Genomic DNA, 72,089 nt, shown 5'->3' on the forward strand with positions numbered 1-72,089 from the left:
TCGCAAGTCGTTGGTCTCGGGGGTTGTTGTTTCTTATCGCCTCACATTAGTCTTGTCATTAGGATCCTTGTATTAGTGAAGTCTACCACAAGTTGAGTTTCTCTGTTCTCTGGCTTTAAATCCGTTGTGCATCCTTCTCGATCATGGTCATTGGTTTTGCTTTCCTATCAAAATCAAGCTACTATCCTCGAACATCCAATTTGGTCATTACTTAACATTGCCTACTATCATTGCTATACGTTGTGGGACTCTGTTTCAATTGTGAGCATGATCGACTAGCAAAGCCGCTATCAAGTGTCCAAACAACTTGGAGCACTGGAGTTAAGCATGCCTTCAAGTTGAGCGCCGTGGGTGATGTAGTTTAGTTTGCTGCTATTCAAGTTGAGTTTTCTTATGGTTTTATCAAAGTCGTGTGAGAAACAAGCGTCAACTTTCTGAACATTTGTTTCTCCAGTGCTTATCAAATCCATGATGATGTGGATTACATCGAATTTGTCGGGTAAGGTCTAACTTACGCAATTTTCGTTGTCTTGAATCTGATTCTATGCATCCACATCTCTTTTCTAGTTTAATACGCAGCTAACACTTTGCTTTGGTCACATATTAAAAAGGAACATTCTTGATTAAATAGTAGATTTTGATTGTTTTCTCTTTTTCTCCTTCTTGAAAATCCTAAAATATTTACAGCATACGCCACCGATGTAAACTTTATTTTACACAGACGACTAAATTGAAATTATGCTATATTCTCTCAAATTAATGGTGTGTAAGGCCGCTCGTGTATTTTTTTTATACTGGCGCTTATGCTATAATTGCTCTTTGTTTAATTAATCGAAGCCATATGTGACTTGCCATATGCTTGAGGTGATTCTTACTACATATAACACACGAATACTTTCTCCTTCTGATCGGATATATATATTTAATTTTTTTCCTGATTTGCATATATATATATTTTAATTTTTTTTTTTTCCTGATTTGCTGTATTTATATATGGCCGATGGGGCCTTATAGATAGTCAATTTTCATCATACCGTTTAAAAACCAATCTCCCCTTTTAAAGTTGAGAAAATGTTGTCTGCACGTATCTTAATTAATTCATCACAGTTTTAGATCCAAAACCACAGAAAATACATCATTTTTGAATTTATTCTCAATATAATGGCAGTTATTAAATGACTCCACCTGACCATTTCCCCCTACTTGGTTTTTTTCACATTCATCCGGGACCATTGGATGGCTAGATAAGAAAAAGCTTTCCTCTATACCTCGTGTGTCACGCCCCGAACCTCGAGCGCGCCAACATCCCACCATGGTCATGCAAATGCGACATTCCCAGGTAGTGTCGCCGACCCCATTTTATGATTGCGCAAGCGGAACGTATTATAAAACCCCTGACAATGAAATACGGGATAGAAAAGCAGGAAGCAAAACCACAACATAACACTTTCATAATTCAACAGAATTACAAACAGAAGCCTACAACCAAAAGTCTACAAAAGACCGGCTCTTAAAAAGGAACTGTCCTACGACCTACAAGTCGGACACGTTCTCCAATCTTATGACTTCACCTCTGCAACTCCTCAAGGCGAACCAAAGCTATCTGGTCGCTCCATCCACCAGGGACCTGAAATTTTAATCCCACAACCGGGATGAGACGATATCTCAGCAAGTTCAACCCCCTAAACCCCTATTAGAAAGAAAATACACCCCGGGTGGCCTAGTCACATCACACAAAAGACTTACCTCGCCTCAGTTCCTTCCTGCAGATTAGTGCAATTCAAATCACTCAATCACAGATAGTAAGAGGAACTTAAACAACCGGAACGCATTCACTTTTATATAACCAACAACCGCAAGGGTCCCGATTATAAGACTAAATCGTTATGACACGTCCCATTCCATGCCACACAATTCCGTCCCATAATCTGACACATCAACAACACTCAATATGCATTCCAATTGTTATTCACTGCCACACAAGGGTATAACCTACTCGCTTCGGCTATCTACCGGCATATAGCCGGGCATCGCCTCCCCCATGGAGCGCGGCTTCGTCGCACATCGACGGCGTTCCCGAAGGAGCATGGGCCCCCGTAATCAATCGCGACCCGCAACACTGCGTGGGCATCTCATATAGGGGCAAGTCCGGCTCAACAGCCCAGGACGATTCCTCTTAGTTATCACACAGCCAAAGTATACTCGGCCCCAGGACACTTTATATTTCACTCAATGCTTCCACTTAAGATAGTGATCCCGGCCATTTTTCTTCATATTAAAAATATTCCAGAAATTACTCACGTGTGTGGGGACACGCTAATTTCAAATCAAAAAGCCAATATCTCACTTTTTCAAACCCCACTATTTAATATAATCATTAAAATCCAATTTTTGCATCAAAACCCGACACCTGGGTTTTTATGAATAAAATCCTTATTTACCACAATCAACACTCATTTTGCCACATCCATTCATCAAATTCAAATTCTAAATGCATAGCAACGATCAGCACGGAATTCTAAGAAAATAAGGTTCCAAAATAATTTTCAGAATTTATTAAATAATTAAATTTATTCCGAAAATTAATTAAATAATAATATCCATATATTTCACGATTCACGCTCAATTTATAATATCCAATCATCAATTTCAAAATCTAATTGCACAGCAGCGACCGGCACGAAATTCTCGAGAATTTAAGGTCTTGACGAAATTTTCGGAATTTAATAAATAATTAAATTTATTCCGAAAATAATTAAATAATAATATTTTATTAATTTCGAATAAAATATATTATTAAATTATTTAATAATTTCGAGACATTTAAATAAATCAAAAGTAAATTCATTTATGTCAAATCAAGGCTTATTTTAAATAAACCTACTTACCCTTAATTAAGCACACTTTAAATTAAACCACCACCTTAATCAAATCTACTCTTAATTAACATAAACTAACAGCCTAATAATACTTAACATAAACTAAACCTCCCTAAGCATAATTAACCCTCTAAGCGAGGTTTAGTGAGCTAAACTTACCCGATTAACGAACTGAGCGGACCAAAACGACGGGGACGACGCGAGGATCAACTTTCCTCAAGGCGGGCTGAGCATCCGGGCTCGGGAAGGCGGCCAAAACAGGCCAAGAAGGGGCTGAGAAACCCATTTTCTGCGGCTGCTGCTCATGGGCGGAGGAGGGCTGTCCGGCAGCAATTCGGGCGGAGGAACGGCGGAGGAAGGAGGCGGCAGCTCGGATGGTGGCACACGGCGGCCAGGCGGGGTCTCACGGCGGCCGGAGGTGGGCTAAACCGTGGCTCGAGCTGGCTGAACAGCCGCTTGGAAGTGAAGGCGGTGGCGGAGAGGTGAGGCGGACGACGGTGAGCGGACGCGCGGCTGCGCGCGCAAACGGCGGCGACAACGACGAGCGACGAGTGGCGAAGGAGGCGGACGGCCATGGCTGCTCCAGCTTCTTCTTCGCTGCCATTTTCTGATCTTTGCACAGCAACCATGGAGGAGAGAGGCGACGGGAGAGGAAGGGGAAAGGAGAGGGGGTCGGCCAACGACGGTCCGGCGCGACGGCGAGGCGGCGAACTCCGGCGATGGGCGGCGGCGTCGAGCGACCAAGCGAGCGGCGAAGGAGCGTGCGGCTGCTGGTTCCGTTCGGAGCTTTCTCCCTCCTCCAAAATCCAAGAAGAAAATCCAAAATGAAGAAGATGATGGAGATGGGTTGGAGTTGACATCCCACCTTTTGAAGAACAAATCCTCACCCTCCATGTGTTAAGATCCTAGCCGCACAAGCCCCACCATGACATCACTTGATGATGTCACATTCCACTATCTCCAATCCTCCCACAACAATATTCAATGGGTGCAATTTATTTTTCCGTCGGGGCATAAAATCTTGTACATTAATTTCTTCAATTCCATTCAATTCTCTTCCAATTGAGTTCAATTGAAGTCCATAAAATTAATCCAATGTCACCACATTTCAATTCACATCTTTACTTGTCCATAGAACCAACTTAAGTCCCAAAAGCGCGACCAAAAGCGGACCTACTAATTTCTCGAGCCAAATAACCATTCTCTAATTTAATTTCTGAAAAATTCTGATTACATTTAAAATCTTTCGAAGATGAGTCAATGATCCTGAAATGACTTGTGACACACCCAGACTTCCAATTTCTGAATTCGAACTCAATTCCACGGTTAGTTTCACTTTGGCACAATATTAGCGCGGCCCAACCTACCGGGTAGCCTTTAGAAATTTTCATGCATTTGACCTGTGGTTGATCATCTTAAGCCACAATGTACATCTTTGAAACATTGGCGATTTTCGGTTATCGAGGTAATTTCAAGGTTTCAAATACGAATACAGGGTACCCAATCGACAGAAAAGTCGGTCCAGTGCCGATCGACAAGAATTGTGCGATCTGGTGGAATCACCCACACTCGATCACATGCCTCTATCGAGTCGACCTATCTCTGATCTCTAATCGATTTTTAATTGTGCCGTAATGACCCTTGCAAATTAGCTCGGTCGAAAGATCGATTCCTAGTCAAATTCTCGAATCTGATGCATTAGAAATTCTTAATAGCTTCACCCGATAGACTAGTTTTCACATGAGTGGCCGACTCAAGGAAAAGAACTATATGCGTGCCAATGAAATGCCCGTCTCAATTTATTGAAAATAGAATCGGAAAATCGGGATGTCACATCGTTTGTATATACAAGGATGATATTGTTAGATATATGCCTTAAAGTAAACATATAATAGTTATATATATTAGGGATTACTTAATGGCAAAGAAATATTCATTCATCGTCCTATTTATACTGTGAGCTCAGTGATAAATCCAATATGTCACATACCATAACAAATCAGAATGAAGTTTGAATGAGAGAGACAATACTGCAAATGTGTTTGCACTTGAAGCAATCAAATTGAGCCAAGCTAAAAATATAATATCTAAAAGGGGTTTTAGACTTTATGACCGAATGAAGTGAGTTTTAGATTTTACAGTGCAAGCATATTCATATTCAATGATCAAATTAAGAATTTGAAGTAACTCTTAGAATTAATAACTGCATTTATGATTGAAGTGAGCTCAAAATCAATAACTAAATTAATAATCTAAAACGGTTTCAGACTTAATAGCTAAATTAAAGATCTCGAGACAATTCTAAATTTAACGGTCACATTAATAATTTAAAATAGTTTTAGAATCAATTGGCAGTTTAATGATCCAAAATGGTTTCAGGTCAAATTAAATTATTATAATAGTTACAAAGTCAATACCCAGAATAAAACTTGTAACGGCTATAAATTAATGCTTGAAATAATGCTTTGTAACGTTATAGAATTAATGCCCGAATCAATGTTTGAAACAGTCTTAGAACTTATGTCTCTCGAGACGTTATGGTCAAATTAATTCTTTGAAGTGATTTTAGAGTTAATGGGCCAATTTAAATGTGATCCGAGATTGATTATAAAAAAGGTGATTAGGAGAGTTGATCATAGGATGATTTGCAATCGACAATTAAGAGTGTCAATAGTGATCAACCAAGTTATTCATGCACGAGAGCAATTCCTAGAGCAATTGTAGTGGTGAGATCTCTCAATTTCTCTCTTCTGTTCGACATGAGAGTGGTGGTGTGTCTAAACTAAATGCCCGACATTTGTGGGGTTGGATTTGAAGAATGTCAAAATGTGTTACAAGGAGATTAGACGTTCATGGTTTGGATCTGAAAAACATCAGAACTAGTATTATTAGAGTACATCAGACGTTTATGGTCAAAATTCCAAGAACATCAAAGTTAGTGTTAGCAAGAGATCAAACATTGATAGTTAGAATATGAAGAATGTTAGAACTAATGCTGCGAGGACATTGGATGTTCATGGTCAGATTTCAAAAAACGTTGGAATCAAAATATTGGAGCATGGTAGAATGGTAACGTGATTAACCCCTGTATCTCTTCTATGTGCTTTTATTAAAATGCATGAACAATACTTTGGAAATATGTGTATGGGTGTTTTTACTTCCACTAAATCATTTTGATTCAAATTTAACTATGCACGTATTCTAATTTATCGAAACAAATCCCTACAGATATTTACTCACACGGAATTGTTATAATATATACTATATGAGATGTCACTTTTTTAACTTTATTTCTTGTTGACAAACGATAGGGTCAACAAATTCGATTCTAAGATCGCAGAAATTATTAGGTAATTTGGTTACATGTACTTAACTGAATTTGGAAGGTATCCATTAGATTTACCGGTCCAAAATCCGGTTTAGTATATGTACTAAAATTTAGTATATGCTTCGAAACTAGGCACTGTGGATGTGTAGTAACGCTGCAAGTTGGCTACATCCAAACCTTGCTCTCGGACAAGAATCCTTTAATACAATCACCTCTATTAGTAGATCAACAAACATCAACCATTGACACAATTATTTAAGATTTTTCATAAACTACCTTATTCGCATTGATCGATGGTTTAGGTGGTTGAGCTGTTGAATGGAGATGCTGATGGGAAAGGGGACCTCATTCCTTTACTCTTGACAACTAACGTCAAGAGTTTTGTTTCATCCTCCTCTATACCATTAATCGGAAAAGAATCACAAGCGTCGATAATTACACAAATTGTTTCAAACATGTATTATGATAACCGAACCTTTGAACATACAAAAAAAGCAATTCCATCGGTATCATCAACATCCTTCCAACTTGTTAATCAAATCACCACATTCGTCAGTAAATTTTGAGATTTCCATCCGATTAGTAATTCCTCTACTACAATTTAATGCTAAAATAATTTCAGAAATGTGGAAAATTGGAAGTGGTTAAGTTTGACATAGCATCTCAAATTTCCGTAATTTTGATGGCAAATAACACTTGATATATCTAACACAAATTCCCTTATTCTTGTGTTGGAAGAGCATAAGATGGGATTTCAGTGTTCCCTCTGTTATCTCTTTCTAAAAAAAAAGGATTCCATAAGTGTTATAACTTTTTTCTTTATCCCAATCACTTGAGTGCCATAACATATGTATGTCATTTACTTGAGTGATGTTAAGAGCAATTAATTGGATTTTATTGTTTTAGTGTTTCCCTCTTTATTATTGAGGAGCACTATAATGCTTTATGGAAAAAGAAAAGACTCCACAAGCGTTGTAATTATTTATTTTTTATTTATTTTGATCACTTGAGTACCATGACTATTCTCTATTATTGAGAAAAACTTTATGGAAAAAAGGGGACTCCACAAGTGCCATAACTTTATTTTATTTTATATTATTTTTATTTTGATCACTTGAGTGCCATATCTACTTGTGTTGGAAGAGCAATTAATGGGATTTTAGTGTTTCCTTCGAAAAATATAACACTTTATAGAAAAAAGGACTCCACAAGTATCATAATTTTTTTAATTCCAATTACTTAAGTGTCATAACATATGTATGTTACTTACTTAAGTGCCATAACTATTTTGTGCTGGAAGAGCAACTAATGGGATTTTAGTGTTTCCCTCTCTGTTATTGAGGAACCCTATAATGCTTTATGGGAAAAAGGACTCTATAGGTGCCATAATTTTTTTTTATTCCGATCACTTGAGTGTCATAACATAGGTACATAACTTACTTGAGTGCCATAACAATTTGTGTTGGAAGAGCAATTAATGGGATTTCAGTGCTTCCCTCTTTGTTGTTGAGGAACATTATAACACTTTACGGAAAAAAAGACTCAAAAGTGTCATAACTTCTTTTTATTCTGATTACTTGAGTGTCATAATTTTTTGACAATGTTCTCCAAAAGTGCTATGTCATGTCGGACTTGTGACACTTGAGTGAATGTTTTATAGATTTTTGGCACTTGAGTGATCAAGTGAGAATTGTAGCACTAAAATGAACATTTTTCAGAAGCTACCATACTTAAGTGGTTGGAAAAGGAGTTACGACACTCAAGCAAGCGACGTATGAAAGTTATAGCATTTGTTATGTATTTATCCCAACACTTTATAAATCGCATTTTCCTTGTTTGCCCAATATAACATCTAATAACCTCCTCCCTCGGAGCCATTATCAGGTATTTCCTTGCTACAACATTCTATTGCTGCCCCCATGTAGGTTCTCCTTTTCCTTTTCTTTAAGAGGTTATTTTCACGCATCCTTAATTGGAGAAACTCCTCTAATTGATAAGTTATGAACATCGATCAATCGAGTAAGAGGTTACTTTACCTATGTATAGTCCTCGTGTACCGTCTCTACTCAATTGGTTAACGAATCTTCGCAACTTGTCCATCTAGAACCAATTGCAGAAAAACCCTTCTCTCCTCCCTTCCCTCTCTTCTTCAACCTTGCGGAGGCTAAACCTGTGACATCCTGATTTTCTGATTTTGTTTTCGATTGAATGAGTTGGGTTTTTCATCGATGCACCTATAGTCTTTTTCTCTGAGCTGATCACTTATGAGATAATTAATCTATCTGGTGAAGCCGTTAAGGAATTTAAACGCAATAGACTTGAGAATTCGACTAGAAATCGATTGCTCGATCATGCTAATCTGCAAGGGTCAATACGACACTGTCAAAATTGATTAGAAACTGGAGATAGGTCGTTTCGATAGAGGTATGTGATTAAAGAGTGGGTGATTCCACCTAATTGCAAAATTCTTGTTGAACGACACTAAATTGATTTTTCTGTCATTTATGTACCCTGTGCCCATATTTGAAATCTCGAGATTTTCACGACAATCGAGAGTCACCAATGAGTCGAAGATGCACAATGTGGCTCGAAAATAATTGACCACGGGTCAAATGTACTAAAAATTCCTAAAAGCTACCTAGTAGGTTAGGTCACCAGAAATCGCGCTCGGTTGAAACTAACCTTGAAATTGAACCTGATTTCAGAAATTGAAAGTTCTGTCATGTTATAATTTATTTTAGGGAATATCGACTTGTCCTCTGAAGATTTTTCTGCAAACCCGAGTTTTTGGTGAAAAATCAAATTTAGGCGTTTTTGGACCGAGAATTTAAAAAGGCTATTTTTGGGTGAATGTTTGGCATCCAAGTTGGATTCTTTGGCGAGAGAATTGCAAAGATTTATTGTGGACACCTTGGCTGAATTTTTGGGCACTAAGTTGAGTTCAATTGAGTTGGAATTGAATTGAAATTAGAGGGGAGTGATCAAAATTCGTAAGCCACCGGGGGCAGCAACATTTGGACCACTTGGGAGGCTTGTTGGAGAAGTCTTGGTGCAGCAAAGTGGCTGAGGATGGTAGCTGTGGGCTAGTGGGGCATGAACTCAAGTGTTAAGATATTTTGTGGCCCCCTCTCTAGCTGCAGCTCACTCCTTTCTCTTCCTCAACTTCTATTCTACCATTGTTGTTGTTTTTGGAGCTTAAGAAAACTAGAGGGAAGCCAGCAGCAGCCCGTTGACTCCCTTGCTGCTCGTCCGAGCAAGCCGATCTCCGCCCGAGCCCACCGGAGTTGCTCGATCCCTACCCGCGCATCCAGGCATCCATTCGCGCTCCCCCGCCGTGCCTAGGTTGTCGCAAGCCCTCCGTCTAGCTCTGCTTGAGCCACACCATCACCGTCCAGCCGTCGGAGCCACCGCCTGGTCCAGCTGCAGCCGCTGCCGTCCCGCCTAGCTCGTTTTCGCGTCAAGCCACTGCTCGGTCCAGCTCCTCAGCCCAAGAGCAGAAGCTGAACCTCATAGCCTAGCTGTGAGATTCGTGGGCTTTTCCGAGCCCATTCGGACCTCGCTTAGTGTCACCACATGCTTATTTGTCGCTCGCCTCCGTGTTGCCGTCGCCGTGAACTCATTGGCCCGCAAAACCAGTGAGTTTACTTGCTAAACTCTGCTTAGGGAGTTAATGACGTTGAGTAGGTAATTAGATTAGACTCAGTATGGCTTAGGTGGTTAGTTAGTTTTGATTAGTGATTTAATTGCTTAATTATGATTGTTAGGTGGTTAGAATAGATTGATTAAGGGCTAAATAGATTGTACTATTTATGTGGATAGGTGCATTAATGTTCTAGGCTTGTTTAGGTGGTTAAATTAGCGTTTTCGGCCTAGGTTTGCATTTATTAGATTAAATTGCATTTATTTAATTATTTAATATTTTCCGAAAATTATCCTAGGATAGCCGGTGACCGGAATTTTGTGCGATTGCGGTGGTGTGCTTAGTTTATGCAATTGATTATTAAATTGTGCAATTGAGTGGTGATTGTGACTTTTGAGCATTTATTTCAAAATTGTGAAATTTTGGTATTTAATTAAAAAATACTGGGTGTCGGGCTTTGACACCGAAAATGATTTTAAATTCTATATTAAATAGTGAGATTTTAAAAGGAAAGATATCAATTTTTAAAGTTTGATCTAACCGTGTACCCACATACGATTATTTTCATCGGGTGTTTTTAATACGAAAAAAATAGGCCAAGTGCATTATCTTAATTGAGATATTTGAGTGCAACGCACGATGTCATTGGTCAGAATTTAATGATCGTGTGATGGTTAAGAGAATCCTTTCTCGATGTGCGCCGGGTAGACGATGCCCTTATATGGGATGTCTTAGCAATGGATGCCAGATCGCGGTAGAGGCCGGAACGAAGCTCCTTCGGGAATGCCGTCCTCGATGTGTGTCGGGTGGACATTGTCGCTCTTAAGGGATGAGGTGAAGCCTGGCTATGCCAGATGATCGATGTGCGTCAGGTAAAACTACCCGTGCGGGTAGTAGTCAATTGGAACGCGTGATTGATTGAGATAGACACGCTGGATTATGGGAAAAAATTGTGTGGCACAGAATGTGACGTGTCATGATAATTTGACCTTATAATCAGGACCCCTGTGATGGATTGAGATTGAGTGAGACGTTCTAATTGATGTGTGCATTTATTATATGCATATGTGATATGAATTGTACTGACGTGCATGAAGAAACTGAGATGAGGTGAGTCTCATTGATTGTGTTGATAGGCCGCCCTTAGGCATATTTCCTTCTTAATCGGGGTTTAGGGAGTAGACTTGTTGAGACATTGTCTCACTCCGTCGTGGGCTTAACCTTTTCAGGTCCTTAGATAGCAACCTCTCCGGTATGTTTTGGTCAACCTTGAGGGGTTTCTGAGTGGAGCATAGACGTCCCAGTCCCCGGGAGTTAGTGGGTCTATGAGTTTGTAGTGACCACTGTTTGGGTCGATGAGGGCCTACCTCAGAGGGTATCTCATCGATTTAGGGCGTGGTTTCGCCATGGGCTCAATGGATATAGGGTTGGTCCCCTTCAGGGTTTTGATATCCTCACCGTTGTGGTCAATGTCGCTTTGGGCGAGGGTGCAGCTGACCCTCCTGATGGGGTTGTGGAGGACCCAAATCCTTTGGAGCTTGCAGAGGTGGAGTCCGAAGGATCGGCAAATGTGTCCGACTAGTAGGTCGTGGGACAGCTTCTTTTTGAAAGCCAATCTTTTTGTAGACTTTTCCATATAAACCTAGTGTGTTTATAAAAAGTGTTTTGTGAAAATTTTATCCTGCTTTTCTATCCCATATTTTTGTTGTCTGGGGATTTGTTTATTCGCTTCTACATGTGCAATAAAATGAATGGGTCGGTGACGCGTCCTAAGACGTCGCAATTTTATTGATCACCGAGAGATGTGCGTGCGCTCGAGGTTTGGGGCATGACAACACCCCACCCCTTCAACCCGCGCTGCCAGCATCACGGGCCGTCACAAGACCTTACCGTCACTTGGGTCGTCATATCGCCATCCCCGCTTTATCATGACACCTACCTTCTGCGTCGAGTCAGCTACGGTTCGACTCGATTTAGGTGCGAGCTCCTCTATCTCTCTCTCTCCCAAGAGTATAAAAGTATTTATATGTAATACGTCTCCCCTATATCTAGAAGATGAGGGTAGCTAGCTCGGTCAATTCATCGGCGCGAAGTATAGTGTTTGGCTTATCGGAGACGGCACTTCATCATATATATGTTAATGCCTTTGTTACGAAACTTTCAATCGTCTGATTTTTTTTTTTTTTTAAATAGTCTTTCACCAGTTGATATTATTGTCTATGCAGATGGGGCTATTTCCATATACTTGCGGGCAGTTGACCTCTTGAATGGTTGAACACTTCAGAATATTCGACAATGTCTCACTTGCACGGCTTATAGGATGTAATTGACTAATCACATTGTTTGGTCTGCACGATATGCACCAACTTTATTTGTCAAATATCTTCAAAGTTCTAACCTAGAAACGATTTGTTGCTTCCCATTCCACTGTCCCCAATTGCCTCCCATGCACAGATTACTTTACATTTTCTTTTTTGGTCGGCAGAACTCATTTTGTTTCATAAAATGTTCTATTTCTAGAGCAGGAATAATGAATAGCACGTTGAATCTTCGCCAGTTGGCGACCTAACGAGTACGACAGCGAAAGAATGGTTCAGAAGCAGATTTCTCTTTTGAGCCAGCACCATCAGCGTGGAAACTTTCAGAGATTGGAAGCAGAACAAAAAGAACAAATTCGAAGCTTCTTTTCTAAATAAGGCTATGTATATTCATTTATATATTTGTGTTGCAATTTCAGGTTTGATCACTTGAAGCTTGGGCAGCTGACTTTCCTCGTTCGGACGAGTTCGGAACTCCCCAAGAACCAGATTCTCCGTCTCTCGTGGGTGTAAGTTGGTTCTCCATGTTGCATGTCGATCTAAAACGACTTTTATCTTATGGAGTGTCGTCCGGATGTGTACCATTGACTTTGATGCACGCATTCACATGTCGGATTGGTTAAAAGTCTACAAAAGGATGACAAAAATCAACGACGGAGCTCTTCATGTCTCATTGCATTCAGGTGTCCCATTTGGCCTCGCAGATTTTTTCTGAGCAATGAAGCCCTCCGGCATTAGAACGTCACTTCTATTTCTTTCTCTACTCGCCTTTCTTCTGTTGGCTATGCAGCCTCGTCTCTCTCGTGCCGACGTCGGCACTGCTGCTCACTATAGTCCTCCATACACGCGTAAGTAAAATCTCTCTCCCTCCCCCCCGCTGCCCCTTCCTCTTCCTCTCTCTCTCTCTCTCTCTCTCGCTCGCTCATAAGTTTGATTATTTTGTTTTAGCGACCGCGTGTTTCGGCAATGACCCATCGCAGTTCCCATCGAGCAACCTCTTTGCGGCGGCAGGAGAAGGGATATGGGACAATGGAGCGTCGTGCGGGAGGCAGTACCTAGTGCGGTGCATCAGCGCCTCTGTCTCTGGAACTTGCATTCCCAGCCAGACTATCCAAGTCCGAATTGTCGACCGTGCACAATCCTCATCCTCACCTCCCTCAAGTAAAGGCGCGACCATCGTCCTCTCAACGACTGCGTTCGGCACGATTGCAAAGTCGTCTGCCGCAGCCGTCAATGTCGAGTACCAGCAGTAAGTTCCTTTCCTCACCTAATTCGTTGTCTTTCGATGGAAACTAAGCACCCATTTGATATTTAATGAAACTTGACATGAAGTGAGCGAGAGAAACCTGAATCTGATACGGTTCGAGGTCGATAAGCTCTAACATGGGTATGTCTTGACCTTCTTTTCCGTAAAAATGGAAATCGCCCTGAATCTCATTGGACTGAATTTACACAGTTCTGACAATACTTGGCTGGGTTTGGCTGAGTAATTGATACGTATGCAATGGTGCAATACTTATCATCGTCACGTCTGACGGAAGACACATTGTTTATCAAAGTAGGAGATTGAATCCGTGAGCGTTGACTTAATGAATAAATGGTTTTTTTAGTTTCGATAGGCATTGAAAGCTGCTTTGATTTTTTCCGGCGTGTGAAGCACGTCAATTAAAGGTGGCAAGCGCTTGTCCAAATGCCTTTGACGAGCCGGGCTCCTCATCCTTTTTAATACCAAAATCCCATCACCTCGTAACATCGATGAATTGAAAAAGTTAATAGTTACATACTATGTATTTTATATGGTGTAGATTATTTTGGGTATGGGACGCTGAAGACGAAGTGATAACGACAGGGCAATTTTTGTTTTTCACTCCTTTCTTGGCAGGGTATGAAGGTAGAAAATATTCAGCGATTTGTTAGTACCACGTCAGCAGCAGATGCCCACTCAGGCATTCTCAACTCAACTCACAACTACTAAAGTTGACAAGTGCGTGCTGATGTGGAATGGAATAAAAATAAAAACAGCACAGTTCAGCCACGGGAATTTTTGTGCTTCGATGCAATGGCCCCTCTCCGCCGCCGTTAGTGGAGTTGCCGGCGCCGCGTCCTTTGCGTGCAAGCCAAGCCACCCCTTCCAGCGTTGCTCGCAATCGGCTTGAGCCACCCCTCTGTCGTCGCTCATCCAGATTTGGATTTGGAGTTGTGCTTGTCTAGATCTGCATCTTGAGTGGTCCCTCCATTTCTGCTCCTCCATGGCCACCAGCGACAGATCTGGCGACCGCGGCTCATTCAGAAAATCCAGCCGTCAGGCCTACCCTCCTCTCCGCCGTCGCTCATCTAGATCTATATTTGAGTCGTGCTCGTCCAGATCTGGATTTGCATCTTGAGTTTTGCTTCCGTCTTCGCTCCTCCATGGCCGCAAGCAACATATCCACTGTCAATCCTAGCCATGACAGCCATGCCCATAGTTAGAGGTTGACCTGAGATAGAGCGTTAAAAGTTGCAGATTCTACGGGAAAAAGTGGTGGAAATTGCAGATTCGACAGTGAATTAAGAAAATAAATAACTTTTGCAACTCCCCAGCAGCGTCTCTGGGACGAGTGACACCGATGGCCATGCAAGGCCAAATCTGGAAAGCCAGCAATGTCACCAGCTATGGTGAAGCAAGGTCATAAGTGCCGCTGACGACCAAATCTGGACAAAATAGCAGCGTCCTCGGGATGAGCGACGTCGATAGACATGGATGGCCAGATCTGGAGAGTTAGCAAGTATCTGGACCATGGCTATACACCATATCAACAGATGACATGGTGGTAAAAGATCCCTGAATGTTTTCTCGGAGGGCATACACATTTGAGTCATGGCTATACACCATATTAGCAGCTGACACGGTGGTAACAAATCATTGAATATTTTCTCACAGGACATACGCATTTAAGCTGGTGAACGACATTAGATATATTTAGATTATTTGTAATAGTCTAGATTTTTATAATATTTTGATAATCTTTGTGATTAATTGTAATTGATTTTGTAGTATTTGTTACTATAAATAGTAATCCTCTTAATCTTATAAATAGGTTCATGTACTTCTTATTATTACATATTAAACTACATAGATAATTCTTCAATTCAATCTTCTGATTTATATTTTATGAACTTGAGAAATGTCATGTTATTTTAGAGGATGTAAACTTTGGCATTACGTCACTGATGAAATTTGTGTGTCTATGGACTATTGAAGAAACTGAAGAAAAACTTTTGAGTGTTTGGAGGAGTGGACAACACAAACCAACATATTTTAACATGGTTTCGAAATATTTCAATTCCATCTGTGAAGTGTTAATTTGGTCACCACAGTGCGGCAAAGGAAGCATGAGATTTGTTTGTCGGCTGTTATTCCACCTCAAATATTGTTTATCAAGATAAGCTATTAGGAAATTTGGAGGTGAGGACACCCGAGTGCCATAACTTGGCACGCCGGGACACTTAAGTGCCATAACTTTAAATGGTACACTTAAGTGCCATCATCGGAGTAAAATGGGACACTTAAGTGCCACTCCGGCGAAAAACTCCGGCCAAATGGCTGACGTGGCAATTTTCCGGCGAGTTTAGTCCAAAACGGCGTTGTTTTGCACGCCGACGTGGCGTAGAAAACGCAAAAACGACGCCGTTTCGTGCCTACGTGTAAATAATAATATAAAAATTAATTAAATTATAAAGTATTCAAAAATTTAAAAATTAAGAAAAATTTAAAATTTTTAAAAAATTAAGAAAATTAAAAATAAAAAAAAGGGTGGGGAGGTCGAACGGGCGGCTGAGGGCCGAGCCCTCGTTGCCGCCGCCTCCCCGCCGTCGCCGGAAGGGCTGGTGACGGAGGGGGAGGGTCGGCCGGGGTCGCCGGCCCCGGCCGACCGACGGCGAGGGCCGCGAGCCCTCGCCGAAGCGCGGCGAGGGCCGTGACCCTCGCCCTAGATCTGGGCGAGGGCTCGCGGGCCCTCGCCGACCCTCCCACTCCGTCGCCGGCCCTTCCCGGCGGCGGCGGGGAGGTGGCGAGGCCCGCGAGCCCTCGCCGGATCTGGGCGAGGCCGCGACCCTGCCTGCATCCGGCGAGGGGTCGCGGGCCCTCGCCGCCTCCCCGCCGCCGGGGAAGGGCCGGCGACGGAGGGGGAGGGTCGGCCGGGGTCGCGGGCCCGGCCGGGGCCGGTCGACCGGCGGCGAGGGCCCGCGAGCCCTCGCCCAGATCGGGCGAGGGTCGCGGCCCTCGCCGCGATTTGGCGAGGGCTCGCAGCCCTCGCCGTCGGTCGGCCGGGGCCGGCGACCCCGACCGACCCTCCCCCTCCGTCGCCGGCAAGGGCCGGCGACGGCGGGGAGGCGGCGACGGCGGGGAGGCGGCGGCGGCGGGGCTCGGCCCTCGGCCGCCCGTTCGACCTCCCCCACTTTTTTTTTTTTTAAATTCTTAAATTTTAAATTTTTTAAATTTTCTTATTTTTTTTAAATTTTTAAAAATTTTTAAAATTAAAATTTTTAAAATTTTCTTTTTTTAAATTTTTTTGTTAATTTTTATGCTGATTTGGAGCTCCGGCGAGCCACGTAGGCAAAAAATAATAAAAAATATTGCCACGTAGGATTTCCGGCAAGGGTCGCCGGAGGTGGCACTTAAGTGTCCCACTCGAAAAAAGTGGCACTTAAGTGTACCGTTTGGAAGTTATGGCACTTAAGTGTCCCGGCGTGCCAAGTTATGGCACTTGTGCTGTTCTTCTGCCAGGAAATTTGCATCACATGCATCAAGAGACAGGTCAGTCAATTCACAATTCATTGTCCTTTATACATGTTATCTAGGATCAATTGGCTTTATTTGAGCCACAATGACAAGCTGATGCTCGTAAGTTCGCTGAATATCATGATTGCATGCATGCTATGCAATTTCTAATGGCACTTAATGATGAGTTTGATCTTGTACAAGCTTCACTTCTACATCAAGATCTTGTCCACTCCTATAGACACGATGCTTGCCGCCTTGGCCTCTTCCTCATCATGCAAACTATTGTGTGTATTGTTATTGAATTGGTCATCTTGCATCCCCTTGATATCGATGACAACCTAGGAAACCTATGAGAACAGAAAACCGATCTCGATATAGAGGTCCACCTGCGTGCTTGTCCATCACTACTGCTACTATTGAGGTCTCCTAACGGATCACATGTTACTTTATCTTTAGAGGATTGCCATTGCATTCTTTGAGAATATGGTACTTCTAGCTCTTCTAGCCCTAGCACTTTTGCTTTGTTTGCAACTCCAAATACTTTTGATTCATGGCTCTTTGATTCTGTCAGTTGCAAGCACATGACTTCAATCAATTAGTTTAAGTCAAAGTCGTTACTTTCACAAACACTTACTATTCATGCAACTGATAACTCACGGATACTGGTTAGCCATTCCACATTGTCATTACTTGACATTTTGTTTGTTCGTAAACTCTCCTTAACTTGAATATGTGGGTCAACTAAGTGAACTTGGCTTTGATATTCACTTCTCTTCTACACCAGGTCATTTGATATCTAGTGGTCATCTAGGTTTTGTGACAACAAATATTTTGATTGATAGCCATGTAAATTGGGAAAACATCACATTTTACCTTTTGATCTTAGTGAGTCTATCTCTCATGCTCCTTTTGATTTAATTCATGAATTTTTTTGTCGATAACCTTAGACCAATCAATCGAATATTGATTAATATGTAATTGATCAAAGACTACCCCAAGGACGCCTTCGGCATCCAAGTTTGCAGACCGATCACAGAATCTTGTTCAATAAGTGGAACGCATTAGCTGTTTGCTCTTAGGTTGAGCAGTAAGGGTCGGAGAAGGGCAATCACTCATTTTTAAAACCAGCATTCTTAAGACCAAAGAGTCGGGCGGAAATGCCTAATCGAATTGATCAGGTCATGTAAGAACAAGGTTCAAGTCTACCTGACATTTAGGCCCTTCTCCTACTCTTATTATGGAGGATCCCACTACTTTGTGATTTTTGTGGATGATCATTCTCGTTGTACATGGCTCTATCTTATGAAGCATCGATCTAAATTGACTTGTATTTATCGTGATTTTGTTGCCATGATTAAAACACGATTTTATGAAAATATCAAGATCTTTTATACTCATAATGCCACGGAATATAGAGACATAGAATTTCTTCAAATTATTTCTCAAAATGATACTGTCATTTATTGCTCTTGTCCAGGAACTTATTAGCCAAATGCTTGAGCAAAGTATAAACAACAACACATCTTAGGTGTTGTTTGCACACTTCTAATCTCCACTTCTTGTTCGGAACAGTTTTAGGGAGAGGTTTATCATAATGCAAAACAGACTATCAATTGCACTCAGTCACTTACTATAGGTAATATCTTTCATCATAAGCGCTTGTATGGCAGTTTTTCTAATTATTCACTTCTTTGATTTTTTAGTAGTACTTACTATGTCCATCTTCTTCAACAAGAACTCACAAAGTTAGAACTTCATGCTCGTCTATTTCATTTCCTTGGATATGACATTGAGCACAAATGATATCAATGTTGGGATCCTATGCGTAATTGTCTCCATGTATCTTGTCATGTTACCTTTTGGGAACACAAGATGTTCTCTTTACTTCATCCATTTGACTTCTCTCCTGTTACTTTCTTTTTTACCAATCCTTCAGTGAATCTATTTCTTGAAGATACAACAATAAAATCTTCCTCAGGAGTTGTCTTTCCCTAATCTTTATGCGGGTACCTTTGGTAATCCTACTATTGGCAACTTTTGACTTGTCTGCACCATCCGCCAAATCTCCACCCTTGGTCTTTCTCTCTTCTCTTGTTCATTGTTCCACTCGTGTTAGTCACCTTATGTTTGGTTTCGTGATTTCCATTGTTATTCTACCATTAGACAAATATGATTCTTGGGATTTGGTTGATTTGCTTCTTGGGAAATCCGATATCAGTTGTAAATGATACAGAAAATCAAGACTAAGACAAATGGTATGGTGGAGCGTTACAAAACTTGACTAGTAGCAAAAGGCTTTACTTAGGAGTATGGTATTGACTACGCTGACACATTTGCTCCAATTGCTCCTTTTACTTCTGTTCAAAGTCTTCTTGCTAGTACAACCATTAAGCAATGATGTCTATTCCTCCTGGGTGCATTACTACTTCTAATAAAGTATGTTGTTTACGAAGAGCTTTATATGAATTGAGACAGACTCCTCGTGCATGGTATTATAAGTTCAGTTCCACCATGGAACCTTTTGGTTTTAGATCCAGTTCCCATGACAATGCTATATTTGTTCAGAGAACATCTTGTGGGTTTATTCTACTACTATTATTCGTAAATGATATGATTCTTACTAACGATGATCATATTAGTATTACAAAACTCTAGTAGTATCTCATTCAGGAGTTTGAAATGAAAGATCTCAAGCAACTCAGTTATTTTTTAGGCTTGGAGGTTGCCTTAGACTTCTTGGGCTATTCTCTTTCTCAACCAAAATATGCCATTGATCTTCTTTCTCATGTGGGACTCACTGATACCAAGATTGCTATGACCCTAATTGAGGCAAACGCCAAATTTGATGACAATAATGGAACTGCTCTTTCGAATCTTAACTTTATCGAAAGTTGTTTGGCAGTCTTGCATATCTCATTGTTAATCATCTTGACATTGTTAGTGCCATTCACATAGTCAATTAGTTCATGACTGCACTGTGTGCAACTCACTTTGCCTATGTCCTTTGTATTTTTCACTATGTTAAGGGTACTTTATTTCATGTTCTTCATTTTTCTACCGACTCTACTTTAGAGTTGAAGGCTTATTCTAATGTTGATTAGGTTGGTGACCTTAATGATCATCACTCTACTATAGGCTGCTGCTTCTTTCTTGGTACCTAACTCATTTCATGGTGTAGCAACAAATAGATCTTTGTCGTTTGATCTAGTACCAACATGGAGTATCGTATTCTTACTTATACAACATCAAAATTACTTTGGTAGTAGTGGTTATAAAAGATAAGGGAATTAGTCATAATGTTGGAACCGTCATTTACTATGACCACAAGAGTGCTTTCAAATGACTCATAATGATGTTTTTCATAATCCCACCGAACAAACTAAAATTGACTATCAAGTGATATGGTAACAAGTGCTTCATGGTACTATTACAACTTGTTTCCACTTCATCTATTGATCAGATTGATACTTTCACAAAGGTTTGAGGGGGAATGTTAGATGTATTTAGATTATTTATGATATTCTGGATATTATAATACTCTAGATATCTTTGTGATTGTTTGTAATTGAATTTGTAATAAATCATCATGTAAAGCCTATAAAAAGACTCATATACTCCTTATTATTGTCTGTTGAAATACACAAAAATATTCTTCAATTTGATCTTCCGCTTTATTCTTAACGAACGAGTTCACGAGTCTAGTAGTTGGAAAATTACTATGTGCATCTGTTAAATGTACATAACCGCACCATGATAGAAGTATTTAAGAAAAAAGTAGAGCATACATCTTCAATATGGAGTTTATAACGGTTCTACTCACTTTTGATTTGAGAGTCACATTCTCCCAAGTTACTATCGGTTAAGGCCGTCTGTGTAATTTTTTTTTTTTTTTTGACATCAACGGCGTATACTCTAATTTTTGTTTATTTAACTAGTGAGAGCCATATGAGACATTATTTTTCGTTTCCTTTTTTGCCTATTATGTGCACGCGATAGGAATTTTGGAGAGTCAATTTTCATCATTTCAACTCTCTCTCTCTCTCTCTCTCTCTCTCTCTCTCTCTCTCTCTCTCTCTCTCTCTCTCTCAATTGTCATGAAATTTGAGGCAAGAAAAGATATCGATATAAAAGCTTCTTTGTTTCATGAAAAGTAAATGATTTGGAATATATATATTTTAAAGTGATTCCTTAAATTGCTTAAAATAATTAGTTAATGAAAATTATTTGGGTTAAACCACTCAAATCGGTACACCTTGCCACATTTACCCAAACTAATTTTAGTGTCACAAAAAATCCCAAACCGGTAAATCCTTGCCACATTTACCTCAAATTGATATATTTGTACAACATTTATCCCGAATTTTGATAAATCTGAGATTTTTTTGGGTAAATACGGTACAAATGTACTAGTTTGGGTTTTTTTTTTTTACACAAAAATTAGTTCAAGGTAAATATGACAATGTTGTACCAGTTTGAGGTAAATATGGCACGATGTACCCGTTCTGAAGTTTTTGTGAAACAAAGATTAATTTTGGATAAATGTGACACATGCATTAGTTTAAGGTTTTAGGAGGTATTTTTTAAAGTTTTTCTTTATTAAAAATAATTTATATATAAACATTTTCATGACGATACACATATTTTCTGTTCATTCATTTTTGTAGGTGATACAAATCATTGTTTTTTAGGAAATGGGTTTCCAATAATTTATTTTCTGTGAAGCAATCGAACTAGAAGTTGACTAGCTTGCTCTAATAAATGTAATCTGAATTTTGATCCAGTGTAGGTGATGCCAAGTCATCTTCCATTTTAAAGTCAGAGAAAATAAATTGTGTAAACGTTTCTTAATAAGCGAAGTCAATCATGCACCTGACAGCATTCGCCTTCCTTTGGTTCTTTTCACATTCATCGGCGACCGCTCGATAACCAAGATGGAAAGAAGATTTCGTCGATCGTTCATGTCCATAAATTTAACATGATATTCGTTCACGCGGTATTGTTATCATATACTTTATGAGATACTACTTTTTTAACTTTATTCCTGGTTGACAACTAATTGGGTCCACAAATTCGATTCTAATTCACAGAGCCCTTCTTCTCCTTGACCCTCTAGAATAATAGGATAAACTTCTATTTTGCTATTGCTTTCTATTTTGCATTTAAGTTATGAAAAATTATTTGGTGATTGTGTTACATGAACTTAACTGAATTTGGAATGTTTGATGGGATGCACAATATTTACAAAGGGTGAGCATGGTCCCAAGATACAACTTAGAATATGAGAATTGGACTGGTGAGAACCTATAGGCTCCGGGTTCCAAGGCATATAGGGTAGGTTTCAGGTTCTAAAAAATGAGGAACTTGTTTTGACGGGTAGGTTCTAGATTTTTTATTAGAGGAACCTAAAACCTATAACCTAGAACCGGAAACAAGTTTTAATATTTTTCTTAGTTCATGTCTTTACGTGATTCTGTGATATTTCATGTTGTTCGATGATGAGTGTATAACATGGAAGTATTAGTATGAGCATCCATTTTATTACTGAGAATTTTACTGTATTAATGTTCATATTTTTCGTGTGTTTAAATATAAGTTATGGTCAGTGAATTGTAACAGCAAGTAGTGATCATTAAAGATTTTAATTCATTACAATCATTCAATTAATAATATAAGTGGAACCTAAGTAGATCCTAAAACCAATCTTGGAACCCATGACAGGATAGGTTCTAGGTTCTATAGTATGCATGGTAGGTTCTAGGTTGCATAAAATGAGGAACCTATTCCAACGAGTAGGTTTCAAGTTTCAAGTAGAACCTATACAAAACCTGGAGCCATCACCCCTAATACTTACCCATCCAAATCTAGTATAACTTCGAAGTGAAGATTTTTACAGGGAAATGGGGACAATGGATTTGGCTTGAAAATATGTCTGAGTTTTGTTCTTAAGAAGCGAGAGATATATGAAAAAGGTCTCACTACGGTTTAGTATATGCTCCCAAATTAAATGCCATATATGTGCAGTAACAATCTTGGAACCCGTGACAGGATAGGTTCTAAGTTCTATAGTATGCATGGTAGGTTTTAGGTTGCATAAAATGAGGAACCTATTCCAACGAGTAGGTTTCAAGTTTCAAGTAGAACCTATACGGAACCTGGAACCATCACCCCTAATACTTACCCATCCAAATCTAGTATAACTTTGAAGTGAAGATTTTTACAAGGAAATGGGGACAATGGATTTGGCTTGAAAATATGTCTGAGTTTTGTTCTTAAGAACCAAGAGATATATGAAAAAGGTCTCACTACGGTTTAGTATATGCTCCCAAATTAAATGCCGTATATGTGCAGTAACAATGCTGCAAGTTAGCTACGGCCGAACCTTCCTCTTGGACAAGAATCCTTTAACCCTCTATCTCCATTGATGTCTCAACAAACATCAACCATTAGTACATTAGTTAGAAATTTCATAACTATCCTTACCCGCATAAGTCAATGGTTTGGATGGTTGAGATATTAAATGGAGGTACCGATGGGGTAGAGGATCTCATTCCCTTACTCTCAACAACTAACATCAACGGCTCCGTTTCATCCCTCCTCTCTATGATCTCACGGATTCACGCAATGAATGATCAAAGCCATCCTTGTTAGTCTGAGCTATAAACACATGCCAACTTGATGGTCCGTAGTGATGGATTTGGCAGGTTTACTTTGAATTGGGAAAGGATCACAAGCATCCATAATTACACAAATCGTCTCGAACAAGTATGTATTATGATAACCGAACCTCTAAACATACTAAAAATGCAGTTCCATTAGTAGTGATGAACTCAGTATATAAATATTCCCACATTTATCTCAATTTTTTCATGCATCGAAGTTATATCTTGTATCATTCATCTTACAAGTCTATTATGACATATACGCTTGTATGCAATGTCTGGCTCGCAACTTAAAATTTTGCGTTGAAGCAGGAAGGTGTTGTGTTATGGAATGTAAGTTAAGGTACAAAAGGCTCCATAAATCTTAGGGAAAAAGTCGAAAGATGAAGACGTTTGACTTGGATATCATGGAAACGAGGCCTGAACATGCCAAGTAGATGGGCTATTTGTTGGAAGTTGCAATTGCTTAATGACATTCCCCATCACCCTTAAACACATCCCCCGGATCAGAATGCAAAAAGACAGACAAATTGCAGGAGTACACTAGAAATATCTTAACTTGTGTACGGCGTTCACTTTAGTGCTATAACTTTTTACAGGCTCACTTAAGCGCCACTTTTTTTTTTTAAATACGATCATTTAAATGTCAACTTTGATTTGAGTTGCTAGAAATCTGACATGGTAATATTTTATTGATTTCTCAATTCTATGTGGCTTGCTGGTGTGCCCAGTTAGCATGTACTCTCTAAACGATGTCGTGTAGCAAGTTAAAAAATTGATCACTTCAGTGTCAATCTTAATGAAAATTGTTCACTTCAATGCCAAAAAAATCTTAAACAACGTTGTATAACAAGTTAAGAAGTTGAGTGCCAGTCATTATAAAAAAATGATCACTTCGTGCCAATTATTGTCAAAAAGTGATCATTTTAGTGCTAATCTTAATGAAAAGCAATCACTTTAGTGCCCCCCAAAAAAAAAGTCACCTCAAATAAATTTTTTAATTATAAAAGCCACGTAATCTTTTTTACTTGAATTTTTAGTTGGAGGCATTTAAGTGATTGTTTTTCTTCAATTTTGGCACTTAAGTAAGCCGACAAAAAGTTGTGACACTAAAGCGAGCATTGTATACAAGTTAAGACACTTCTGTTGTACTTCTCTTGATAAATTGCATTCTCCTGGACAAAATGAAACTATCCCATTTTATCCTTCGAGAATATCACGTGACCCCTAGTTGTTTAGTTAGAATCTCTTGAGTGAATCATTGGGGCCATCAATAAATGGGCACATGACGGTCCAAATGGCATGAACTGCAGGCGTGATTGAAGCCTCGCATTGTGAGAAAAAGATTGAATTCTGTAGGCCCTTGAACGTGCAGCAGCTAAAAAGCCTCAAGAGTATAAAAAAGATGAAGTCCCGTGTTCTTACGTTAGCTGCTGCACCAGATTCGCGGCAATGATTATGAGATATAGCGATTCTCTTCTTGTTTTTGTATCATAGAATGATGTGCAGGGTCAACGATTCCGGCGGTCTTGAAGGTGGGGACCTGACTTTTTGCAGCGTGTACGAGTTCAACACAACCCCTTTTTTACAGCTGTATTTATTGGCCGCAATTTTTTGGAATACAGAGAGGATTTTGACGAGAAAGTCAAGAGTTCTAGATGATAGATATGGTTCACTAAATTCAAAAGAAGTTCGTGAGCAATCAGAAAGCAGCGTCCCATGCGATAGGGATATATTTCTGAAATATTTCTGAAATTTCTCCACTGCTGATGCAACAAAAGTCATTTAAAGAAACAACCAGAAACAACGAACACAGCATGGTCTGAACATTCGTGAGATTCAATAGTAACATTGTTAAAGAAGAGAGAATGCTTGCTACAAATTTCTCTTTTCTCTTCTGTTGTGGAAACAATCCATTGAACAATAAAATAGATGTAATAAAAAAATAAGTTGGACGCGAGACTTACAAGATTTGATTGATGTGACTTTCTTTCATGAGTAGAATAGCTAATAATTTTACTAGAAACCAAGCGATACAACGAAAGTTACTACAACCACACTAGAGCCACTTAAACACTTAGTAATTCCTAACTCCCAATTACATGTAATAACTCACATAGTGTTTAGCCTCACAATTTCTCACAAAATAATCTCTTAATTTCATCAAGGGATTCAAAAATCTTACCGCAAGATTTATTGGCTTCAATACTAAAAGCTCTTGAGGTGCAATTGACGAAAAGTTGCATCTTTGATACTCTTCAAAAAGAACATCCACTTTTATAGGTAAGAATTGAATCTAAAAAGGAAACCGATTCAAAATATGAGATTTATTTGAGTTAAGAAAGTTTCTCCTTTATGCTTAAACTCGAGACATATGTTCAGCACCCTCTCTCTCATGGTAGTAAAGATTAAGAACACTTGGAGAAGACTGTGAGAATGACTGTGACTGTTATTATTGTTGACCTCAGTTAAGCTGAATTCGTTGATTTGTTGAGATGGCATTGTATGATTAGTAGAGTCAGTGCACATTTGGAGCTTTTCTATAGGGGAAAATGTCATTTCTAATGTTTTTGTCACTAAAGCTTGCAATTAGGGATGTAAAGAAAGCAGGGTTGAGCTAGTTAGCTAGGCAATGTGCCATATGTTCTTAGGCCTACCGACGAGCCCATGATCTACTACTTTTGCTGGTCCAGTTTCTAAGTCCATGCCCACTCGATCTCACATCTAGATCCGATCAGCCAACTGCTTGGCATATGAGTTCATTGGTTCGAGCAACCTTGGTAAGTGGGTTTTGAGCTTTTTCAGGTGAGTGGTACTTATCCCTTCTTTGATTTAATAGCTTATGTCTTAAAGTGATAGAAAGATATATTATGAGTTAGAGAGTCATTGCATGTTTGATATTTCTTTGAAAAGAAAGAAAGAAAGAAAGGGGATGGTTATAGCATATTTGATGCATAACTTCGAATCGGACCTTGGCAACTTATTTGTAATTTGAAATGTGTTTTTTTCTTTTTTTTTGGTCAAAGTTATTTGAAATTGTTTAAGAAGCGTTTATGGAAGGAATTAAAAAACATATTTACACTAATTTGAGAAATGAGTTATGAAATGGATTTTACTTAATAAATCGAACTATGAAAGTTTATTTGACTTGGGTTGGGAACCTCACTTATGACATTAGATTGTGGATTTGGATTTGTGGGTTATTGGGGAATGATATTAGTGGATTATGGTCATGTCTCTATAATTAGAACCGTTTGAGGGGGTAAGTATTCATAATCTTATCAGGACATCTTTTTAGGTTGAACCACTTCTAATATAGGTGGAGACCTAGCAAAAGGGGAAAACTTGGTCATCTTTGAATTAGATAATGAGCATTAGATTAGTCAATGAAATGAACTATTGACATCTTATTCAATATAAATTAGTCAATGGAATGGACCATTGATCATCTATTTGTTATTGTTGATCTAATATGTAAAAAAGTTTTGTTGTGAAAAGTTAACTCATTTTTTTTTTTATGTTTTATGTATATTGTAAACTGGATTTGGGGTTAATGAGTAATGATATCGTTGTATAGAATTTGCTTAGAATAGATTTACTATTCATAGAGCTGTGGTTGTTCACCCCCATTCATTCTTATCTTTTTCGGGGTTTTCAACTAGCAATGAGTAGTATGAAAGTGATATTCATGGGAAACTTTCGGCAGTTGAATGAGTATGAAATGGTACCTATTGAGCTTTAGTTTCTTAGTTTGGGAAAACATATATCGTTTATGGATTTTAGGACTTTGATCCTATAACCAAATTACTGTTTTATTAGATATTTGAATGGAGACAAATATTCAGAAAATAGGTTAATTTGGTTTTGTTTGAGGTAGTGTCCTCCGGTCATAAGGACGACCATGTTATTGCCCATTTCTAGCAGAGTTGAGGTATGACACATGGTTGTTTAGGATATTCTTAGGGATATTTAGGTAAGGCACGCTTTTATTTTAAAGATTTTTTTTTTTTTTTTTGTAATTAATGGGGTAAGTGGTAAATAAGGAGATTGGATCTCTATTGCAAGACTAATGGGAGATATGTGGTTATAACTAGTGAGGTTCAATTATGTATAGGGTTCCTCTTCCTCTCATTTGTATCATCCCAAAAATCCAACGCAAGAAGATTACTAAAGCGTTCTCTACTAAAAAGCAAGCAATAGATCGAATGGGAAAGTTGGCCTTAGGCTTTCATATCCTGGGCTCGTGACACATATTTTGTCTAGTAATTTTCAAGCCTCTAAATTTTGGATACTTTTTTTGATACCGATGAATGTCAATCAACCTTTATATTTTGGCCTTATCATATTGTTTGCTATCTAGTCTAGTGATGATTAAACCTAAAATTCATTGGTCATCACACCAATATGATTATAGGAAGATAATGCAACGATATCAATTTAGTTCCCAATCTCAAGAAGCAAAAAGCAAATTCCAAATAGAAAGAGAACATCTTCCTTTTGGTTAGCTTGTTGGTAGGATTATGACCGATTATTTTGTATAATCCCTTCTTAAAGAAAGCATGATAATATCTACATTTTGACAAGCATAAATGGATAGTAATTGAAAGTGATTTACGCGTTAATGACATATATAATCCTCAAATTTTCCATCTCATGCTCTAGACATTTGGGCAATCCATAAATAGGGTAACGGAATAGCCATTAGCATCCTTCCGGTTTGTTAATTATATAATCCTACATGGCAATCAAATCACCAAGTTAGCTTTTGAGCTTGCCATATGTGAATTAATCTCTCTACAAGTATCACCGAGATCATTTCAACGAGGTAAAAGATGGAAGTGGCTGTTTATGACATAGAATCTTGAAATTTCATGATTTTGATGCCTAGATAATATGTCATGTCACGTGCTTCATTGATCTATCACAAAATTCGCTTAGTCTTTGTGTTGGAAGAGCAATTAATGGGAGTTTTCCCTCTGCTGTTGAGGAACAATATAACACTTAAATGAATTTGTGTTTCACTCTTTAGCCAATACGACATCTTAAAACCCTCCTCCTTCGGACCCTTTTATCAAGTACGACTTTCAGTCCACAACAATAGGTTTTTCTTCTTCAATGTTTTGGGCAAAAGTACATTGTAAGTGCCCAAAATTAACATAGATGGACACTTAAATGTCAAAACTTCCAAAAGATACACCTAAGTGCCACTCTTTTTGAAAATTAGACACTTAAGTGCCCGACAAGGCTAGCCGAAAAACCAACGTGACATTATTTTAATAATAAAAGTGGTTTACATGGCTCACTGAAGTTGTCTAATCAGCAATCAATGTGCAAAATGATGTTGTCTCAATTGTCCCCAAATTAAAAACTCTTAGCCAAAATCCCAAATTGAAGGCCCTTGAACCCTAATTTCAGTTGGCCCCCAAATTGCATCGTTGAATCTTGGAAATGGAGAGGAGGACCTTTAGCAATTGCACAAATTCCTCTCAACAAAGTGAGGGAGAAGGCAAATGTTTTTGTTATAATGGGTTACTAAGTTCAAGAAGAATATTGTGGACTCGATTGAATCCTCAGAAAAGATTCTATGGATGCGCTAGAAATAGAGAAGGCTCGAAGTGCAAATACTTTAAATAAGTCAAAACAAAATTCTTTGGCCGAGCCATGAAGATGATATTGGACCTACTTGATGAATGATATCAACCTCCAACTACGTTTGTGGATGATTGGACGATATTGATTCCATGCAAACTAAAGCATCTTCGGCCAACCATTTGAAGAATGAACTTTTAAGGATGAAATTTGAAAGAAAGCATTAAAGAGTGTTCATTGTGGTGTTGTTTTGTTGTGTAGCCTACTTAATGATAAAATGGATTTTATTTCTATTGTCCATAGGATGGTTGTGGCTTTCTTCTTATTTATGTTGTCTTATATATTGTGACTTACTTTTTGTGCTTTGAGGAGGTCAAGAAAAAGAATGAGTGAATGAGTTGCTCATTGTCCTATGTATTGTTCTATGTTTTTGCTTGTTCTTCAATATAAACAAGTAAGAATGTGTATTGAGTCAATGTATTATGGTGACTATTTTGCTTGAATTGAATGTAAATTGACAAACAAAATTAATTGAACAAATTGTTTGTTTGGTTTGCTGCAAACCAACATATACATACGACAAACACAAGTGATAACTTGAGTACCATAAGTTGTATTTAGTGATAACTTAAGTGCCAGTTATGATTAAAGAATGATCACTTAGGTGTCAAGTTATGGTATAAGTGATCATTTAAGTATCACATGTGATTAAAAATAAACATTTAAGTGCAAAGATTTCCAAAATGTGATCACTTAAGTGTCAAACTTTTATGTTTCACCTAAATTGCACCACCAACCACTACTGGGCACCATTAGCCACCGCTAGCCACCATGGACCAGCCACCACGATTACCAATCATAGCTAACCACCACTATGTGGTGGTGTGCTACCTTGCAAAATGTGCACACTTGCACTAGCGCTTGCATTAGCTGCAACCATGTGTTGGTGGTGTGCTGCTATAAAGTGTTGGTGCTTGCACTAGCAGTATTTGATGTAAGATGTGCATACTTGCTAGTATTTGTGTCACGCCCCGATCCTTGAGTGCGCGCCCATACCTCACTAGTCGATTAAATAGTGACGTCCCATGACGCATTGCCGACCTATTCATTTTAATGCACATGTGGAAGCAGATAAATAATCCCTAGACACTAACACAATGGGATAGGAAAGTAGGGCCATTTTTTTAAACCAACATCACACTTATATATACATAACATACTAGTCATGTCATATATAATACAAGCCAATTTAAGGAAAACAAGTCTAAAAACAAAGGTGGGGGTTTCACAGCACTACGGGTCCTCGTCGTTCTCTCCATCGTCCACGATTTCACCTTCTTCCACACTCCAGCTACAACCTTCAGTAGACTGCACCGGGGATGCTAGTACTTCAAGATTCGGGTCTGCAGCATCTATGATCGAACCTTGGGGAGGATCTGTGGTGCCCTTTCCAAAAGCGACCTCCAAAATGTAGAGGAATCTCAGACTCTGGTATGGGACCCTCTCTCTGGCTATCCTAAGCATGGCGGTACCACGATCTGTATCAATGGGGCATCTTGTGGGTGAGACCTGTATTGACCCAGACTGTGGACCTCACCAGCTCATAGGTCCAGCCCCTAGGGCTCCCAGGCAACGGAACAAAAGATGCCTGCTCTGTAATCCTCTTAGGTTGTCGAAAAAACTCACGAGTTGCCATCTAAGGACCTGCAATATTATCCCACAACAGGGTGAGAGACGTCTCAGCAAGTTCTACCCCCTAAAACTCGACTAGGAAGAAAATACTCCCCTAGGGCTGCCTAAGCACAAACATAGATCGGAGGACTTACCTTGGTCTCAGTCTCTTCCTGCAAGTCAGTTTATCTCAAAGATACACAAATCACATCAATCATTCAATCAATCGGAACGAACTATCGATCAATCGACTCAGTCGATTACATGTCATCACTACCTTTTCTCGATCGACCAAATCAATACTATCTATAAAGTCTGACTACCTTGCGGACAACTTACTCTAAGCTTAAAATAGATAGTATCTTGCCTCAAATGCTAAAAGAAAATAGTATACTACCCTCTCTCTCTCATATGACTTATCGAGCCATCGAGCTGATAAAGTATACTAGCTATGCTCACCAAAGCTGTGCAGACCTTATTTTGCTCACCGAAGCTGTGCGGACCTTAATTTGCTCACCGAAGCTATGCGAATCTTAATTTGCTTACTGAAGATGTGCGATACTTATGGTATACTGTCACTCTAAGCTGAGGTATCAAGTTGGCAGGCTGAAACGGTAAACCATTCTAATCAACTAGTGATTTCTCAACTTTTATCATACCTAATAAAAATACTCGTGTGTGGGTACACGATCAACCTTAGCTAAAATATAATATTTTCTCACTTTCAAACACCCCACTAGTTTCAGCAGTCCTAAAATAGATTTTTGGTGTTGTAGACTGACGCCCGGTAATTTCCTAATTAATTACCAAAATTATCAATTTTTGAGATAATTACTCACAACCATCAAACACACTCAATTTGCACCAATTACAGCTCAATTGAATAAACGGATCACTTCATTGCAATCAACATAAAATTCTGGTTACGGTTATCTGGTCTAATTTCCGAAAAATAAATAAATAAATAAATAAATAAATAATTACGGAAAATAATAAATAAATGCCAATAAATACTTAGGCTTGTAAAGCCTAATTGGAAGCCGAGACGGGCTTGGAAAATTACCGAACCACTCTAGTTAAATACTAGAGCTTGTATATGCTTTAATTGCACTAAACTAACCACCTAACATGCAACAATAATTAATTAAATTGCTAATATAATTTAACTATCCACCTAATCCATACTTAGTCTAACTAAACAACCCTTAAGCGTCATGAACCTATTAAGCAAGAATTAGTGAGTTAAACTCACTTGTTTGACGATCCGCTTGGATCAAATCAATGGGGGCGCAACGGGGAACGATCTTCTCCAAAGTGGCCTTGGCTTTTGGGGTCGAGAAGCGGGCCAAAACGGGCCGACAACAGCTGGAATGCTCACTAATTTCAGTGTTGTTCGGTGGCTAAAAGAAGAGAAAACGGGGCTGATTCGGCAAGGCTAGAGCAGAGGAGGCAACAGGGGTTGGTTGCGGGTTCAGGTGGAGCTCAGCGAGCCTCCAGCGACGGCACACGACGGTTGGACAACACTGACACGTCCTGAGGCAGCAAGTGGAGATAGGGATGCGTGCACATGAGAATGGGATGAGGCTGGACACGGCAGAGGCGGAGAGGCTCTCGCGGGAGGCGTTGTGGCAGTCTAACGGGCGGCAAACGGTGTCGACGGGTGTCGTGGCTGCTTCGGTGGCTTCTTTGTAAGTTTGTTGAAGTCTTCAAAGCACAATGGAGAAGGAGGAGGGGCTGCATGACTGCTTGAAGGGGGAGAGGGGACCGGTTTAGATGGAGGGGCCACCTTGGTCCCCTTGATCGGTTTGTCCTCATCTCCTTGACCTCCCACCACCAGCTGGTGTCCACACAGGTTTTTCAGCCCATAATGCCCCTTTTACAGGGCTTTAGGAGGTCCAAATGTTGTGGGTGGTGGGGCAAACGAATTTGTACAAGATTTTGCCCTCAATTGGACTTTAATTCCTCTTTGAATCTATCCAATTTGGCTTCTAAAAATTCAATTGTCAAACCCTCGATCAAATTAGTATTTTTCCTCACCAATAGATCCCATTTGCATCCCAATTTCGCGATAAAAAACGGTTCTCGACATTTTCTGGACAAAAACGGCCATATGTCGACTTTTTCCCAAAAAGTCTCGATTTGCAAAAAAATCTTCGGAGACTGAGTCAACGTTCCTAGAATTAATCGTGACATGACAGAACTTTCAATTTCTAAAATCAGATTCAAATTCGTGGTAAATTTCAATTCGGCGCGATTTTAGCGTAACATAGGCTACCGGGTACTTTTAAGAAATTTTTAGTGTAAATAACCCGTGGTCGATTTTCTTCGAGGCACAATGAACTTCTTTGACACATTGACGACTCTCGGTTGTCGTGAAAATCTTGAGGATTCAAATACGGACACAGGGTACCAAAATGACAGAAAAATTAGTCTAGTGCTAATCGATGAGTATTTCTCAATTTAGTGGAATCACCCACGTTTAACCACACATCTCAGTCGAACCAACCTATTTCTGATCTCTAAACGATTTTTAAGTATGCCGTAATAATCTTTGCAGATGAGCATGGTCGAGTAGTCGAGTTCTAGTCAAATTCTCAAGTCTATTGCATTAAAATCTCTTAATGACTTTTCTAGATAGTCTAGTTATCTCAGGAGTGATCAACTCTGAGAACAATCCTATAAGCAGATCGATGAAAAGCCCGAATAATTAAATTGAAAGAAGAACTGTAAAATCTAGGATGCCACAATTTGCACTAGCCATACTAACTAGCAGTATCCAGTAGCCACTAGCACCTACACCAACCATCACGACCACCGGCCATCACTATGGTTGTGGTGTGTTGCTATAAGGAGTTGGTGCAAGATGGGCACCCTTGCACCAGCCACACACACACTAGCTACCATCAGGCATCAACCACCACTAGCCACCAACACAAGTATCAAGTATAAGCAGAACAAGGCAAGTATGAAAAAGCCAAATTTTTTTGACTAAATAAAGATCATTCCATTGACATTAAAATTAAATCTTACAAACTGAATAACAAACTAAAACTAAAATGTCATTCATAAGAAGTTATGTTCTTTTTGCACGGAAATATTAAACTAACAAAAATAGGGACATAAAACCCATCTCATCCTATCGGTCAATATGCACAATTCCCTTAGTCCCTACTTCTTTTGATGTACTTTTTACTTGATTTATAATCCCTGTACTCTTTTTGATTGGACGTGCAACTTTTTTTTTCAACTGTCCTAGGATGAATGATTCAGAAGGAGATTGTGCTAGGTTCTTTCTTGCTAGTTGTTTTTGATCTACACTTGATGTCTTCTTCTTTTTTGGCATAGTTGTTGACTCTTGAGTTGGGCCCTGGGAGACAAGAACCTCAGAACTTCTTCTAAGCTACAAAAACACAACAAAATTATGAGCAAAAGTGAAGTACCATAAATTAGATACTGTTAATAAAACTTACATTTAAAAGGACCATTCTATATGCTCGTTTGTATAAAGGGGCAATAATCATATTGTCTTAACATTTTCTCAAGAGTCTTTATTTGCATTGGAGTATCACTTTCAGCAACCTATGATTTCTCATGCCTTCTTCTTGCATGTGATTTCTTAGGCCCTTCAGTTGGCCCTTCATGTGGTCTTTCTATTGGTCCTTGAGCTTCAACTACATCTGGCCCGACAGTAAGCTCTTCAGCCAATCCTTCAGCCGGCCCTCTTCTAGCTAGCCCTCTAGCCTCAACAACAGTAGGGATTTCAGCTAATGTTTCAGCTGGCCTTTCGGCTTCAGCTATAGTAGGGGCTTTGACCAATTCTTCTAGTCGGCCTTTTTCTAGGCGGTCTTTTAACTTTAGCAACAGATTGGCCGAAGCTTTAGCCGACCCTTGTGGTGGCTCTTGAGTTGACCCTTCAATTGGCCCTTGAACTCCAGCTGGACTTATTCTCACTTGAGAAAGACATTAAAAATTTAAAATCAGCCCATATAATAATGTAAACAAAATTTAAACTAAACACAAATTTATTGAATATTTTGTTATTGACTAAAGAGCAGTCAAGTGAATTGACCCTATAGTAGCTTTAGCTAATCTTTCAACTGGCCTTTTTCGAACTGACCCTTGAGCTTTGGCTACAATAGGACCTTCAGTCAATCTTTCAGCTTGCTTTCTTGTCACTTGACAAATAGATTAAAAACAAGGAAATTGAGGCTATGTACAAATATGTAATAAACTAAAAAAATAATATAAACACAAATTTCATGACTTACTAGGTTTTTCGTACTCATCGATAGAATAGTCAACTCAATTGGCTCTTTTGTTGGGCCTTTAGCTAGCCCTCTAGCCGTCTCTTCACCAGCGCTTTCGATTGGCCTTTCATCTAATTGTTGTTGTTGCTACTTCCTCAATCAACAACCTTTAGTATTGTGCCCTGCTACACAATATAAGAGCACATCATATTTGTACCTATCTTACTCATCTTTTGCAAATCCAATACCTCCCTTCCAACGTTCTTTGTCTCCATTTAGCCTTCTCATTTGCTTCTTCGGTGGCAAAGGTTGAGGTGCTTCATGATCAATTGGCTCTCAGAATTTGCTATTTATGATTGGCTATATCATGAATTGATACAAAGCAAGATATATCCTTTACTTGTACCAATCATTAAGGCAATCATCTGCATTGTGGCCCTTCAACTAGATAGCACATATGGCATGTGCATAAGAAATTTTACTTAATTGCCATGCTCGACATAAACACTTCCTCATACCTAAATAGACAACATACTTTTCGGCACCCTTCATTATCTCATATCCTTCATCCCTATTCTAAATGGAGTGACAATACCTACTCGTAGTCAAGTCCTCATCCCATTTCTTTGTAATCTTATGACTATATTGCCTAGTCCATTTTGCAATCCGATCTCTTTGTTTATGCAGTTGAATCATGATCATAACTCGTATATTTTCTAGCATCACAATGATTGGCTTGCATCTAACCTATATTATTTTTCCATTTAATGCTTCACAGATATTATTGTTGATGACATCACACTTGAATTCCTCGCTGAAGAAGGCCCTAGACCAATGCTTCTGTTCTATTTGGAATCGTGTATTAGAACCCTCATTTGCTTACTTAAGCAATCTTTGTTTGACCAGCCTAAATTCATCAATGTTCGTGCTCTTTGCTAACTGCCAAAATTATAACTGCAGCTTATCCCCTTTGTACTTCTTTGCCCAATTTGTGTATATAGGTCTCAAACGCATTCTATGTTCGGCATAGAACATCAACTTGGCTAATGAACACCCACCCTTCCCAATTAAAAAGCAAGCAATTGACAATGAATTACCTTTTGTTGGTTGCTCATGAATGTCCACCATTCCCCATTAGCTATCTTTAGGTTAGCCATGATATTTTTTAGGAATTGGGACCAAGTGTGCTTGTTCTCTATCTTGACAATAGCCCAAACTAGTGAAAACATTTAGTTATTCACATCTCTTCCAATTGTAGCTAACAATTCTCCATTGTACAAGCCCTTCAAGAAACAATCATCCAATTTTATAATCTATCTACAACCAAATAAAGATCCTTGCATGCATGCATTGAAGCATACATACAACTTACCGAAGCTGGTCCCACTATTAGGAAGTGACTTTTCCATGACCTTTATATACACTCTACTTAAAGGGTTTTGAAGCCTACACTCCTAAGCATAATCCCAAACCCAGTCATATTCTTTCCCACACTAGCCAATGAGTATTCTCATCACCTTTTTTTTTTTTTGTTCTTTTGCACTAATTCTTGGACACATTGATATATACACACTCCTTCATCAACTGCTTTAACTGAGTAGTCTTTATCTTATGCATCACCTTGATCAGCTTGAAAAAGTGATAGAACTATCATGCACTCGTTACCCTTCTATTATCAAAATTAATGAAACAAGTATGCTCCTCTTGGAATGTCTTAATCTTGAAGGACTTGCTCTTCCTCATGAACATGCCGTAGATCTTTCGTGGACAATTAGGTTGCGAACACTTAGCTCTTATAAAGGCCTTAGTGTTTCTAATAAATTCAAGATTCTTTTGTTCAGCAATGGAGTTCTTGAATATAGCTTCGTTAAATTATTTCACATCATGAAATTTCATATCTACGGTATATGAGGTTCCACTCCTTAATCAATATATGAGCAATTGAAGACTTTCGACTCAAAGTATTGGCGACCTTGTTCGCCTTTCCCGGGTGATATAAGATATCACGATCATAGTCCTTTAGCAATTCTATCTATCGACGCTGTCTCATGTTCAACTCCTTATGAGAGAACAAGTACTTGAGACTTTGATGGTCCGTGAAGATCTGGAATTTTAGGCAAAGATAATCACTGCGAGTTCTAAGTCATGCGTTGGATAATTCTATTTATGAGGTCTCAACTGACGGGATGCATATGCAACAACCCTGTCATGTTGCATCAGCACGCAACCCAATCCTCTAAACAACGCATCACTATAGATCTCGAATCCTTCAAGACCAGATGGAATGGTTAGCACAGGTGCAGTAGTTAGCTTTTCCTTCAGCTTTTGGAAACTACTCTCGCACTTGTCTGTCTACACAAATTTCTCTTCTTTCTTCAAGAGTCTCGTTAAAGGCAACGCTAATGATGAGAACCCTTCTACAAACCGTCTGTAATAACCTGCCAAACCTAGAAAACTTCTGATCTCTGTTACTGTGGTCAGCCTTGGCCAGTTGATCATGGCTTCAATCTTGTTTGGGTCTACAAAGATTCCATCTCCTGAAATCATGTGACTTAAGAAAGCAACACAAGTCAACCAAAACTCGCACTTGCTAAACTTGGCGTACAACTTATGGACTCTTAGCATCTGCAGCACTAATCTCAGATGACTCTCATGCTCTTCATCACTCCTCGAATACACTGGAATATCATCGATAAACACGATCACAAACTGATTGAGATATTCCTTGAATTTCGGTTCATCATATCCATGAAGGCAACTGGAGCATTTGTAATTTGAATGGCATTACAGTAAACTCATAATGACCATATCGAGTATGAAATGCTGACTTAGGAATGTCCTCCTTCCTAATCCTCAGTTGATGATATCCCGTCCTCAAGTCGATTTTTGAAAATATCGACGCTCTTTGCAACTAATCAAACAAGTCATCGATCCTCGGGAGTGGATACTTGTTCTTGATCGTTGCTTGATTGAGTTGCCGATAGTTGATGCACAGCGCAACGAACCATCTTTCTTCTTCATGATTAGAACCGCGCTCCCCAAGGTGATGCACTGGGAAGAATGAATCCCTTATCTAGTAACTCTTGCATCTGTACCTTCAGTTCCTTCAACTCAAATAACGCCATCCGATAAGGAGCCTTAGAAATTGGCTCTGTCCCGAGTGCTAGCTCAATCACGAACTCAATTTCTCTCTCTGGTGGCAATCATAGCAATTTCATTGGAAAAACATATGCAAATTCTTGTACTACAGCAATGTCTTCCATTTTCAACTCCCTAACCGTCATATCCATGACAGTTGCTAGGTAACCTTGGCAACCCTTGTCTAATAAAAGAGTTGCCTCTGGCGACGAGATCAAGATATTCGAGGGTCCTCCTCGATTCCTAACAAACTCGAAGCTCTCATCCTCTAACGGGTCAAACTGAATCGCCCTGTGATAGCAGTCCATTTTAGCTTGTTGCTTGGTGAGCCAGACTATGTCAATTATCAACTCAAAGTCATACATGACTAGAACTAACAAGTCTATTTTCCCCACTTGCTCACCAATCGCTAACTTGCAACCAGAACAACCCAAAGCAGCAATAACTTTATCCTTCAATGGTGTAGATATACAAACTGCCGACTCCAACAATATAAGACTTAATCCTAACAACTTAACATATTGCTTGGCAATAAATGAATGAGTTGTTCCTAAGTCGAATAAAGCGTAAGTAGGATGGTCATTCAGTGAAACAATATCTATGATCACGTCAAGCACAGCCTCTGCTTGACCTTGCATGATGGCATACACCGTGCTCTAAACTAGTGGCCTATTCTGTCCTCTTTGCGGGGCAATCTGTGGTGCATACCCCCTAATTTGACCCATAGGTTGCGGCGGCAGCAACTGCGGTTGTCCTCTTGGTCACCTCAGACAATCTCTGGCTATGTAACCCTGTTGGCCACATTCAAAACAGACACCCATCCTTCGAGGGCATTGATTTGCACCATGCTGTCTTCCACACAGACGACATGCGACGTTCTGGCTCGGCCTTGACTTCCCAATTCCATCCTTCCTATTGGGCGGAATTTGAAATTACCTCTAGGCATGGGCCTCTTTCCCTAACAAATCCTTTCTCTATGAGAGCTAAACCTCGATCCAGACGAGGTAGCTTGCTCACTCAAACCTCTCTCTATCATTTGGGTTCGACGAAAGACTTCTCGATATTCTGTCAAATCTAATGGTAGCAGAGGTTGCTTTAGCTCAGAACGAAGACCATTTCTGAATCTTTAGGCTTTTTCTTCTAGATCCTTAATCAATCTCGGAGCATATTGAGAAAGCTCCACAAATTTGACCCCATACTAGTCAACAGACATCGATCCTTGACAAATGCGCTGAAACTCCTCCATCTTTTGTTTCTGGGTGGTACCCGAAAAATAGTGATCATTAAAAGCTTTGAGGAAGGCGTCCCACAGCGGGACTACTCCTCCTAGAATTACAGCATCCTTGGCGGCTCTCCACCAAATATTAGTGTTACCTTGCAGTTGGTAGACTACCAATGTTACTTTCTCCTCGTTGCACCTCAAAAGTGTAAACGCTTTATCCAGGTCTTGTATCCAAAGAGATGTGGCCTCAAGATCTCTAGTACCCGTGAACCTCAGCGGGTTAAGTTTCAAGAATTTCTCCACCAGCTTGTGGATCGGTCTCTCTCTATCTACGACTATGTTCCCAGTTGGAACATTGGTAGGTGTGGCGGCAAGTGCAGCAATAGGTGCGACAATAGCGGCGGTAGCAACGGTAGCATTGGCAGCGGCAGCAGCTTCAATGGCGGCGGTAAAGGCTGCAGCTTGATTATGAGCCTGCTGCCCCATCATCTCTCGCATGGTGTCCAAAGCTTGGGCGATCCCAATGGTTCCTTGAGCACCTCGGGCTACAACCCCAGCACCAATAGGACGTGGTGCTACGCCACTCGCGCTAGCCTATGTTGGTGCTCAACCTTGGCCTTCTCGAGTACCGACCTTGGTTGGCGTTCTACCCCGAGTCACAACCCTAACGGTCCTCTTGGTAGGAGTTCGCTGCTCCTGATCACTCATGGCTCATCTTTATCTACTGAAGCCTGCTTCCAATTCCATACCGAATTAGAAACGGAGTGATCTAAACCATAAGCAATTTTACCAAACAATTATCACAGACATGCACCAGCATGAATTTAAATGTCATTCTTGCTATTATCCCATGAACCATCGCACCTTATCACTCCAATCTCTAACCATTGCTCTAATACCACTTAAACAGGGATGTCACGCCCTGATCCTCGGGCACGCACTCATCCCTCACTTGGTCGATTAATAGCGACGTCCTAGGATGTATCACCAACCCATTCGATTTTAAATACACATGCGGAAGCATATATAAATCCCCAGACAATAAAATAATGGGATAAGAAAGTAGGATCAAATTTTAAACTTTAAGAACATCCAAACTTATATACAATGCAAACCATAATGCATATATATACAAGGCAAACTACTAAGTCAGGTCTTGAACAACAAGTTCTCAAAACAAGTCTACAGATAGGGGATGGGGTTTCAATCCTCATCCAGATCCTCCTCTAGGTCCTCCTCTGGGTCCTCTTCTTCCTCAACAATCTCTCATTCTTCCATACTCCAGCTGGAGTCTACGGCTGAGTACTCTGCAGAGTCAGGATTGTCACTAAGCTTGGGATCTTTCGCATCCACCACCGATCCACCCTTGGAATCTGTTGTCCCCTTACTAAACGCTACCTCTAAAACGTACAGAGGTACATGATATTTCGGTACTAGGACCACCCTTCGTCCGTCATTTTAATGGCGATACCACGACCGGTATTTGTGGGGTACCTTTTGGGATTCACTCACATCAACCCAAAAAGTGGATTTCACCAGTACATATTCTAAGCCTTTTGGTGATTGTGTATCGGAATGTGATAACCTATCTCAGTGATTTCCTCCAATATACCAAAATGCTCGGGAGGAGGTGGAGGTGGAGGTGCTGCCATCTATGGACCTGAAATGTTGTCCCACAATGGCGTGAGACTACGTCTTAGCAAGTTCTACCCTCCTAAGACCCGATTAGGAAGCAAATATGCCCTAAGGGCTGCCGAAGCATACCATGGGTCAAAGGACTTACCTTGACCTCAGTTCCACCTTGCAAATCTATTTCATTTATAAATGCCTCAAATCATATTAATTCATAACATCGGATCAAATCATTGATCAATCGATCTAATCGATTACATGTCATCATGACCATCTCAAGGTCAGCCCATTCAATATTATCTATAAGTCGGCCCATTCAATATTATCTATAAGTCTACCCATAATAGGACTGCTTGCTCTAAGTTGATAAATAGATAGTATAACTCTCGCTAAGCTGATAAATAGTATACTGCTCTCGCTAAGCTAACATATCAAACCATTGAGTTGATATAGCACACTAATAATGTTCTCTCTAAGCTGATCATGTTGATTACTTTCACTAATTTGATAAGGTATATTGCTCTTGCTAACTTGACATATCAGAGACCGTGGGTTGATATAATATACCGGTATACTGCTCGCAATCTAAGCTGACACATCACCCATAGGTTGATATAATATACCACCCCAACCACTTAATCAATTTATCATTTTTATCATATCCGATAAAAATAGTCGTGTGTGGGTACATAGTCAGACTTAGCCAAAATATAATAATTTCACTTTTTGAACATCCCACCAGTTTCAATAGCCCATAACATATTTTTGGCACTGTAAACCGATGCCCAATAATTTTCCAATTAATTACCAAAATTAATTAATACAATCCTAAAATCACAATTAAATCAATTCAGCACAAATTAGAGCTCACATAAATAAACAGAATGTACCACAATAACCAGCATAAAATTCCGATCATCGGCTATCCCGGTCTAATTTTCGGAAAATAATTAATTAATTAAATAATTACGGAAAATATTAAATAAACGCAATAAATCCAACTTAGGCCCGTAATGCCTAGTTGGACGTCGAAACGGATTCGGAAAATTTCCAAAGTTTGTTAAATAAATACCGGAATGTGTCTACTTGCTAATTGTGCTAACTAACCACCTAATATGCATCAACAATTAATTAAATTTACTAATCTAATCTAATCTAACAACCTAATCCATCTTAGCCTAAACCAATCAACCCCTAAGCATGATTAACCTACTAAGCGAGGATTAGTGAGTCAAATTCACTTGTTTTGTGATCCAAGCGGCTCAAATCGTTAGAGACGCAATGAGGCTCGATACTCTCCAAAGTGGGCCTAACTTCTGAGGCCAAGAAGCGGGCCAAAACGGGCCTAATAGAGTTGTTGAAACCCACTTCTTCAGCTTCTGTTTTGGGCTGGTTGAGGGTTCAATGACAACTAGATGGGTGAGCAAGGACTAGTGGAGCTGCGGCAAGGTTGAGCAGCCAAAGGTGGGGACTCACGGTGGTTGAACGGAGGCGGGATAGCTCTAGCTGAGCTCCACACAGCACGGGACAATAGCTAGGATGCAGGGACAAGCGAGAGGGAGGTGGAGGCGCGGCTGAACGGCGCGGAGAAGAGACGGCTAGGCGTGGTTCGTGAGTAGTGCGGCAGGGCGAGGATGGCATTTGGCTGGCGGTTGGCGCTCCGGCGGTCCTTTTGCTTGGCTGGAGTTCGCACAACAAGAGTAGAGGGGGAGCAAGGAGTGCCGGCCAGACTTGGAAGGAGAGAGAGAAAGAGATAAGGGGGACAAGGGATCCACTTGGCTTAATTTTCTCCTCCATGGTCCCCTTGACTATCCACCACCACGAACAGCATCCCCAGGCTGGAAATCTGCCACCAAGGCTCAATTACAACCTTTGAAATGGTCCAAAAAGCCTAGGCAAGGGGGAGCTACGAATTTGCATGATTTCTCCCTTAATTGGACTTAATTGCTTCATGATTCAATTCAAATTGGCCCTCATAAATTCGATTAGCACATCATTGATTCAATTGATATTTTTCATCACCAATTGATCCCACTTGCATCCTGATTGCTCGATTAAAAACGATCACTGACTCTTTCTGAACAAAAACGGCTATAGGATGACTTTTTCCCAAAAAATCTCGGTTTGCAGAAATTTTTTCTAAAACTGAGTCGACGCTCCTAGAATTAATTGTGACATGACAGAACTTTCAATTTTTGAAATTGGATTCAAATTCACGGTTAATTTCAATTTGACGCATTTTTAGCGTGACCTAGATTACCAAGTAGGTTTCAGAAATTTTTAGTGCAAATGACTCATGGTCAATTTTCGTTGAGCTACAATGGACCCACTCGACACATTGGTGACTCTCGATTGTCGTGGAAATCTTGAGGATTCAATTACGAACACAGGGTATCAAAACGATAGAAAAATCAGTCTAGTGCTGGCCAACGAGGATTTTCCAATTTAGTGGTGTCACCCACGATTAGCCACACATCTCAGTCAAACCGACCTATCTTTGATCATTGATTTTTAGCTTTGTCATAATGATCTCTAAAGATGAGCACGGTCGAGTAGCCGATTCCTAGTCGAATTCTCAAGTCTATTGTATTAAAATTCCTTAATGGCTTCCCTGGATAGTCTAGTTATCTCAAGAGTGATCGGCTCTGAGAACAGCCCTATAGGCGCGTCGATGAAATGTCTGATTTATTCAATGGAAAACAAGATTGAAAATCTAGGATGTCACAGTAGTCGTGACGTGTTGGGGGCATCACACTCCTCCCCTCTCTCTTTCAGCATAGCTACAATGGAATGTTATAATATCATGTGAGATTTGGTGGGATTGCTACCAACTGTTTTGAAAGTTTCATTTAATGAGTTATGAGCCAATTATGATATATTAATTACTTCACGCCACATTAATTCTCCGATGTGGGGTTTTCTAACACAATTTATCCATGCATCTCAATAATTTCCTCCCTCAGGTGTGAGCTTATTGTTGAGGTGAATGTATGAGTTCTATTAAAAAGTCCCACATTGGAGAAATAGTATGGTTTAATGCAGTTAATATATCGTAGTTAACTTAAAACTCATTAGCTCTTTTAGAATAGTTGGAAGTTTGTCCCATGAAATTTCACATGTTAGGTCTAGTTTAAATCTTCCAAGCCATATCTGTCTTCCCAATTACATATTTTCAAGTTTAGGCTAAAGCCCAATTTACATATGAGGGAGCTTGAACAATCTTACAAAATCTTATAAGATTGTAACAGATTGATCACATAGTTTGGCCCATATGACACATACCAACTTTAGTCGTCGATTTTTTTGGCAAAAGTCTCACCCAAATTTGATTTATTATTCGAGCGTCACTGTCATGTAATACAGTTAACGTACAAAATTACTCTTCAATTAGAAACCGATTAAAGAGAGGAATGTTCTTTTCTGGAGGAATAATAAATGACGCGTTTAATCTCGAAATTGCCATTTGCCTGTTGGTCACCTACGGTGGGAAAACTTAACCTTTTCCAAACTACAGAGTACGACAGTAAAACAGTCGTTTAATGCTTCGGCAAGCAACGGCATGGGAATTTCAGAGATAAAAAAAGAAGGGACATAAAAAGAAAAAGATATTAGAAGCTTCTAAATGAGACTATAAATGAAGACAGTGGAAGTGCGGGTTGATCGGGCCTCGTTTGTACGAGTTTGAAACTCTCCAAGGTCCCAGTTCTTCTGCGGCTTTCATAAGGTAAGGTGACTTTTGCCATGTTGCTTGTGTGAGTGTGAGTGTCGGACAGATGTATGCAAATAACCACAGTCCACATGACAATTGATACTGAACCTCATTGACTTTGATGTACAATTCACATGTCAGAAATGATGATATGAGCCAACAAGGGAGCTCTTCCCTTCTCGTTGCATTCGGTGGTACGTTGGCCTCGCCGATCTTTCCAGAGCAATGAAGCCCTGCAGCAAAAGAACGCGACTCCTACTCGTCCTTCTTCTGGTGACGATGCATGTTCATTTCTCTCGTGCCGACGTCGGCACCGCCGCGCACTACAGTCCTCCATACACACGTATGTGAAATCTCTCTCTCTCTCTCTCTCTCTCTCTCTCAGAAGTTTGACATCATTATGTTTCAGCGACGGCATGCTTCGGCAATGATCCATCACAGTTCCCATCGAGCAACCTCTTTGCGGCGGCGGGTGAAGGGATATGGGACAACGGAGCGTCATGCGGGAGGCAGTACCTAGTGCGTTGCATCAGCGCCTCCGTCTCCGGAACCTGCATTCCCAGCCAGACTATCCAAGTCCGAATCGTCGACCGAGCGCTGTCCTCGTCTTCACGTCCCTCGAGTAGCGGCGCAACCATAGTCCTCTCAACGACAGCGTTTGGCACTATTGCAAAGTCATCTGCTGCGGCTGTGAACGTCGAGTATCAACAGTATGCTCTGTTTCCTCACCTAATTGGTTGTGTTTTGATCTAAACTAGACACCCATTTGACATAACATGACACGAATTCAGCCAGCGAAATTTGAATCCGACATGGTTCAACATCGACAAGCTCAAACACAGCATGTCTTGACCTTCTTTTCCGTAGAATGGAAATTGTCCTGAATCTCATTGAGCTGAATTTACACATTTTGGACATTCTTGGCTAAGTTTGGCTGAGTAACCGACGTGAATGCAATGGCGCAGTGCATATCGTCATGTCTGACGAACATTGTCTATCAAGTTGGAGGTTGAAGGGATGAAAAGTTTTTTCACCCGTGAGTGATGAAGTAATGAATAAATGCTTAGACTTTCAATCAACTAAAGGTGGCAAACACTTGTCCACATGCCTTTTGTGTCACGGACTCCCCATCCTTTTTTATGCCAAAATCTCTCACTTCACGAGGGCGATGAATTGAAAAGTCAACGGTTTCAATTTATGTGTTTTATATAAAGTAGATTATTTTTGGGTATTGGGACGCCAAAGACAAAGTGCTAACGACAGCAAGTTTTTCTTTTTGACATCTTTCTTGGCAGGGTTTGAGGGAGCATACAAAAAGCACATTTGAGGTGGTCAACGAGTTCTCCCCTCGAAGGATCCATAAATTATTCGGTGCGTCATATTAGAGATATTTTCGTTATTTTCTGAGATAGAAAGTTTTCTTGTTGTAGAATAAAACAGCTTTCTTGTTAAATTAGAGTACTTCCTTTTGCAATTCATATTCCTCGAGGACACCTCTTGATTATAGAATGTTAAAAAATTCTATTATTGAGTAAAAATGTAACCTTTGTCTATTTTCTCTCTTCGTCTATAATGGAGATACTTGAATATTTATCTTCGTCTATAATGGAGATACCTGAATATTTACATGGTATCAAACCTACCAAGAGAAAGGAACCCATATCAAAGCCCTAGCTTATCTTGATTCTTGATTTCAATCTTTAAAACAAAAAAATAAAAGAGAACCTAATCTTTGCCATCATGTCTCCACCGTTTGTCGTTCTAAGTCCTCCGTTTTTCAACCATCTATCTTCATTCTCAAGAGCAGGCATGGTTAGTCGTCTTCGAGAGTAGTGCCATTGTCATTCGCTTATTGCGGTTTCATATTTGCTCCTGTCTCTATGAGCCACTCTATTTAAGGATTCCAAGGTAGAATTGGGAACCTAAGAATCAGACCAACCCGGTTCCAAATTCTAGAATATGCAGGCTCCAGTTCAAAAATTAGGAAACTTGTTTCGATGGGTAGATTTAGGTTTCAGGAGGAATTTGGGACTTGGAACAAGTTTTTTTTTTATTTTTCTAGTTCTATGTCTTCGTGCGATCTTACAGCATTTCATGGTGTCCAATTGTGAGTGTGTAATTTAAAACCATTAGTCTAATTTTTTATTTCTAACGATATCTATGACTAAGCTTTCACTTTGTTAATATTTTATAATCTTTGTGTGTTTAAACATAAGCTATGATAAATGGATTGTAAAAAATGGTGGTCACTAAAGGTGAAAATTCATTGCAATCATTCAATTAAGAGTACAAATGGAATTTGGGTAAACCTTGAACTTATAACAAGGTAGGTTTCAGGTTTCTAAGTATTCCGACGGGTAAATTCTGAGTGGAACTTGGGCGGAACCTAGAACCGATCATCTCTAGCTCTATATCATGAGTTGTTGTCTTTCTGTCATCATTGGGGGAGTTGTCATTTCCTACGGATCCGTCGGTCCTATTGTTGACATTCTTGTATTGGTGAAGTCTATCACAAGTCGAGCTTCAATGTTCTTTCGCTTCATTTCGCCATGCATTCTTCCCAATTTGGTCAACACTTAACATTGCTTCCCATGGATGTTGTTTGTTGTTGTACTCTATTTCAATTGGAGTGTCGTTGACAAGCAAAGTTGCCATCAAATCTCTAGGCAGCTATGAGGGTCAGAGTCGAGCATGCCTTCATCGAGCAGCCAATGTTGAGCATTGTTGGATGATGCATTATAGTTTGCTGCAATTTGAGTTGGGTTTCCACACGGTTTAATCAAGTTTGTGTGAAAAGGTGTTACTTTGAGATAAGGCCTTTCTTCAGCGCTTGTTGTATTAGGTAATGATGTAGATTGCATTGAATTTGTCGTGTGAAGTCCAGCTTACACAATCGTCACTGTATTGAATCCAGTTCGTATATCCACATCCCTTGGCAAGTGTAAGGTTTGGCTTATACCGTGCTTTTGTCATAGATTCTGTCAGAAAGTTGCGTCTATCATATGCAAGCTAAATGCTCTAGCTTGAGGGGGTGTTAAAGTGTATTTATGAATATTACAGAATTCTCTGTTAGAGAATCTTGTTGGGGATATTACTCAATATTGGAGATATTATGAGATATTTCGTTATTTTCATAGGAGAGCTAGTTTCTTGTTTGATTAAGTTAGCTAATTTCCTTATTAGATTAGATTACTTCCAACATGCTTTTGGGTATAGATACCCATTGATTATAAAACATAATAAAGTTAAGTTACTGAGCAAACATTAGCCCTTGACTATTTTCTCTCTTCCTATCTCTCGAAGATCCCATGATATTTATAGCACACACCGTCCATGTAATCTTTAATTTACACAAACAGCTCTATTCACCCTTTATTGGTAGATTATAATTACACACTTTCTTAAATCAATAGTGTACAAGACTGCTTGTGTAATTTATTTTATACTAACGGGGCATGCTGTAATTGCTCTATATTAAATTGGCAGGAGCCACATGGGACCCATCATGTGACGGCCCAAGTGTGGGGTGCGTCTCCTATCCCACATCTTTTAGGGATGAGTCTTGTGGCTAGTTTATAAGGCTTAGATCATTTTAATTTGTGTGATACATTTTAAAGCCGTGAGAACTCAGTCTAAAGCGGACAATATTACACTGTGAGACCCGGGTCATTACACACCATATTTAATGGTTGAGGTGTTTTTAATACATATGATATGCTAATAATTTCTCCCACAATTTTTTTTCGCTTTCTAATCCTTTCGCCTAGAGGTGAGGAGTTCGAAGCCCTTGCGAAGCAAGGGGGTTGATTGAGTTGCTTGGTGACTTAAGTGTGCTACCAGGGGTGGTGGGTCCTCCCGCTTAAGGCACCTTGGGGTTTACGCTTCGGCTACCAGTTGAGGCGGTTCCTCCAGCAACAAAAAAGAAAAGAAAAGTCAATTTTTGTCTTACCATTTAAAAGTCTCTCTCTGTAAATTCTCGTGATGATCACATGAAGTAGAATAACTTCTTTTTTTTTTGTCGATTAAGTAGACTAACTTGTTCTGATAAATGTAATCTGAATTTAGATGTAGTTCGGGTGATGCCAAGTCATGTTCCCTTCTAGAGTTATGAAAGTATTCTAGAAGCCTAAATGTATCTTAGAAAGTACAACTTTTTGAATTGACTCTATATAAAGGCGGTTATTAAATGATTCCACCGGACAGTTTTCGCCCTCCTTGGTTCTTTTCACATTTATGGGCGACCACTGGTGGCTAAAGATACGAAGAAGCTTTCCTCGATCTCTGCTGTACTTGGATAAAGATGATACTCATTCACACGAAATTGGTTCTATTTACACTCATATGACATGTCCACTTTGGAGCTTTATTCGTTGTTGACGACTAACTGGGACAAATTCGATTTCAATCGAGAAAGCCCTTCTTCTCCTTGACTTTTAGAATGAATGGGACTACTTTTATTTTGCCGTTACTTTCTAGTCTGCATCCGAATTAGCAGAAAGCAGTCGGCGAGTACATTACGTTCTCAATTGAATCTGGAGGATTGAATTTGATGAGGACCCGCGAGATTTAACGGTCCAGATACAGTTTAATACATGTACAACAGTTTAGCATATGCTGCCAAATTAGACACCGCAGGCACGCGGTGACGTTGCAAGTCGGCTGCAGCCAAAACTTACTGCTGGACAAGAATCCTTTAACCCATTCAATAGCTCTATTGGTGCGTCAACATATGTCAACAATTGATACATTAGTCATATATTTCATAACTTCCCTTATCTGTATTGATCAATGGTTTGGATAGATGAGATACTGAATGGAGATACCAATGAGATAGAGGATCTCATTCCTTACTCTTACCAATTAACGTCAATATTTTGTTTCATTCCTACCCTTTATATTATCATGACTTCGCACAATGGATGAATCTTGTTTGTTCGAGCACTAATCACATGCTCACTTGATATACCTTAGCTGTACTAATGGGTTTTGTAGGGTTTCTATGAATGGGAAAAAAATCACAAAGCATCGATAATCACACAAAAATGTCGAATGAGTATGTATCCAAACATTTCAATGTAAAGATGCATCGAAATTATATCTCATATCATTTGTCTTACAGATATATTGTCTTAATACACTTATATGGATTATCTGCCCCCCCAACTTAAAATTTTGGGTTAAAGCATGAAATGCTGCGATATGGAATTTTAATTCATGGATAAAAACCTCCATAAAAGTTGTGGAAAGCCTTCCAAATTTAAAAAATAAGACAGTTGACTACGGATATCTAGAAAACAAAGTGTGAACATGCTATATAGATGGGCCAGTCGTTGGAAGTTGCAATAACTTCATGACACTTTACATCACCCCAATAAGAATGCAAGAAGAAAGGCACACTGCATGGTGAAGTGTAGGGCACGTACTTTAGACAAACTTCTTTCTTGTCTTTTGTTTGATGTTGAATGCTTTCTCGTGAAGTACAACGTCTTAAATTTGTGATAGTCAAAAATGGAACTCCCATTGCACACTCTGTGATCACACTTGCCCCTTTTTCTCTGCAGTAATTGCATCATCGAGATAATACGTGATATGTTGACTTAACGGAACTGAATCAAGCATTCTTATTCATTTGGTCAGAAGTTCTTGAGCATATCCTCGTTGCCGTCAATTAATGACCATATAAGTGGGCAAGAACTGCAGGCATAATTGAAGCCTCACATTGCGAGAAGACGATCGAATTATGTAGTTCCTTGAGTGTGCAGCAGCTAAAAAGCCGTAAAACTATATAACAAATAATAATAAAAAAAGTCCGGTCTTCTTTCATTAGCTGGAGCTCCGGATTTTGCGGCAATCATTGTGAGATCTGTAGTGATTTTGTCATGTTCTTGTATCATCGAATGATGTGCAGGGTCAACGATTTGCGGCGGTCTTGAAGGTGAGGACCTGAACTTTTGCAGCGAGTAGGGTCCAACACGAACCGTCTCTCCCAGCTGGATTCAGTAGGTATTAGTGCTTTTGCTTCCTTTTATTGCCCCCAGCTGCATCTTTATTCTTTACAGACCATGCCAATGAAAACAGCACAATTCCAACGTACGTTAGGTGCTGGAAAAACAACCACCCGGACAGGTGGGGAGTGTTTGGCGTCTTGCCTCATTGACAGAAGCAATCAAAGACCGGTCAAGCTACGGTTCAGAAGAAAGTTTCAAGAGTTTCGCGAAACAAAGTTGTCCGCTTGTGTATGTATAGATAAACCGTCTGTTGTTGCGCAAATCCGGCGGGCCCTGAACTTGTTGATGGACGAAGAGAGCCTTGGACCTGCACACCGCTGAGAAAGGGAAGTATTTGGGCGTGGCCTATAAGAGATTCTCGGATGCTTAAATCAGTTTATATTCTAAGGAGAGTATACGGAGCGTACGGAGCAAGTCCAATGGGCTCCATATCTATTACCGCCAAACTCTCTAGTGCATTGATCCAGTACTTCATCTCTGTAACTCGAAATTACTAAGCGTCCTCACTGCTACATGAGAATGAAATTCAGGGGAAAAACGTACTCATTCACCCGAATGGATCGAGATCCTTCCAGAGAATTTGATTAAATTTTACCCCGACACCGTGACACCCACATGATCTCAATCCATCAAACCACCCGGCTGACATCGACATATAATATTAAAAAGAGACCATTCGTAATCCTAAAGTGGTAAACGCAGGCAGTTAAAGATTGCGCGTTTTGTCCCTTTCAAATGGCCTCAGCTTCCTGAAACCTGTGAAGGGTTTTTGAAGGATACCATTAAAATATGTAAAGAAATTGGGAAAAGTAAGGAAGAAGAAGAAGATTATGTCAAGAGTTCTAGATGATAGACATGGTTCACTAAATTCAAATCGACAAGCAATCCACAAGCAGCGTTCTCCATGACAGTTTCATTGAATTTCTAGAATTTCCTCACCAGAGGCTTCGTTAGGCAATCGTTTTACACCAAACATTTATTTTCTTTATCAGAAAAGGTCTTTTTTGGAAAAAGTCAGAACCCATGTAAAGATAGCGAAATAGGTAGAAACTCACGTCAGTTGTAAACATGGTTCGCAATGTCAATCGGTCATAAATCCTTATCAAGAACCTCATCTTCCCAACTATCCCAACGACTATGATGAAGATATCTCTCATGGGAGGAAACTAGTCTTTGCTTCTAGAGAAGTAAACCAAATTAAACATTTGCATGCAATACATGAGACAAAGCTTCTTAAATGTACATTCCAGAGAGATGGGCTTCACAATAACTGAGGAAAGCTAGTTTTCCAAGCCTAACCTACAAGTTGCACAGATAAAAATGGGTCATATGGATGCTACTTCGAGATACCCATGGGCCACAAAGCCCTCGATCCCAGGTGAGAAAGTCTTAATACAGAGATATGTGCAGAGGAAGAGTTGATTGACACTAAATTATATGACGGCAAAACAGTCGACCAGAAGAACTGCAGATGCCATCGGCTGTTAAATGCATCTAATGAAAAGATACTGACATAAATCTACAAGATTTTCTTCCAGAGCTTCCTGGAAGACGTTTTTCAGTTTTGAAGCAGATTTCTTTTTGACCTGAGACATTCCTTGTCCTTCATTCCAGCTTCAGGAACTCTTCTTATGCAACTATACAAACAGTGTCAGAAAATCTAAACGACAAATTGACTAATCAAAATCTCCTCTAATCTGTTAAGAAGGAATCCTAGGTGATGACTACCCCAAAAATACACCAAAAATGCATAAAGAAGGAAGAAGAAACCTGAAACAGTCAGGAATGAACTCCAACACCGAAACTAAATGCTGCAGAGCCGAAGATAAATCAGATGTCTTCACAACTCTCAGGTGCCAAAGGCTGGTCTATTACTGAACTTCATTCCTTTGATCGGCTGCACCCTTTGCAAGCGCCAATTCAGAAACTAGGGCAATATGATCACTACCCCACTTCTGAAAAAAAGAAGGAGAACGACCAAAAGGTCTTCGTCGTCACAAAACAAAATTCTACACTCAGCAAAAGACTTATGCACCTTTATCACATTTATCCTTAGTTTTTTTACTGATTAGTAACAAGGTACTAGCTTTGCAATAGCATCTAAAGACAATCTAGAATGCTGAGGAATTTCAAAATGGTAGTCCAATCCACGATAGGTAGCATGCATTACTAATCAGTTCAGCCAAAAACAAAAGGTTATGAAATAAAATTTTTAAGCTGGAAAACAGAAATCATGAGTAATTTATCTATAAATGATCCTCTGTTCTCTTTGTAACTTCCTAGGTGTTGCAGATTCAAGCCATATACCTTGGTTGGGAACCCTGTTGTCCATTGCATAGCCTGTTTGGGTATAGGAGCAAGCACCCTTGTCGTCTGCAGACCTTCGGAATGCCTGGATACAAGATTATAATCATTAAGTTTTCCAACAATATCCACCATCGGAAAGCACGTGAAACATCAAGAAACTAAGAATGTCTATGTATTCCATAGAACCATTTGAAATTTACTTAAAGCAGGACAAAGTGATGCAACCTCATCAGCATGAGGAAAATAATGCCTTCCTCTTCATTAGTTCCTCTAGTTATCAAAGGTCTCGAGTAGGAATTACTATGATCTGAGGACTTACCATATGTAGTCAACTGTACCCAAGAAGCATCGATTGTAACTGGTGACAATGGGTTCCCCATTTGTGTCTCTAGTCCCAGAAGAATCCTGCATAGATGCATGCAATGATATCTAGGTCTGGACTCCTTTTATGCAGTCTATTATTCAAGAATACTAAAATAAACAAATCAAGAAAGAATCTTGAGAATGTATAATCTACCTCTACTTCTGCATATGTGCTCTTAAGTTTGAGGGGATGCTCCAAAAAAAGACAATCTGCACTGCCAGTAGCTGTAGCTATCTCCATTGGTGTCCACAATGAAGGATCATAAGTAGAGATCTCCCCTTCAACAGGCTCAAAATCCAAACCAGATGAAAATTCCTTGACAATTCGACTACCAGGAGAGGAATCTGCACCTTCTACGCTGTGTAATGCAGATAAGAATGTGGCATCATCCTCATAAGAACATCCAACTTCCGTGCTAGATTCTTCTGGCTCATATAGAGATAAATTCTTCAGTTCCTCATCTATTATTGCATCCACGGTATCCCCAAGTAACTCACCATGTGAGGTTGAAGGATTATCTTGTTTGTCATTGACTGATGGAGATATTACATGCCCTGCAACTTCTGATGAAGCGGTTTCTGCATCATCAGAAGTAGACTTTTGGCTTGACAACACAAACGAAGTGATCTTTGCATCATTTGAATCTAGAGATTCAACATCTATAGCAACCCTAGTACAGTCTTCGCCTGTAAAGGAAGATGTTGGTAGAACATCCGTGCAATCTTTTGCTTGCAAATTATCTAGATCAGATAGCTCAGTGACACATGAAGAAGCCATCTGAAAATTACATTTATCTTCGCCTGAATTGACATCATTGAGAGGAAACACAGTTCCCCCAACCAAAGTATTTGAGTTTGGTTCTTTGTCCAAATAAGTATCAGAAGGTAATCCATTTTCATTTGCAGCATCATCTGCTGGATTCTGTTCAGAGTCTTTTCCCAGTTCATAATTTAGTTTGCTGTCATCACTTGCACCCTGCCTGTTTGTGCAAGAACTAGCAGGGGATGCTGGATCACTGTCCGTACACCTATGCTGAGATGGGTCAGACACATTAAGAGAATTTTCCTTATCGTTATCTTGGTTCCTCTGCTTCTGCTCATCCAAGGTAGAATCTTTTAGCTTATTGTAGTTCACCCGGAACTGAGGTTGACCACTGCAAATTTTCGTAAAGAAGAAACCATATTGAAATCAGAACCCTTGGCAAATCCGAATTTTCCTCTTACAGCTTTAAATTCTGATCCAAACCTTACCGAGTGTTTTGACTATCTGGTATTGTTGGACGAATTTCTGCAGAGGCTTGACCAGATACTTTATCTCTATCTAGTCCAGACAAACTTAACTGTCAAATCAAATGAAGCACAAATGAGTTAAGAGGCACACAGCACTACCACCCACACACCTACATCATTTCCGAAATAATTGAAAAGGTAATCTAACAAGTGAAACTTACCTTCTGTTCAGATATGAAGTTGTATAGAGGACTCTGGTACAGCATAAGGAGAAGATGGTAATGACATATTAGAAGTTAAATCAGTTGGAGAACAACTAAATAAGGTTTACGGCATGAAAGCAGCACTAGAAATAAGGAATCAAGAAATTACCTTTGGAGTACAATTGAAATCTCCACAAAGAACAACAGGAGCATCAGCCCAAGCTCGGGAGACAGCATAAGCCCTGTCCAGAAGAACCCTTATCTGTTGAACAGATGCAAAATATCAACATCAACTACTTTGTCTACAGAACACCTAGGTTTTTATCTAAACATAATACGTTGTATAGAACACTTTTAAATAGAAAAAGATCTGGATCATCTTTACTGAGTCCCAGGGTGTTGAGTAACATAATATGTATTGTCCAGAGCAAAAGAGTTTCACATGTAACCTCCCATCCCACAGTATGTCCTCTCGTCGAACTCAATGTGGGACTCATGGAATCGAAATATAAATACTTAAAACTTGTACATAGAACGTGGAAATGTGAAGATACAAATATATATGTTCACTCTTAAAGAGCAATATGTATGCAAATCTAGCTTTTCAGATATTATTAACAATCTTTCTTCAGATGTTCATCATGATTTTTTAGCTTGTAACTTTGCAATATGATGTAATTTACTTTAAAGTGGATGCCCCATAGCCACACTCAACACTCATTCACATGAAACTTGAGTTTGTGCAAACCCAGGCCAAATATTAACCAAGCTGATATATTTTGAGTCAACTGACTTGAGATTTTTTCTGGAGGTCTGCAGTGAAAGCCAAGGGTTTGGGACCAGTTTGGTTATTTTTAATTTTCTATTTTGGATTGTGATAAATCTCTTTGATTTTCTCGCAATTGTGAGTGTGTGAATCTCTCTATGCGTTATATAGTGAATATATAGAGAATTCTCTGCTCAACTTGTGTATTTCAAATTTATTGAATTCAACTCATCTATCTCCAGTGAAGGTAAGCAAGCCACATTAATTATGGGTCATTTCTCTGTCTCTCTTTCCTTTCAACCTCTTTTTTTGGCTGGACATGGAAAGGCCTACCTTGAGCAGTACCACAAAAAACGCCTAGCTTCCAAATTCAGAAACATAGTTGACAATTAATAGAATAGATAAAGAAGAATAAAGCCACTTGACCAAATGGCTATGATAGAATATTATACTGGATATCCAACCATTAATCATCTGAAGACATCAAATACCTGACCAAGCTTTATTTCTCCTCTTTTAGGATTGTAGAGCACGTGAATGTTACAGACCACGATCTTTCTAGAACCTGCTGAACTGTCAATAACACAACCAAATGTAATACACAAAAATGATAAAAGCTATCATGACTTCTAAATAAAAAGGAATGCAAAGAAACTTAACCGCCCGTTCAACAACACACATAATCATCAAAATAGGCACCAGGAAGCGACAAATTCCCATCACAAAGGATCACTTCAGAGTGCAAATAAATCTTGCAGTCGCATCTCAATATCAACTTTTTTTCCTCTTAAGTTTCAATATTACCTTGGAAAATTTTCTTTTTCATTTTAACAGCTTTACTATCATCATGCTAGGAAGAATGCACCACAGCTTTTCAGATGTTAATGAAAGTCATAAAATTATTCTATAATAGAATTATGCCAAAGGAACAGCCACACTTTGCAAAATATTTCACTGTTCTTGATGTTCAAAAACTATATCTAACCCGAAACAAGAGCATGACACGGAAATGAGATAGAGGAAGAAGCAGCAAGCACCTTGGTTGGTTCAGCAATTCTGAAAATGAGACTAAATGGACTGCTTAAGAGGAGAAGAGCAACAAGCTAACTGATTTTTGCATAGCTTTCTCAACTTCCATTACTAGTACTCAATATGGAATGTGTCCATCCTTATTACGTAATTGCATCTCCGTTACTATGTACTGGTGATTTGTGTGTCTTTTGTTGTTCGATTGGGGCTTGGTGAGAGAGAGAGAGAGAGAGAGAGATCTTAGTATTACCTGGCGGATTGATGTGCTGTATTTCCAGTCCCATTTTCACTCAATAGCTGTCCATCAAGAAAAACAGTGAGTATAAAATGAGGTATAAGTAATCACACTGAATGTCCCTGTTCTTTTTATCTCCATTTATATTAGGTTTGATGTACCTCAAGCACGCATATCTGAGCAACATTATCCCGAAGCCCCAACTTGTTGAACTCAATGCATTCTTCCTGAAGCAACTTGAACCTAATAAAGAGAAATCAAATTAGTTCATAACCACATTCTCCAAAATAGTTTGATATTATCTGGAAAACTGCGTGGAGTTTGAAGAGAAATATATAGATCTCTTACAGAAGATAAAGATAAAAGAAATTGGCACTGTTACAAATTAATAAGCTCACGATCTTATGAATCATGCGAAAAGGAAACTAATATTAGCACACACCTTATATCCATCTGTATCCACAATTGACGTAATAGAATATATCAAACACAGAGAAAAAGTTAATCCTCCAACTATAAGCCACTTGAAGAAAGGGATATAAGCCAATGAAGGCTTATATACTCCCATATTCTTCAATAACAAATTACAGTGGACATAACTGAAGGTACTTCTTGTCAAATGAATCATTAACATGGCCTAGACCGGCTAGAGCTAAAATACTCGCATGGGCATCATGCTTCTAACAGATTCAATTACACCCTGATCCCACAGCTTAGCACGCCTAAAGTTCTGTGGAAAGGGGAAACAGAGAGAGAGAGAGAGAGAGAGAGAGAGAGAGAGAGAGAAGGAGGGAGGAGAGGAGGTATAAACAAGGGGAGGCATAAAAAGAAAGCCAAGAAGCTCACTGAAAATTAATGCTTGACGGAGCTAGATCAATCAAATTAAAATTGTTCATAGTCGTGAAGGGAAAAAAAAAACATTTACCTTGAAGCACGCCAAAAGATTGCACAACCATCAACTGGATTTCCAGTCCGCATCTACAAGTGAGCAAAAAGTGGAGTTATCTCCATTTCCATAAATTACTTATCCTCTGCAACTTGTCCAGAGATATAAGTCATAATTTATGGTGAAATTTGAAAAGAATATTGCAAGAAAAGGCTAGATGCTCACATAAAATATCCAATTGGTGTAACAACTAGAATTTATTATTATTATCCACATATGATGTTGTTCACGTAATGAAAATAACATCTGATTCAGACATGCATTGACAAGATTCCTTTGTCTAGATCTAACTGAAGCCATTTTCAAGCCCCCAGCCTAGTCAACCACGCATTAGGACACAATTAAGCATCCTTTATCAACTCTTATCCTTATGCAGTCTTGCTGAGATTCAAAATCAATGGCTATCTCTTTTCAAGAAATTCTAGTGCATCTTTACTCTGTTTAACCTTTTTACCGTGTCGCACTTGTTGTGTTGGATTAATCGCAGCAAGCTACTAGAATCTAGCCTAAGCTCCAAATCAAGATCGACTGGTTCCATAGTTTTCATCCAAACAACAAAATCGAGAAGGGAGCAAACCAGAGAATAAGATTCTAAAACTAAACATGGATAGCCGAGTGACACCTCCCCAAAAATAAATCTACTCTTCCAGCATGTAAGACCTCTATGAACAATCGCACATATCATACCCTAACCTTCATTGAGAATGTCTTGAATTCTATATGGGCTTGGACCAACGTTTAAGCTTGGAAGCATGTTATAGATTAAGAAGTTGAAACAGAAAAAGTCTTTATTTTTTGAGCCACCTTTTATAATCATTGAATTTTACAATGGATTTTGCTTCTCCATTCCCTGTGGTTTTTCCTGCAAGAGTTTTCCACATAAATCTGTGTGTTTTTATTTTTCTCAGTTTTAATTTTGTTGTAGCTTCTGCATCAATCATAACAATCTCGTATTGGAGCCATAGGGATTCTTGATCTTCTGGTTGTGGCTTCAAGTTCAACAACAAGATTTGACGTTGAGATCTTCAATGGGAGTGGCAGTTTCAACCTACAGCAAGTTTGCATGTTGGCTATTTTTACGCAATAGAGTTTGAAGAAAACTTTATTTGGGAAGAAGTTGAAAAGCACGCTGGATGAAACCTAGGAAGAAATTGGATGAAAAAAGCCCTGTCTACTATTCAGTTTTGTCTCATGAATGAAGTTTTGCAGGAGGTACTAAATCAGAAAACAGATGCACGTTTATGGAAGAAATTGGAGATTTTTTTTTTTTTAATAAATAAAATCCCTCACCAATTGATTGAGGCTCAAGCAACAACTTTTCACTCTTTGCATGGCTGAAGGTGCTCCTCTTAAGTCTCATATTTTTGAGTTCAACGCTATTATCTCTTAATTAAGAAGTATTGATATTGAGATTGAAGATGAGGATCAGGCTCTCTTATTGTTAGTTTCACTACTATCCTCTTATAAGAATTTTAGAGAGACCATGATTGTTAGTAGAAAAACTATTGATCTTGAAGATGTCAAGACTAGTCTTCTTAATAAGCTAAAACTAGACACAGAATTGACTTTTGAAAGCAGTAATGATCATGGGGTTGGTCTAGTTGCTAGAGAAAGGTTCATTGAGAGAAGCAATGGTGGTAAGAGCAAATCCAATTCCAAGCATAGGGATCTGATTTGAAAATGTTGTAAGTTTTAAGGGGTGTATCTAGATAAATGCCTGAAACTGAAGGCAAAGCAGCAAAGAGAAAATTATATGACTCAGCAAAATCAAGGGATGCAAATCGGCAAAACAATCAAAACTATTAGAATAGACAGAGTCAGGGAAACGAAAATCCCACTAGATCTAGAGTTGCTGAAGAAGAAAACAAAGATTAGTTATTGGTTGTAGATGATAAAAACATTAAGTGGTAGCTGCCTACTGCCCCTTTTGGCTGCCTACTGCCCCTTTTGGCTGCCTACTGCCCCTTTTGGCTGACTACCTACTCAGGCCCTCCTCATGTCCTACGGTAGGATCGAAGCTGCCTACTGCCCCTTTTGTAATGATGTGCCTGACTTGGTTAATCACCTCTTTTTTGGCTGTCGGGTTACTTTGGGAGTTGCCTCCTTTTGGGCGGCTAGGTGTGGTATTCCTTGGAGGAACAATCCATGGGAGGAAACAATTATCTGGGTCTCGGCCTTGCTATCCGGCAAGGACTTCCATAATTGCATCGCCCGCTTTTCTTTTGGTGCTTTATGCCACATTGTGTGGAAGAACAGAAATGACATCCTCTTTAGGGGTGCGCAGATTTCTACTTCTTCTATGAAGATGCATCTCATGAAGGTGGTCAAAGATAAAGCATGCACCTTAAAAAATGTGGAGGATTCCCCAAGAAACAGAAGATTACAACGCTCCTGGGAATTGGACCCTGCTATCTTCACAGTTTGATGTGTAGCCGGTTCATGGTCTTAGTGTGTGTTGTTTTTCTTTTGTCGTCTTTTGGCCGCTTGGCCTTTGCCCGGCTTCCTTTCACTCTTTTGAGACAGTTCTTTTGAGTGCGAGTCTTTGAAGCCGGTTCTTTGTTTTTTTTGCCCCCCCCCTTTTATATTTATATTACTTCTTACTTACCAAAAAAAAAAAAAAACATTAAGTGGTAGCTGTACTCTTCATTCAAGCTGTTCATACTGCATGCGTCCTAATCGTGATTGGTTCTCCACGTACAAATAATATAATGGTGAAGTTATTCCAATGGGAAACAACACTAAATGCAAAGTAGATGGGATTACAACTGTCAGCATTAAGATACATGATGGAATAATTAGAACCTTGGACAATGTCAGACACGTTCCTGATTTGAAGAACCTTATCGCTTTGGGTAAACTTTATGCTAACATTGCTAGTTGACAGCTAGAGGTGAAGTTATCGAGATTATGAGAGGTTCACTTCTATTGAAGAAAATTGACACTTTATATTAGCTACAATGCACCACAGTTACCGGTTCAGCTGCAGTCTCATCCATTATGACAGAATCAGACAACACTAAATTATGGCATATGAAATTGAACCATACGACTACTAGAGGGATGGAAGAGATGAGTAAGAGATGTCTTCTAAGTGGTCTAAAAATTGGGAAATTGGACTTTTGTGAGCATTGTGTTTTTGGAAAATAAAAAAGGGTCAATTTCAAGACAAGTTCATACAACAAATGGCACTTTGGATTATATTCACTCTAATCTTTGGGTTCCTACGAAAGTTCTTCCGAAAGGCCTTGATTCGAGGTATTTACTCATTTTCATTGATGATTTTTCAAGAAATGTTTGGGTCTATTTTCTACAGCACTTATTGCCTATCTCCTCTGCGATACCTTTCATTGACAATTCCTTTCAATTATTGATGTTCGTGTTCTTTTCTTATTGCTTTTTTGTTTGATTTTTATTCCTTTGAATGATTTTTTGCCTATTATATTAGTTTTCTATTGCTCTTTTTGTTTGGCAATCTTCCTATTGATTTGCCAAAAAAGAGAATTTAAGCAATGGAAACATTGATTGAGAAGCAAATTGACAAGAAGATCAAGCAGTCGAGAAGACAAAGTAGGCTGAAAGCTTGTGAAGGTGAGTTTAATGAGTTTTGCAAAATTAAAGGCATTGTGAGGCATCATACTACAGTGAATACACCACTGTATAATGATATTGTAGAGTGCATGAACAGAACCTTATTAGAAGAAACTAGGTGCTTATTGTCTAATACCGGTTTAGGCAAATAGTTCTAGGCTAAAGCAATTAATACAACTTCTTGGTTGATAAATCGTTCTCCTTGCACATCTATTGAGTGCAAAACACCTGAGGAAGTATGGTCAAGTAAACCTACTGATTAGTCATCTCTTCGAGTATATGGAAGTCCAGCATATGCACATGTTAGTGAAGGTAAACTAGAACCTACAGGGAAAAAAAATGCATCTTTATTGGTTATGCTCCTGGTGTAAAGGGTTATACTTTGGTGTACTAATTCATTTAAGATTATTATCAACAAACATATTACTTTTGATGAACCTATTAAGCTCATCCTAAGAAGGAATCATCTATTCCTTGTGATGAAAATCCGTAAAGAGTTGCAAAGAAAGCATAGCCTAAAATAATTTCTTTGCAACCAATTCAGTCGTCTATAGATAATATTTAGTTTAAAAACCTAAAGAGGAAGATATTCTATTGCCAGAGATAGACCAAGAAGAACTGTGAAGCCTCCACAGAAATATGTGATCTCAGATTTCGATGCTTATGCTTTTTGGTTGCAAAGTCAATAAAATATAACGAGTCAAAAATGTTCAATGAAGTTGTCTCTTCAAAAGATTCAGCAAAGTAAGAGATGAAATCTCTTGCAAAGAATCAAATCACCAAAAGGAAAGAAAATTGTATGCTGTAAATGAGTTTTCGAAAGAAAGGAAGGATATCCTGGAGTTAAAGACATCAAATTCAAATCTCGTCTGGATGCTAAAGGCTATAGTTAGATTAAGGAAGTTAATTTTAATGATGTGTTTTCACCTGTCACTGAACACAACTCCATTCGAGTTTTCTTGCGTTAATTGCTATGCATGATTTAAAATCTGAACAGCTCGATATGAAAACAGCTTTCTTACATGGTATACTTATGGGAGAAAATCGATACGAGTCAACCAGAGGGTTTCCAATTTGAAGTTAAAGGAAAATCATGTTTGTCTATTGAAAAAGTCTATATGGCTTGAAAAAATTGCCAATATAGTGGTATAAAATGTTTGATTTATTTATGGTACAACTTGGCTATTTTAGAAGCAAATACAATAATTGTGTATATCTTTGCCAACTTTCAAGTGGCTCGTTCATTTATCTATTATTTTATGTTAATGACATGTTGATTGCAGCAAAAGATAAATATGATATACAGAATTTGAAGGCACGATTGAGTGCTGAATTTGAGATGAAAGATTTTGGTTGAAGGGAAGAAAATCCTAGGCATGAAAATTTGGCAACATTGAAAAAGGTTCCAGAAAAGTTGCATTGAGAAGGAGTTAGATCATTTTGACATGAAAGATGCCAAACCAGTAAGCACTCCTCTTGCTGCTCATTTTATATCATTAGCTAATTTATGTCCACATACAGATAAGGAGATAAAAAATGTCACATGTTCCAAACTCTAGTGCAATTGGTAGTCTTATGTATGTCATGATTTCTAGTTGACCCAACATTTCACATGCTTTTAGTGTGGTAAGTAGATATTTATTATGGCCAGGTGAAGTTCATTAGCAAACTATGAAGTGGATTTTGAAATATTTGAAAAGTACTCCTAATTTTGGTTTAGAGTTTGAAAAAATTGGTGACACTCTTGCAAAATATGTTGATTCTAATTACGCTGGTGGCCTTGATAAGAGGAGGGCTTTGACTAGGTACATCTTTATCATTAGAGGTTGGGCACTCAATTAGAAAGCTACTTTACAATATACAGTTACTTTGTCTACTACAAAGGCAAAGTTTATGACTATTGTAGAGGTATTAATGAGGTCATATAGTTAAGAGGCTTATTTGGAGTGCTCAGTGTAGATCATGGTGTGACTGTTGTTCATTGCAATAGTTAGACTGCTATTCATCTTACTAAATATCATATGTATCATGAGAGGACAAAACACATTGATGTATAGTACTATTTTATTTGAGACACTCTTGCTGATGGTTAAATGAAGGTCTTGAAGAATGTCACAGACAATCTGGCCAATATGTTGACGAAGCCCTTGCCTATTGCCAAATTCAAGCATTGCTTGGATTTGGTCATTGTCTGTTGCGACTGAGTTTTACTCTAGTGGGAGGAGAAGCTTGTTTGTTGCTTATGTAGAAATCAAGCCAAGATGGAGATTTGTTGAATATGTCTCGAATTCTCTATGGCGTGGCCCAATGTTAGGGCTTGGGAGCAATATAAATATTGTTCTTCTCAAGTTATTAGGTTAAGAAGTTGAGACAAAAAGAGTTTATTTTTTGAGGCACCTTTTGTAATACTTGAATTTCTAGTGGATTTTGCTTCCCCTCTCTGCGAGGTTTTTCCCACAAGGGTTTTCCACATAAATCTATGTGTTCTTTATTTTTCTCAGTTTTAATTTTGTTATAGCTTCCACATCAATCACAACAACTTCCATATGTGAATCTCACAAAATTTATGTGGCTACATAGAAAGTGAAAGGGAGAAAAATAAGAAGTCTAATTGCATGAAGAAACAAAACATAATTGATGCATGTGCATTCAACTGCTACAGGGCACAAAATCCTTTGTCTCATGCCAAATGCAAATAGAACTCAAAAGGAAGAAATAGGCTTGGAGAAAACATTTAGAATATACTGCATATCAATGGGGGTTAGGACAAGGATTGCATGTGTCAGCATACCTTTCTAATGCCTATAAATGCCCAAAGTTAAATTTTTCTGCGGAAGTACAATTGATAACTAATAGACAAGATCACAAATAAGATAAAAAAGAAATGGTATATCTTGGCAACTGCCTTCTTGATAGACCTACCAAAATCACATAACACATTCGAAATAAAACAAAAGAAGAATGTAGATTCCTTTACTAAAAACTTGTAATTTAAGAGCAAATGTAAAATGTGGAGATGAAAATCCTACATTCTACCAACAAGACATAATATAACTATAGTCGACAGCACTATATAGAATTAACACCACTATGTATCTCATCTTCTCATTTAGTAAGAAATAGGTGAAAGCTCCTAAAGAAATGCTAAATGAATAACTACAGTAGCTACAATTCAAAGACAAGATCACATGTTTCCACATACCTTCCAAATGCCACAGTATCCTCGTGGCTTTAACTCCTCCTCCAGGTCGTGAAATTTATCAACCTCCTGAAGAGAACAAACACATGTTGCTAATGAAAAAAAAGTGCAACATCATGGAAACCCTTGTCTAGCATTCCTTTGAGGTAAGTTCTAGCCGACATGTTCATGTCAAACAAGAAGTAATAAGACTGTCTGTCATTGCCTCTAACCTTGTCCGTATTTTCCTTTTAAATTCTTCAATTAACACCATCAAACGAATATGAAACACTACCGCATAAATGCACATGCCATAGGCTTTAAATAGTGTAAAACAAGGAACCTGAAAGCACATTATGTCAGCAGACCATAATCCAAGCTCAAATAAGATACTTCTCTTTCTCCACTGCCAATCCAGCATATGGCGAGGTATATGATAGTAGAGTTTGCTTCGATGGTTTATTGCAAGATAGTCAGCCAATATGTTGTATGACAGAATAACAAACCGCTCTGCAAAGATGGCACCAATCTAAGAAAGGTTAGATTCGACCTAAGTAGGGGGAAAGAGTTGGTAACAAAAAATTGCAGGTATGACTGTGAGAAGGCATTGCATGAGGATCTTGATCTCAAAAATCTGATATTGTTTCGAGATAAATAAATATAATGGTTTTTTAGCACAATCTACGATTGAAAGTTTAATTTCAATGAGTTTAGATGAATATTGAATTCAAGGCATAATTATCAAGCTAAACATGCATATATGTTTAATGAGGAGCTATACCATTTCCCCCAGTGAGATATATGTCTCATACAGAATTACTAATTCAGGCAAAGTCCCACACCAGGCAACTAAAAAGATATACTGGGGCCTATAATGGGGTGAATTCCCTCTCCTGTTAAGCTAGCCATTTGGGATGAGTTCTTTCACCCTTATAATGCATCAATATGGTATCAAAGCCACCCCTTGGACGCCCACCTTCCAGCACTTTGTCCTTGGGGCTGCAGTCCCTTGGTGGTGACCCAAGGAGTCGTTCTTGGAGCTGTTCTGCAAGCTCGCAAAAACCTTGAAGAGGGAGAGAATGATGCAGGCAAAGTCCCATATTAGGCAAGATATTCTGGGGCTTATAATGGGGTGGGTCCCCTTTTCTGTTAAGCTAGCTTTTCAAGATGAGTTCTTCCACCCTTTGTAACAAATCAATTACTTTCACTTTCTCCAGTCTTCTTCAGAAATATTTGATAAAATTAAGACTCTCACTGTAGCTGCAAAATCCCAAATCGCATTATAGGAAAAGCAACCAAACCTGGGAGTCTCAAAGATCACCAATAATGATATAAATTTGACTTCCATTGCTAATCAGTATCTGATTATTATATGTTAAGGCTATGTTTGGAAAGATGAGGAGGGGGGATACCAGAGGTGTCAATGGAAAATGGGTTTAAAATATTAAATTTTCCACTATACATCCCCCACCACCATGTCCCAAACAAAGCTTAAAAAACCAAGCTTGCAAATTTACAGAGTTCATGAGTAAAATTCAGCAAGCTTAAGAGTTATTTCCTCCACAATCAACAGATCACACACAGCATCTGCTAATACGGGGTGGTGTATCTTAATAATTCTCATTGACAAAAGCATGGGACACATGATTGCATACCACAGTCAGAAGGTGGCTCTCTTTTCGCATATTCCCAAATTCGAAAGTCAGGAGGTCTTTGCGGTCTAGACCTTTGCTCTTCTGATGTCCGAGCAGCTAAACTGCAATCAGATTGTGGAGGTCTCCTGAATGGCTGATTTTGTTTTGATGGCCGTTGCGGCTGAAACTGTGGATTTTGACTATATTGCCGGGATTGCTGTATACTTTGACCCTGATTATAGTGCCGGGGATGGTGGAATTGTGTATCATGACTGTAACCAGAGGATAACCCGTATGACTGGCTCTGAACAAAATGCCTTCTTGAATTGACTGGAGGCCGATACCCAGCCTGGATGGCGGAATCACCGATCTCTCCTTGTCGGAATCCACGATTGGCATCCTGGACAGCATGGAAGTGAGAATCACCGGAGACGAAGTCAGCCCTTGCTCCTTGCTGGAATCCTCGGTTTCTATCTTGGACTGGGTGGACATTGGACTCACCACTTGAAAATCGCCCTCTTCCACCACCGCGCGAGGAGTCAGAGAAGCTCCTTTGAGATGGATATCTACCACCACGGTACTGTAGGATGAAACCAATATCCGCTCACATGCATTAGTAGGGCCACAAAACCTTAGTCATATCCTAACAAAAATCTAGCTTGAATGATTGAATTATAGTGTTCAGTCGACAAAAGTAGCGGCTCATCACTGAAAAACCAGTTCCAATCCTAATTGATATGACAAAATATATACGCGACCGAGACATATATAATGCCAAACTCATCGCTTGAGACGGCAATGGAACGGAAGTTCTCAATGCAGGAGCTTGAACAGCATAATTATTGGAAGCGTGAGTCCTATGAGCCGAGACGACATTCTATGGAATTCCCGAATCATGGAAGTTGCGCGCGAGCGCCTAAAGATGCTATTTCCCTTATCAAAGACATCGACGACGGAGCTCAATCACAATTCACCAATCAGTTCAATGTAAATTGAACAGCAGCAGTTGCACACGGACGAGCGCAACGCTGCGGCATCGGCGAGGAGGAAACTCACCTTGGGACGAGGGTACATGGCGGAGCTTGCGGCGGCGGAGGCGGCGGCGGCGAGAGGCGAGGGGAGGGAGGAGCAGCAGCAGCGCCTCATGGAGAGTCTTCCAGCGACGGAGCACACGTCATCGACACGGCGACGTCGGCGGAACTTCGGGCTGCTCTCTTCCTGGCTCGGACTCGGATCGGAGATACTGGATTGAGCAAAAGATCGGATTTTTGGAGCCCAAGATTTTGCTCTCTTCACCCAACGGCCCAACACTCTGTTTTTCAGTCCAGGGTGAAATGGTAGCTTTTGTTTTGAGGACAGGTCGGTTTCAAGATCGATCCAAGTTTCACTTGAAATTTTGGATCAGATCTCTTCAATTTTTGGAACTTAAAATGTACCTTATACATCTTGAAACCCGGAACGTACCTTATTAATCGATAGAATTGGCTAGGTTTCGTTTGTTTCCTTTTTTTGTTCCCTTTTTTTGTCTCATTTTTAGTTAAGTAAGATGAACACAGCAATAAAAATCCTCATTCGTCGATGGCAACAATCCATAAAAGATGAATATGAAAAAATAAATTCAAAAAATGTAATATAAAACCTAAATTATAGAGCTTTGATCTTCAATCATTCATGAAAAATTGATCCAAATTATAACCACCTGAAATCAAAAAGGTATTTATGGTGAATCTAGTGATAGGTTTCATTTAGTGCATCAACATTCGGAAAGACAGCTATGTGTATGATATATGCGCAAGAACAGAGGTTTGTTTTCTGCTCCTATCTTTCTGCTGTAGCCAAAAAGAAGTGGAAAAGAGAAAACAAAAAACTTGCAAGAAGATGTGATATCTCAGAGATTGTTCCTTAGAAATTCATTTTGGGCAGTTGAACCTTCTCAAAAAAGAGATGAGGATCATACATTGTTTTTGTGAAAAAAATTCGATTTTTCCACTGTCTTGGTATGGTTTCTAGTGTTAGTTGTCCTATATTAGATCAGATTTGCATCTGAAAGAGTTTGTATGCATGATTCCGTTCAATCCAATCACTGCTAATTTCCTGAGAAACGATGCAGAACAATGTGATGGACAGTGAAAAGAAGGTGAACCGGGTGCCCACAAGGGATGAGGAATTCGATTTTAGAGCAGCACATTGGACCGACCTCCACGGCAAGACTGAAGTCAAAGTCAAAACTTGAGTTCTCAAGACTAATAACACCATCAAGATAAGCCGTAACTTGCTTGTCGCAGAAGATGGGCGGTCTTTCTTTCGTTCGACAGAGTTTCTGGCCCGAACTTATACTGGATCTTTCTGAAACCAATGAATTTAGGCCCCGATGCCATTGTTTTATCACAACACGTGAGCTTGAAGTGTGAAAGGATAGCGACTGTTTTTGTGCATGGCGAGGAGTCCTCGATTTTTCAGGATGAGAGAATTTAGAAACCATGTCAGGGATCAAGAGAGCTTACCGTGAAATTGGGAAATGTCTGCACAATGAACTGGGTCCTGGGACTCATAGCATACAATATGAACTATTGAACAATAAGGCTTAATTGGATTTGGTACATTAATTAGCTTGAGCCTGAACTGTAGGTAATCTTCTATTATAATCTTAATTCTTCTTTTTTGTGGTAAAAGTTTTGGTCTTGTGAAAACATTGCTGAATGCTATTGTCTTAATCAGGAAAAGAAAGAACATGTGCCAAAATGTTCATCTTCTCTGCAATTTTGCATCAAGTGAGTATAATATTAGACGGCAATTGTAACCACCCGCTCTAAAGAGAGCAGGAGTGGTCACTGGAGCTAGAGGGTCTGTAAAATGAGTGGCTCCCGGCAAGTTTCTAGGATGACAAAGGGAGTAGGAATAAATCAAACTATACACTAAATAGGGGAAAATAATTCTAAAATATATATATTATAATATCCCTGAATTAATTCACTCAATCTGACAGTGCATGTGAATATGGCTCGTATACACCAAGTGCATATACATGATTCTCTCCAAGAATCATACGAAAATTATCAACTTTGCACTTGAGTTTTTTCTTCTTTTTTTTTTTTTTTTTGCTTTAAGTCGTGTCCCAACAGTTTGCCCAACCTCAAAGATTTTTCAATATCATCATGAGCATGTGAAGGCACATGAAGCAAATTGCTAGAGTAAGATACCGATCGAGGCAAGATGAGATATGCCAGAAAAGCTAACCAAATTAGTTTGGTTTCTTTTAGAAGTTTTTTTTTTCCCCTTTGAATTGTCTCTTTAGAAGTTAGGAAATGGGTTTTGATCTAATAACATACATATTATACAAATAACACTTCAACAAATTGTACTTTTCACTGGCAATGAACTAAATAAAGTCTCGAAATTTTGATATATGATGTACCAATATTTCTAAATGGTGACAAGTTGAGGGGACGAGCAAACACTGTCACTCCACTGACTTGTTTGCCTGGTACTTATTATAACTTTTGTAATAACATGTGCCCTACTCTATACAATTTCATTCGAGATTTTCACGTCTCCCCCTCTCTCCTCCAAGCTTAGCATTGCGATTATTTTTGTCTCGACTTCCTAAGTTAGATATGCTTCCACCAATAAATTTATGGATAAATGTTCAGTCATTAACCACGAGACAACAAATATCAGCCAATATAGAATGCATAATCTACAATGTACATAATAGAAGAAGATGAGTAAGGGATGTTTGTTGGAGATCCTTTCACGTTCCTAATCCTCAAACGTATGGTACTTCTGGTGCACCATCCAAATTTCATGACCCCAATCACAAAGAGTAATCCCCTAAAAAGTCGAAGTACTATACTATTTGGTTTGGACGGACTGAGATGTCTTGGCAGCTAGTGTAAAGGATTTTGAATCAAACCTAGCTAGCAGAATATGCTCAATTTAAGCCTAAAGGATCCCTAAGAAATCTCCCTGCTAATTTGTAGTTATGAAAGAAAAGATGATTTTAGCCAATGAGGCAAAACCTCAGGTTACCATTCAGATATAAAACGGGTCTTGCATCAGTCGGCCAAAAGAGCCATAGAAGTATAATATGACATTTAGGGTTTTGTCAACCCTTCGAATACACTGAAGAAGGTAAGCATGGCCCAATCAATTAAGTTTTTGCGTCATTGATGATGTTCAAAATGAATATTGAATAAAAAATGAGCTGTTGGTCCTGTCTGTAAAATCAGCTACTTTTTTGTTTAACTAAGGCTCCCAATCAAAGTCTACCCTGCAAAGGAGGATGCAAAAGAGAATCACTCCACCTGTTGTCAAATCTTCGAAAGTTCCAACTTACACAAAATCCTTATGTCATGCCCCAATCTTTGGGCATGCACCCATCCCTCACTTGGTCAATTAAATAGCAATGTCCCAGAACGCATCGCCGACCCATTCTATTTTAAATACGCATGCGGAAGCATATAAATAATCCTTAGACAATGAAACAATGTGATAGGAAAGTATGACTAAGTTTTTTTACAAAAAACCTTTTTATAAACACACAGGTTTACACATGGAAGCCTACAAAAAGGAATCGACTTTCAACAAAAGATAAATGTCTTAGGACTAACTAGCCGGACATGCTCGCCGATTCTCTAGGCTTCACCTTCTGAACTTCGGGCCTCGGGTCCCCCACCACTGTCAACTAGGGGTCTGCAAATGGTTATACAATAATCAATGAGACAATATCTCAGCAAGTTCAACCCCATAAGACTCGATTAGGAGTAAATACGCCTTAAGGGCTATCTAAGCACATCACGGGTTAGAGGACTTACCTTGGCCTCAATTCCACCCAACAAGTCAATATTATTTACAGATGTCTCAAATCATATCAACCAATCAATTCATAACATCAGATCAAATCATTGATCAATCGACTCGGTCGATTACATGTCTTCACGACCCTTTCTTGGTCAGCTCATCTCATACTATCTATAAAGTTCGCTTATATTAAGACTGCTTTCTGCTAAGCTGCCATATCGCCCTTAGGCTGATATAGTATACCGACAATGCTCAATCTAAGTTGATAAGGTATACTGCTTTTTGCTAAACTACCATATCGCCCGTAGGCTGATATAGTATATCGACATATTCCATCAAAACTAATTGAGATAGCTAGTATAAGCACCTAGAGGGGGGTGAATAGGTGCACAAACAATTTTTCGAGATACGGAAGTGATTCTAGGCAGACGATAGAAAGGAAAATACGATTAAAGTAAAGTAAAGGTTAGGGAAGAGAAAATTGAACACAAGATTTATAGTGGTTCGGCTTATTCCAAGTCTACGTCCACTCTTCCGCACTGACAGCCCACCGGCTGGATTTCACTATGAACAAAAGAGAAGTTACAGCACAGCTTTTCCTTGATTCCACAGTGTAGATGTTCTACCACATTTCCTCAAGGTTTCTCACGAATATAGACTCTCTTTTGTTTACAAGATTTTGCTCAACAAATGAATTGACTAAGAATAAAGAGCTTCAGACTTTGGAATTCTTTTATCGTGCACACTCTCGAACAACTGGAATGTCTTCTTTATATACTCCTTCATGCCATCATACTCGTTAGCACTTACCAAAGGAATTCCTCCAATCTACCCGTTGGACGGAATCAATTAGGAAGATCATTCGAGCTATTAAAGGAATATGTCGATAGTCCATCAATCCTGTTTGCCCATGCAATTAAGATCTTGATTTCCATAAGTAGAACCTTCCAAGTATACTTTGCCAATCATCGGATCCTTAATCTTCGAATCAATTATGATCAAATAAAT

At 39.2% G+C, this 72,089-nt stretch overlaps 3 protein-coding genes across 5 annotated transcripts; 2 read left to right on the forward strand and 1 right to left on the reverse strand.

Annotated features, from left to right (window-relative positions):
- The first annotated feature begins 12,857 nt into the window (after nt 1-12,857).
- Nucleotides 12,858-14,178, forward strand: LOC108958664 (EG45-like domain containing protein). The gene is made up of 3 exons (XM_039308756.1): nt 12,858-13,013; nt 13,114-13,414; nt 14,048-14,178. Exons 1-3 carry the CDS (start codon nt 12,884-12,886, stop codon nt 14,052-14,054), a joined length of 438 nt encoding a protein of 145 aa, XP_039164690.1. The 5' UTR covers nt 12,858-12,883; the 3' UTR covers nt 14,055-14,178.
- A 30,756-nt stretch (nt 14,179-44,934) lies between these two features.
- On the forward strand, nt 44,935-46,347 carry LOC104437695 (EG45-like domain containing protein). The gene is made up of 3 exons (XM_018871158.2): nt 44,935-45,137; nt 45,204-45,504; nt 46,090-46,347. The coding sequence occupies exons 1-3, from the start codon at nt 45,020-45,022 to the stop codon at nt 46,094-46,096; spliced, it is 426 nt and encodes a 141-aa protein (XP_018726703.2). The 5' UTR covers nt 44,935-45,019; the 3' UTR covers nt 46,097-46,347.
- A 4,925-nt stretch (nt 46,348-51,272) lies between these two features.
- LOC104439882 (carbon catabolite repressor protein 4 homolog 6) lies at nt 51,273-67,545 on the reverse strand. 3 transcript variants are annotated; one of them, XR_005549854.1, is made up of 16 exons: nt 67,338-67,545; nt 66,303-66,861; nt 64,991-65,157; nt 64,672-64,737; nt 57,861-57,913; nt 57,097-57,178; nt 56,951-56,997; nt 56,163-56,244; nt 55,075-55,167; nt 54,924-54,956; nt 54,724-54,812; nt 53,627-54,626; nt 53,429-53,514; nt 53,110-53,194; nt 52,573-52,757; nt 51,273-51,558 (listed from the first exon to the last, which is right to left on the reverse strand). XR_005549854.1 is itself a non-coding variant. In XM_039310183.1 (15 exons), the coding sequence occupies exons 1-15, from the start codon at nt 67,425-67,427 to the stop codon at nt 52,674-52,676; spliced, it is 2,616 nt and encodes an 871-aa protein (XP_039166117.1). In that variant the 5' UTR covers nt 67,428-67,545; the 3' UTR covers nt 52,536-52,673. The 3 variants fall into 3 exon arrangements, 1 of the variants encoding a protein (XP_039166117.1); XR_005549853.1 differs by lacking the exon at nt 51,273-51,558 and adding an exon at nt 51,991-52,439; XM_039310183.1 differs by lacking the exon at nt 51,273-51,558 and having other exon boundaries at nt 52,536-52,757.
- Between the last annotated feature and the right edge of the window lie 4,544 nt (nt 67,546-72,089).

The sequence above is a fragment of the Eucalyptus grandis genome, chromosome 3, assembly GCF_016545825.1.
Source record: "Eucalyptus grandis isolate ANBG69807.140 chromosome 3, ASM1654582v1, whole genome shotgun sequence".
NCBI classification, from domain to species: Eukaryota; Viridiplantae; Streptophyta; class Magnoliopsida; order Myrtales; family Myrtaceae; genus Eucalyptus; species Eucalyptus grandis.

Excerpts from the sequence above, each read along its gene's own strand:
- LOC108958664 (XM_039308756.1), top strand. The coding sequence starts at position 12,884 with ATGAAGCCCTCCGGCATTAGAACGTCACTTCTATTTCTTTCTCTACTC. Across the intron at positions 13,014-13,113 it reads CTATAGTCCTCCATACACGC|CGACCGCGTGTTTCGGCAAT; the intron begins GTAAGTAAAATC and ends ATTTTGTTTTAG.
- LOC104437695 (XM_018871158.2), top strand. The coding sequence starts at position 45,020 with ATGAAGCCCTGCAGCAAAAGAACGCGACTCCTACTCGTCCTTCTTCTG. Across the intron at positions 45,138-45,203 it reads CTACAGTCCTCCATACACAC|CGACGGCATGCTTCGGCAAT; the intron begins GTATGTGAAATC and ends ATTATGTTTCAG.
- LOC104439882 (XM_039310183.1), bottom strand. The coding sequence starts at position 67,427 with ATGAGGCGCTGCTGCTGCTCCTCCCTCCCCTCGCCTCTCGCCGCCGCC. Across the intron at positions 65,158-66,302 it reads AGAGCCACCTTCTGACTGTG|AGCGGTTTGTTATTCTGTCA; the intron begins GTATGCAATCAT and ends CCATCTTTGCAG. Across the intron at positions 64,738-64,990 it reads CTGACATAATGTGCTTTCAG|GAGGTTGATAAATTTCACGA; the intron begins GTTCCTTGTTTT and ends TGTTCTCTTCAG.